The 72,089-nt window shown below is 34.2% G+C and overlaps 3 protein-coding genes across 3 annotated transcripts in view; all 3 read right to left on the reverse strand.

Annotated features, from left to right (window-relative positions):
- Positions 1-8,388, reverse strand: part of LOC127849117 (myeloperoxidase-like) — a 10,670-nt gene extending 2,282 nt beyond the window's left edge. Inside the window, exons 1-9 of the mRNA XM_052381838.1 lie at positions 8,289-8,388; positions 7,227-7,356; positions 5,565-5,659; positions 4,985-5,167; positions 3,280-3,393; positions 2,847-2,951; positions 2,136-2,430; positions 1,640-1,837; positions 536-769 (exon numbers count right to left, since the gene is read on the reverse strand). Of these exons, the coding sequence (XP_052237798.1) occupies positions 536-769; positions 1,640-1,837; positions 2,136-2,430; positions 2,847-2,951; positions 3,280-3,393; positions 4,985-5,167; positions 5,565-5,659; positions 7,227-7,356; positions 8,289-8,388 (1,454 nt within the window). The remainder of the gene's footprint in view (positions 1-535; positions 770-1,639; positions 1,838-2,135; positions 2,431-2,846; positions 2,952-3,279; positions 3,394-4,984; positions 5,168-5,564; positions 5,660-7,226; positions 7,357-8,288) is intronic.
- A 21,863-nt stretch (positions 8,389-30,251) lies between these two features.
- Positions 30,252-44,101, reverse strand: LOC127849118 (myeloperoxidase-like). The gene is made up of 14 exons (XM_052381839.1): positions 44,063-44,101; positions 42,409-42,523; positions 41,392-41,521; positions 36,997-37,205; positions 36,401-36,583; positions 35,901-35,981; positions 34,981-35,094; positions 34,549-34,653; positions 33,830-34,124; positions 33,341-33,532; positions 32,244-32,477; positions 31,364-31,527; positions 30,766-30,862; positions 30,252-30,336 (listed from the first exon to the last, which is right to left on the reverse strand). The coding sequence occupies exons 1-14, from the start codon at positions 44,099-44,101 to the stop codon at positions 30,252-30,254; spliced, it is 2,043 nt and encodes a 680-aa protein (XP_052237799.1).
- On the reverse strand, positions 43,609-44,898 carry LOC127848125 (uncharacterized). Its single transcript, XM_052380421.1, has 2 exons — positions 44,682-44,898; positions 43,609-44,518 (listed from the first exon to the last, which is right to left on the reverse strand). Exons 1-2 carry the CDS (start codon positions 44,682-44,684, stop codon positions 44,102-44,104), a joined length of 420 nt encoding a protein of 139 aa, XP_052236381.1. The 5' UTR covers positions 44,685-44,898; the 3' UTR covers positions 43,609-44,101.
- Between the last annotated feature and the right edge of the window lie 27,191 nt (positions 44,899-72,089).

Here is a 72,089-nt window from a genome sequence, read left to right on the forward strand (position 1 = left end):
GCAAATACTAAAAATTAAGGTTGCCGTGGTGTAATGGATATGGTGTTCGCCTAGCGACCAGGAGGTCACGGATGCGATCCCCACCGTTAGAGCGTTCTTTAGATCTCCCCCAAAGACACCAAGTACGGGTTCTAGACCCAGGAAACGGACTCGAGAGCGTTTATATAAGCCTTAAGCTTTCGATGCAATCGAGCTAAAATAAATAGGTTTAAACTAAATACTAAAAATCGACAACCTGAACAGTACCGGTATCCAGAAGCCTTCACAAGAGTGATTGTCTCAATAGTGTGATAAAAATACCTCCAACTGAGACAGTACCTTTAACCAGCTGCCTTCGGAAGAGTGATTGTCTAAAGGGTGTGATCAACAAGGCCTCCTACTGAGACAGTACCTGAAACCAGCACTTCAAAAGATTGATTGTCAAAAGGGTGTGATCAACAAGGCCTCCTACTGAGACAGTACCTGTAACCAGCAGCCTTCAGAAGAGTGATTGTCTCCAGGGTGTGATCAACAAGGCCTCCTACTGAGACAGTACCTGTAACCAGCAGCCTTCAGAAGAGTGATTGTCTCAAGGGTGTGATCAACAAGGCCTCTTGGTGAGGAGGTTTTCAAAGAATTCACTGACGACAGCCCGCACCATTTACGAAACTCGTTGTAGGAGGGTAGACCGTGGTCGCGACCCCTCTGGATGTTCAGGGATGCCAGATCGAAGGAAGTATCGGCCGACGTGTTGACAAAAAGATAGCTGCAGACAGTGTCTTCGATAATTCTTAAAATAAAGTGTTGTTTTCGAGAAATATCAATACTGACAAAGCATTGCTATTCATGAATAATGCGCAAACCAGTTCGCAATCCTCAAGTTGCATAAGCTTACATTGTTGCTAGCATTTGCCATTGAATAACATTTTCCGATACAAATTGGTTAACTTAAAAGAAGGACATGTGTCCATACAACTTGGTTTCGTTTTTTGAAAATTAAAAACAATTGCACTGTATGGTCAACTGTATTGTCAAAATGAATAAACATAATATTAATCACAAATGGAGACTCTGGTGTACTATATTAATACGTTTGAGATCGAATGAAAAACTAGAACATGTATAAGTTTACACACACTTTGTAAACATACAAGCTAGTGCTATCTTTAAGCAGTGCATGATGACTATTGTAAAGCTTTAATTGAAGGAGCAATATTGATACGAAATCAAAAGAGACGTTTAACTAGAATACAACCTACGAAACTCTGCAAGCAGAAAAATAACTATACAAGACAGAACGTAAACGAATAAATACATTTAAAAAATGTGTAGATGTGTTTTGTTCAAGGAATAATTTTATCTATGTGGAAACGGTGCATAACCGTTCAAATGTACAACACATACAAGAGGCAAAGCTTTCCGTGCATCATAAGATAGCGTTTTCTAATGTTGTATGAAATACTTTCTTCAAAATTAATTTACACACAGGTTTAGTTGGTGTTTTTGTTAAACGACATTATGATATTGAATGACAAACATTAAGTAAGACTAACTTGAAACGTTCATACAGGCTGATGGGAAAGCTACATTTTAGGTTTTAAACGATTACAAACGCAATAGTAAGAGCTATATGCTTGTTTTATTTTTGGACTTCCAGTACCTGTCAGTTTTCTGTGCCTCGAGAGCAGAGCCCCTGTCCCTGATGGGCAGCCCCTGCATCCCAGATGGACCTCCGTTCACAGAATGTATAAAGGTCATGTTGGGATCCATGAAGGTCAGATTGAGAAGGGTCTCGCGGAACGGCTGGAAGTTCTTTGTGTAGACCGACTCAAACGTGGGAATCCAAGTGTGGCCCATACTGTCAGATTGTGGAGTAATATGTGCTAAGTTAAACGAACACGTATTGATGTTGTACGTCGGATAACGTCAGAGAGAAGAAACATTAAAATTAATTGTTAGTACGTTTGTATATATACATATAGCCATACTTATAACAATAGTTATTATGTGCACTATTAAATATATTAAAGTTAAATAAAAAAATCCTACAGTTAAAGTTATGTTCTTTATAATACAAATCTTTTTAAAATTTTCAAATACTTTTTTTTTCACAAATCCTAATATGAAGTATATAATTAGGATCTATTTAAACATACCGAAACGCTATTCCAAAAATGTTGGCAGCGGTGGGATCAAGCTTTGATTCGTATTTGTATTTATTTGAGCTTGCACGTTTATTCTTCTTCATCGCAGTCGGTGAAAGAAAAGCAGGGAGAAATTCGTCGTAAACAATCTTCTGCATGATTCCGATCAAGAGTTTTCTTGTCTGCTGAAACGCTTCTTCGTTGTCCGGATAATAGTCCTTAAGTTTATTCGCCAGACGATTGTGTTCGAGCACAAACACATTGTGGTATGACGTCAGAGATGGAATTTCGTGGACACGTGGTTCACCTAAAACCAACGCCATCTAAATATAAATATGGCACATGCAATCATATCTTGCAAGTTCATCGAATTGTTTACATACAGCGAACATTAAGAATGCGGTTTTGTTGCAACTATCAATTCGAAATATAACGTTAATTTGTCGACGTACCGGAATTTACTTGCAACAACTAATCTAAAGGTACTTACAAAGGATATGTTGTCTTCTATGAGTTATTTAATCGGCAAATTATGATTACACATTTATTTAAACAGTCACTAAACTGACACGCTTCTTAAGATTAAGATTATTATTATTAAAAAATGTTTTGCTATGTAAAGATAATCCAGAGTTTCTAATAACTGTTGCTTGTACAGAACATTTGTTTAAACAAATATTTTAACAATTATCTCTTATTATTTGGTCAACGTGTGATCCTCACCAGCAATACTGCATCGGATACCATTGGCCGCGTCTGAACGGCACGTATTACCTGGATCGTGAGGTAGGCGGGGCCCATCTGCACCATGTGCTACCTTCATAAACGCTATAAATAGAATTTAAATATAAGTACACCTGCTATGACTATGTGTGTGCACGGTTTCCTTATAGATTTTAGAATTTTAATAAGAAATTCCTTCTGCTGTTGCACACATGTATATATAATAACCATACATTAAATTAAAGATATGTTATAATTACAGTAATAATGGTCGCTAGCACTTTAACTTACAGGGACCATATTGTGTGGGCTTTTCAAATAACTTCTACCCTAAATTTATAAATTTCCAACTATACGCTTGTGAAGGGGTCAGTTCTCAAATCGGCGCTGCTACCACTGGAAATTAGTTGAATTTGTATGATAGCATACGTACGTGTATTTCCCTCTCGCAATAACGCCAGACGTTCGTCCGCAGAACCGTAGACGTTTGAAGCGTCGATGAATGACGTTAGATCGTTTGTCTGCTGACGTTGCAATATTCCACCGGCTTAAACAATTAAATCAATAGGAGAGAACAACGGCAAGTGCAACAAAATGTTTACGTTTGTTCTTGAAAAATTTAAAATGTCAAACAAGCAGGGACAATAAACGAATTTCTCTTTGTTGCATTTTTGCATTATTGTTTTTTGTAATGGTCTTGTAGTTGACAAGTGGGACATTCAATTTGTTTTAATATAGATGTAACATATTTAAAAGAGACTCATGGAAATGTGAAGTTTCTGATTTAAGAAGCTCACCAATTAAACTCTCTATAAGGTAGATCGGCCGTTATTTTACTAACAGAACGAACGATATCAACTCCAGACTTGACACATACAATTATTACCAGGAAATATTATGAAATTAGGATCTTAAAGTCAGATAATAATTGTCTAGAAGACTGCATGCTAATGAGATGGTGATTATTAAAATATAGTTCTATGTCTATTCATATCCTTTATAATTCTTTGACTATGGAATACTACTGTGTTCATTTTGGGTTCATTTTACATATTGACCTTTTCCTAAATCTTCAACATTTTCCCTTTTTCCTATCCATCCTTTAATTTACTTTAAACCACATCATACACAACATGGGCCCAGGATGCACACAATTGACAGGTTCACCGGTTCCATCGTTTATTGACCTAATTATGAATGTTTTTAGAGTGGATGCGTGCTATCAGTTAGTGGTATGTGACTCTAAATACAATCCACGTGATCGGCATGTGCTCATCTTTGAACTATGAGTTTAACACATACTAAACAGTATTAACGTAATACATAACGCGTCCTGCACAAACTTGATGACTTGCAGAGGATCCCTGCAGACATCGGAACCTCCATGCAGTATCCGGCCTTGAACCGTGGAACAAAAGGATCATCTTCAGCGAAGTTCATGTTGAAACAATTGTCTCGACTATTGGTGGGTCAAAAAAAGATGTAAATGGGTTAAATTTAATCAAGAAAAGCGCCTGTTAATTGTGACATGCGTTAGTATCAGTTATTATTTTAATGAACAAGAAATGCTTACATTGTTTTCTCTGTTCTCATATTATATTATGTATAAAGGATGATTTCGGCCCTAAGAACGCGCAAGGAAACAACATTACAGATACATATAGAGCGAGAGAGTTCATGGCTATAAAACTGTTCAAAGATTACAATTTTACAATTAGTTTCCAGATTGTTATTGTTCTTATTGTAAAGAAATGTACTATAACATTAATATCAGAAAGTGCCATGACTGCGCCTATGCATATATTCAAATATTGTCAACACCAGTTCGCGGTTCCGAAGTCGGGAACTAATGCAACGTAGTCCATGTACTGAACTTATTTTGCATATGCTATGAAAACGTCATTTCTTTTTGTCCATAAAACATTATATATTTATGTCGTTTAATTGTATTGATTTTATTTCAGAGCATTACTTACTCGTCATTATTCGCACAGCAATTGCCCCCAGCTGAATAAAACAATATATATATAACAAGAGTATTTTTGTATACAAATTAAACATATTATAAATCAGATATTACACAGACATATAAGAAAATATTAACAAGAAATAGAGATCGTCGCGTTAAAAACACCTACCAGTGCTCAGTGGCGTTAATATTATGTCGTGGTCAAGGAACTGACCAAACGGAGAGGCCTGCAAGGTCAATTTGGGTGACTTAAGCTGCTGCGGACCCCTATGGACTGTGTTGCTTATCTTGCGTGGGAACGGCAGTGGTTTTCCATCAATACCCAGCGACCGAGGAAGGTTCAAACCGTCATCTGATTTGAGCGGAAGTAATGGCGCCATTAACACATTTTTACATGTTTGTGCATTAATAATATTTAATGTTTAAAAGAGTTTTTAAACATTCAATGGAAACTCGGAAATACATTCTGGTCGTGATTTTGTAAAAACAGACAAGCAGCTTCATAAATTGTTTTACAACAAATGTTCATTATATAGTGATGAGTTGTGTGATTGTGTAGCTTTTTTGAATGACAAATTATACTGAACATTTTAATATGAACCTATATCAATGAGTTCATACACACTACCCAATTCAAAGGCAAGCATAAGTGAACATGTTTAACATCTACATTAAATCTAAACTAATCTCTCATATGAGCGTTATGTCTACAAGAGCCCAATGATGAAATAATTTGCATTTTAACTCACCGTATGCTGCAGGAAGTAGACGACGCTGGGCTGCTCTTGACATTCCCCACGTGGGATTCTTCAGATTGTTGCATGTGCCATTAATGAACCGGACCCTTGTTTAGCATTGCATTGGACAGTCGGTTTTGAACATAAAGGAAGGTCTTTCAGTAGACGCTGGAATTCCGCCAACACAGTGTCCTGTTCAAGCTCAGACACACTGAATCCTCTTTTAAAGTCAAATGTAAAAAAGCAAGCCGTTAACATGTTCATTCAAATTACTATTTAAGATATTGTAACACGCTTTTGTCATACTTTCAAATAGTCTAAAAATCAATCAATAAAACATACTGTGTACATAACTTCTTTCGCATATATCACGCTTATATTTTGACACGATAAAGTAACAGTCATGGTCATTGATTTTTCCCTTTGCTGGGTTTAAACGTCTGAGTTAATTGAGATCACCGTCTGTTTGCACAACTATGACGGTTAAACAAACATGTAGACTGTGTTTATTAAAGGTGACCTGAAACACCTATTAAACATGATATTCGTGCCTTTTCACAAAGCAGTTGCCTCAACGTATTGTGCAAAAGCGTCATTGGTAAACAAACAAAACGAATCATTTTTTGCCCAGGGTATACAGTTTACGAAACCAACTTCACAATATTTGTTATTTGGTTGGATTATTGGGCCAACCAAAAATATACAGTAGCTTTAATGTTTTGAACAGCTGCCGTCGTTTACATTGGAAAGAAACAAAGTATTGTGCAACAAGAAGTTTGCTAAAATATGTATCAGACAAGACTCATCGGCGCATGGTTAAAATGTTTGATTTGCAGCCAGTGTGATATGAGCTCAACCTGTTTCAAAATTAAATGATTAAAATCTTCTTCACTTTTTGTCTAAGTTGTCCAGGTAGCCAACCATATTGCGTATAATTCGTTCTTGGTGTCCGCGCTATGAGCTCGATTCTGTTTGCTACTTGAATATTGCTGGGCCAAGTGTGAGGTTGAGCGCTGTAAAACCGGTTTAAACTCCCAATGCTTTGAATTGACCGTTCCAAGGCGGTGACCCCAGCTTTATTCTTATATGTGTTTATGTTGTTTTGAAATGTGCTGTTTTGTATTGTTTGGGCAATCGGCCACTTGCCTTAAATAAAGGGCTAACTAATTGTTTATAATAAGAATTCAATACTGCTCCAGCAGCTGGAATTTCACTTCTTTATAATGAACGGCGCCGAAAAGCGATGCGGACACCATATTATACGCAATATGGTTGGCTACCTGGACAACTTCGACAGTATGTGAAGCAGATTTCAAGCATTTAAGTTTGAAACAGCGGTTATTCTATTTCTTTATTGAAAGATGGTGTGCGAACATATTTTGTGTTCCGATGTAGGTTATTGAAATACTAGCGCGTCTAACTATTTTGGTGTGTTGCTATTTAACATTCGTGACATAGAACATAATATAAAGGGTAATTGAATATCTGATATGCCACACTTAATAATATGGGTTATCCTCTTAACCGTCTTCACAGTACGTTTAGAAGTCTCTGAAATGCCTTACATCATACCAATTATATAAGAGTCTATTTTAACCAGTTATTTAAACACATAGTTACGTATTATGTGCATACATGACGTTATGATTCCTACGAGAAGTCAATACCACGTACTGTTTGCGCATTTGGCGAACAGAGGCCATCATGGTTGCAAAGTCCCGGTCAGCGGCTGCATCAGCAGCGGTGGGGCGACCTCGTTGATGGACGTTCCGTAAAGGGCAACCAAAGCAGTTGGAGGGGCTGGCTTAAATACCAAACACAATTACTTAGTAGTGGCAATCTTGATACCTGAGGTAATTATGTTTATCCTGACTTTAAGAATGACATTACTTATATTTGTTGTTAGAGTGTGTGTATGTCACCTTAACTTTAATCTAGCGACCATTACAATTTATGCAGCATGGAATCTTAAACGATTGAGTCATTATATACTTAAATGTATGATTTCATTATGAATTTAAAGTCTGAAAACTTTATCATTCACATATTTGATTTTTAATAAGACCTTCACGTTTGTGCGTACAAAAAACGTTTACGGTTTGCTATACAATGGGGTCTATTTACCGTGTGCACGGCGTTTTAAAATTGACCAATACATACTTAAGTAAGGTTCTATATATACGGTATGGTTCGCATGTTAAATTAGTTTCATTAAGTTGTAACTTCGATCATGCGCGAGGGGTAAACGTCTTAGGCACGATAGGCGGGCGCCATCTTGTAAACATGTTGATGCATTGTAAAAGAGCTGCCAGCTCGCAAATTAACATGTCAGTGGAAAAACATTTCATAAACATTAATCTAGTTTTTAGTTTTTACAATTTATAAATTGAAACATCAAACTAATTACTGCTAATTAAACATTGTTCGATGTATTGTGATTTTAGCAAACCGACAGTAAATTTGAACAGTGACACGTATAACATGAACAAAGAAAACGCTAGAAGCGACTCAGGTTTCTTGCATGTAAATGTTAAATTAATTATTTACTGATATTCACTGTTTTTGTCTTATAAAAGTACTGTTTACTTTATAGATGTATTACATTTTGAGGGACATGTTATTTTTCCCTAGTCTTTAAATACTATAAAACATTAAGCGTATATTATACATGTAGTGTGAATAAAGAAATAAACACAAAACATCATTATATAAAATATAATATACAAACAAAGTTACCCCATTTTTCTTTAGCACATTCTTTAACAGCGTCCTTTACTTTAGAGACTGGGTCGGTGCGAACCCTCGGGACAAACACCACACACATCAGCAAACACATGGCTACATAAAGCGTCTGTAGGAAGAAATGTTATGTGTGTTTGCATTTTATTTAAACATGTTTCACGCCATTACTGAAACTAAGACACTTATATAATGATATCACAAAACACCTATCCTGCAATAAAGTTTAATCAATACAACACTCTAGATTAAGAAATGGACATTTCAGTTGATCACGTGTATAAGTACAATTAATACGAATATACAAACAAAATATGAAAAACCATTACTTAATTAAAAATTGTAATATTGGGAATTACATCTTGAGTTAAGTGACAATGTGATTAAATAATTAGAAATAGGTTGCACGTCTCTTAATATGAACTAAGTATTTTGTTATTTGTATTCACACTTTTTACATATGTTAAATCATACTAATTACGTTTTAAAAAAAAACAGGATTGATGAACACTACCTGTAACATCGTTTACTAATCACTAAAGATGTATATTAGATATACGTATATAGTGAACCATTTTGCTATCACGTCTGTTACAAATTTTTAGCGGATTTAAAACAATCATATCTAGGTTCAACACTTTAGATGTGATAAGTGTTCATTTCATCCTTTTTGTCGCAATTTAAATTAAACATTAAATGATTGAAAAACGTATCAAACCTAATAGAAGTGAATGTGTTTTTTATTTTATTTTTTGTATTTGCTGAAGCGATAAATCATGTAATGTAGTACCCTAAGTGATATAGCCTTAATTGTTATGCTCTTCTTTTGCCATAAAATGAAATTATACGCTTTAGAATGTCATTTTATTGAACTTTTGAGTTCTCAAACATACTCATTTTAATTGTGTGAACGCAAGTCCTGTGTTAATGGTTATAATTATTCAAATAATTATAATTAATATGTGTGTATAGTATATATGTTAAAGTAAGTACTTATTTATAATGAGTTGTAGCACAGATATTGTCTTATCATATGTATACCTTATATTAAACCCCACACTTCGTCCATTATTCAACTCTGCTTTTTGCGTAAAAAATGTCGTTACTATAGTTGTTTAAGCTACGCATACATAACTTAAAAAATGCAACGCATACTTCTGTCAGTTTCGGAATTTTATACATGTATACATTAGTTGTTAGCTGATGCCCTATGCATGCATGTTAATGAACACAGTGCCAAATATTATTTATAGAATTTCTTTTAAGGGCAGTTAAAAAAGTATATCATGTCAATGTTCCTTTAATTTATTTCATTATGCATTAAATTCATCGCTGTTTCATTTTGTGTTTTAAATGGTGTTTTGATCGCACTGCAAACATTGTTGCAGTTTTCGAATAGTGTTGTTACACTTTCTATTGCAATATTGTACTACTTACACTTCATATTTTTGCAGTAAACCATAACAACCTAGTAACGGACAGACATCACGCATTCTGTGAATAGATGGTGACATAACTGCATGTTATTTCTATCTGTAGTACGCAACTGTACCAATCCCCGTTTTGTAGCATTTTGAGTGCGACAGGAAGAGGTCCTCGGGGAAAGACGATTACGCACAATACAATATTATCCGTTTAATAACTCTGTGATATTGAGAATGGATTTACACAGTTTAATACAACTGGTCAGAACACAATGGACATAACGAAACAACCCACTCCCAATCCCATGCATTAAAGCATTGCAATAAATATAACCAAGTGATTTTTTAGGCTTAATAAACTATGTGTAAATGAGTATACCGGTAATAACAAATCATCATAAACTATATTCGTTAAGATGCTCAGTTCTAAAATAGACTTCGATAGTACTTTATTTAACTGATAAATTGCAAAGCCATGTAATTGGAATCATCCACTGTTACAATGATACAACTACATTTATATATCAAAAGAGTATTCATCACATCCATGTTAGACATTTACACTGAAACAATAACTCTTACTTTGATAGCGGGTCGATTTATCCAACCTTTTAGCATTTATCCTCGAGTAATATCTTACGCGATTGAATATACAATTCAGCCGACAAGTATTCTTAAATCAATTTACCGTGTACGCAGCCTTTGTATTCGCTTTGGGTTAACATAATGCTATACACGCTTCATTTAAATGTTTATGCTACATTATCTGCCTTAGTGACTATTATAACTGTTATACGTTTATGCTTTAAAGGGCCTTTTCAAGTTTTAGTAAACTGACAATATTTAAGAAAAATGTTTCACATTCTCAAATGTTTGTTGTAGTTATAGTATTTGTGGAAAAAAAGTAATACTGAACATTTACCATGCTCTAAAATATCCATTATAGGCATCTTTCGACGATTGAAAGATCCGAACATTATAAAGCATGGCAACGCGAAACGATTGAATGAATTGGAGAGTTGTTGACGTAATATTTTGTGACATTACGGAGATTGCGTATATAAAGTATTCAATAATTTCATTCATTCAATGAGCAAAGGTGGGCGAGTGGTCTACGCGTTAGACGTTTACTCAAAGGGTCAGAGGTTCGAGCCTAGTTTAGGGTTATTTTTTATCTTTCTGTAATTTTATTTTTGTTATTTTTTTACTGGAGCGTTTTAGATCTAATGTTAACATTTATAAATATAAAGCATTTAATGACAAACTTCAATACATGCCAAAGTCTGTGAAAAGGTCCCTTTAATGACTGCTCTATCCCTTAAACACTTTAATTATATTTCGCATCTTCTGAAACTTAAAGTTCACCTAAATTATATACCTGAACTTCACATCTAGGCATAACTAATTTACAACCTTTTTTCGTCCATTATTTGTGTGTGTTGCTGTTAACCTGTGTAAAATGAATCTGTTAATATTCAAAATCAATACGTATACAATTGCAATAGACCACCATATTTGGCTCGCGCGAGTGACTATTTTTATATCTCTTTACAGATCCTAGGCACATGTATATCCCTAAAAACAATCGCTTTCGGATCTGACCATGATATATTGCAGTCTTTTAACAATACAATATGCTTTGTTTTTGGAAAATATATGTTGTTGCCTTTTTGGCTGTGTTGTAAAACAAATGTAAAGTACTATTAGTGTAGATTGACTAGTAGTTTAATATACCTGAAAAGAAGTCTGCGTACAGAATAGTTAAAAGTCCAATTCTAGGCTGTGATTCAAAATGCAAATCATAAAGGACAAAAAGTGATCACAAATCATGAAATATATGAGCCGTGCTCTGTTAAAAGGGGTTTAATGCATGTGCGTAAAGTGTCGTCCCAGATTAGCTTGGGCAGGCCGAACAGGCTAATCAGGAACTACATTTTCTGCCTAAACTGGATTTTTGCTAAGAAGAAACTTTCTTTAAAGATAAAATATCATTAAAGCAGAGAGCGTAGTCCCTGATTAGCCTGTGCGGACTGCACAGACTTATCATGGACGACACTTAACGCAATTGCATTGAACCCCCTGTTTACAGAGCACGGCTCATATGCTGAATTTGGATTATCGCCTGTGTACAAACTTTGAACATGGGCAATGCTCAACAATAAAAACTTCGTTACTCGGCATCAAGATGCTTTTTGAAACAGAAAATTAGAAGAACTCCTTCAGTAAGGACAAACTTTTATTTTCGAGCATGCGTTTTGTTTCTATATCGAGAAAACTTTGTGGAAATCTTCCCAGCGAGCATCCTGTGATGATGTTGTATATTCGCATATTCTATTTGTCGACAGATGTATTTAAACTAGTCACTTGTTAACTCGCTTCACAACACGTTTTGTATGCTAGGCATTATTGTTGCAAAAGATTTCAGATTATTACGAAACCGAAACATGTAATTGATTCTTAAATACATTCAAAGTATTATAGTGTTGTGGAACCCTGTGATCGGCTATTATTGTAAATGCCAGGTGTAAGGGATTCGTTCAAAAATTGACGAATGTGGAATGTATTTCCATTTCATTTTGTCACATATTAACATAATACGAGAGCATATAGCATTCCATAAATGCATACTAAAATAACAGACCGCTGATGAGTAATCATCATTTGAGATTGTTTCAATTAATTGACAATTTTTCAAAGGCGTAATGATTATTTGGAGAATTTATGTTGCTTTGTTAAATGTGTGCATTACGCGTTTGTATTATTACAGGCGATATGGAAGGTCAAAACGGTTTTGTTTCGAACCTCTCGGGGAAACATTTTTCAAGCAATAAAGTTGTGCAAGTTACAGCACAATTTCATTATGTCAGAGCCTGAGCTCTTTAATTTCGTCATATTTCGGGAAAAAAATCCCGGATACGAGCCGGATCCTATCGATTTAAATACTTAAGTAACGCTTAAACATGCACTTAAAACAGTATTTCACAAATTAATATTTAATAAAAAATTATTTTGTTTATTATTCAAAAATATACATTGACATTTAAGTTGTATACATAACTAATTTATGATAGAAACATTATCAAGTATATATACTTAATTAGTTGTGCCCAGACTGTTCGGTCACATTTTAGAAATCATCCCCAATTGGGTAAACATGTAGTTAATAAATATATAATTGACAAAAAGTGCTATGAGTTGACTTCCTCTGCGTAATCGTGCATTGAACTGTTTTAAATTATAGTCATGTGTCCATTTTGCAAGTTAAAACGCGTATCGAATATGCAGGTTAAAATGTCAGATGTAGGTATTATGTGACCAGAATATTGACATTGTAATTGAGCGCAGTGCAAACTTTATATTAAATAATTGCTTTGTGCATAATAGAAGCAGTTGCAAATCCTCTTTAAATACTTACATCCAAAAATTATGATAATAATAAATCATACCTTCATATTTCCTCCAATGTCCCAACCTCGTGTATTATAATTATTCTTCTAGAACTTAAACGTTTAAATAAACGATGCGATCAACCGCTTTAAATAGGTCCAAACGTCCTACACCGACCCAGTCGTGTCATCCCGCTTCTTGGTATCAACCATATTTGTCACGCGTCCGTCCAATAGGGAGTTTTCGTATTAGAGGAAGTAGTGACATACGTTTGCAATAGCCCAATCAAATGTTAGTGTGTGCACCTTCGTCAAATGACTCATTTTCGCCATACACGGATTAAATGCTAGGTCTTGAAAAGCATTGAGACGCAACCATATCCGTAGTAAGTAAGTTGTTTGTTTGATTTTCAAAATAGCTACAAATCATATATCATTCGTTAATATTGAACTGAACTACAAATCGCGGAACTGTCATGGTGAATGCTCGCATGCATAAGCATATATACCGTCAACTTTGAATGAATCAGCGACTAAAATGAAGAAGTCCAGAGAGTTATTGTTGAACCAATTGTCGTTAGTTGAAGTACTCTTGGAAATAGTTTCTTGTTTATCTATAATTCTTAGTGTGTAGACTGATTTTATAATTTTACGAGTGACATGAGCGTTGTTAACTTGCCACTAAACACAATACTAATTTAATAGTTTCGTTTCTATTTTTTCTTATATATTACCAAGACGTTTAAGAATCGAAAGATCGTTGTGGTTATTGTTCACGTGCGCTGGCTGGCTCAATTAGTTTTATTAGTTGTTCGCTTGCGACTAACTAAGGTTAATACCACGTTGTGCAAGCCAGATTTGCTAACTACGAAAAACCTGATAACTGCCGCATCTTGCGCCGAGAAAGTGTTCGCCATTTATTTAAGAGTTTTCCGTTCTTCCACTATATTCATTCAAAAATCGACATAATATGAATATCGTGTTAAATGGAATATCTTTCAACGGAGCGTATATAAAAAACAAAATTAAACAATTTTTTAAAGGGATCTTTTCACGCTTTGGTAAATTGACAAAATTGAAAAAAGTTGTTTCAGATTCGCAAATTTTCGTTTTAGTTATGATATTTATGAGGAAACAGTAATACTGAACATTTACCATGGTCTAATATAGCCATTATATGCATCTTTTGACGATTTTAAAACCTAAAAATTATAAAGCGTTGCAACGCGAAACGATTGAATAATTTGGAGAGTTCTGTTTTTGTCGTTAAATTTTGTGAAACTACGAAGATTGCTTATATAAGGTATAAAATACTTCAAGTACATGTACTCGGCGGAATAGCTCAGTAGGCTAAAGCGTTTTTACTTCAGGACTCTGGCAGGACTCCAGGGGTCACTGGTTCGAAACCTGGTCTGGGCAATGTTCTTTTCCTTTTTTTAATTTTATTCTTGATTTTTTACTGGAGCTTTTACGATCCAATGTTTACATTTATCGATATAAAGCATTTAATGAATAAGTTAAAAAATGCCAAAATCTGTGAAAAGGCCCCTTTAATTAGACGTGTCGCGGAAGAGAATGTTAATGAATGATTAAAAATAGTCTACAATTTGCTGCGTCTTAATCACGTGGTATTTTGCGCAGCACAGTTCATTCGAAATCTAAGGCTACAAATAGATAAGGGAAAATAAAACTACAGATGATCAGCAAGGGATATGGAGAGTTCAATAAACTATCACTCGTCTGTTGTGCAACCTCGTTGATAATGCTTGCTAATACAGCAGGGTTAAATCTGATATGTCTGGGAAACTTTCTTTTGTTCTAAGCAGGTAGCGGCGATTGCTCTTGTATACTCAATTGCAACGGCGATAACATGAGTTCATCAATAACAACAGGTATACTATAGACAACGACACAAATGCTTTATACTCGCTCAAACCGAATATTAAAAACTACTTAACATAACAAGAAATATCTTTCTTTAAAGATATTCGGCGTAAACGCTGACTTTGAAATAAAGTTTTTAAATTTACGTTTTTAAATAATCACCTTAAAAACGAAAGTTTAACTGTTGTGTTTTTTCACAATTTTGCATTATTCACCGCATGAGTTTCTTTCTTCACCATCGAAATATATTAATATTTGATTATCAACACGCAGTTTTCTTTCTTCACCATCGAAATATATCGTTTATAAATATTTGCTTAACACGCAGTTTTCTTTAATAACCATCGAACTATATCGTATGTTAATATTTGATTAACACGAAGTGTCCTTGCTTCACCATCGAAATATATCGTAGACTTATATTTGATAAACACTCAGTATTCTTTCAAAACATTCAAATCACAATTTCATAGCTGCGTCATGCGAAAATGGGTTCTATGGCGTTCCGACCAGCGTAGCTCAAGCCAAGCATGCGCATATGCGCAGTGTGCTAAGAGGCGATAATGTCCTCTATAAAATCAATCAAGGCTTTATGGTCCGATTATGTATCTCCTCGCCAGACAGCAAGATGTGCAGGCTGGGTGGGCTATAGCTATGATGGGCGCATATGGCATAAGACCCATTTTAGCATGACGAAGGTCTTCAAAACTCTCAGGATGTTTTGTAAATGGAACATTTAAGCACAATGCTTTTCGATATAAAATTGATTTCAAAATAGAAAATATAGCAAACTGGCAAATTATGGTATCCTTTCCGGGCGTTCAGGAAAGATTTCCAGATGTGCTGACGAGTACAGCAAACATTTGTAGTTTAATAATTAAACTCTTTCCCTCTTCTCGTGTATGGGTGGTATGTGGTCAAATTTGTAATGCGCATTATTACAATCTTGTTATGCTTGATTATTATCTTTTATGAACAATGCTATTCAAACACTGTTGATAAGGCGTAAGTGTACTTTTCTTTCGGTAATGTCCATTCCGCTGGTCAAGTGTTTTGTTATGATATTGTCTGTTTTAGATCGGCAATTTGCAATATTGCAACCGCTAATCGCCTAATGCCTAACTGTAAACCGCAATACGCAAAACCGTTATACGATAAACTGAGTTCGATAACGAAATTAAACGTGGTGTCAGCTCTACTTAATGACGTAATCAAACGATAAATTTGCGTTCAGTAAGCTTTTTAATGCTTCACACAGTTTCTTAAAAAAGGTTGCGGTTGGTAAATTTTCTTATATAGATCAATGCTTAAGAGAAATAAAATTCGAATACATGGATTCAAATATTAAGTGACGTGTGCAAAACATGGTGGTCGACATATTTTAGATTTATACTGCTCTTTCTGCTGTTCAAAATGGATGAAGTGATAGAAATGAAAAACATGATACGCACAAAACTTAGCCATGTTACACAATGTCGTGAAAATGGCAGAACTTTAAATATTGAAGAGAAGCTTCGTGAGACGTATGAATTGATGCAACATTTGTCACTACTCACCTGCCTTGATGGATCTATGCATTATTTAAAACAAGCCTTATATCTCATGTTACATGAAACTGGTTGCAACATTGCTTTCAGGGTAGATATGCCGCTTGAGTGCGGAAAGAGAGGCTGACCAAATGTTTTTTATACCTGCTTCAATTCTCGAGTTCCTGGTCGAAAACAAATTTACAGTAAATGAAATCTCTTGCCTATTAAATGACAAGTGAAAGCACGATTAACAGGCGACTAAAAGAGTATGACATAAAGATTGGCAACACGTACTCCAAAGTTGAACAGGAGCTGTTGGAGGACATGGTAAGCCGTATCACAGATGAATACCCTAATTCAGGTTATTGGACTGTCATTGGAGTTTTGTCAGCAAAAGCTATGCATATTTTGTATTTAGAACACTGATCAACTGAAAAGTTTACATATTTTTAGCTCGACTTTTATATATGAACTATATATAGTGGAGCTATCCTACTCACCCCGGCGTCGGCGTCACACCTATGCTAGGAAAAGTTTGCGTAACACATCAAATATTTTGTTTGTCCCTTCACATATTGCTTTTATATTTTGCATACTTCTTTACCGACATGATCCTAATCTATAAACAAGAGCAGACAACTGTCTCAAGCATTTTGTCAGAATTATGGCCCTATTTAAACTGAGAATATGCATATTATTGATAAACTATGTTAAAATGTTTGTACCACACAAAATATTTTCAAAGTTCATTGACATATTGCATACTTCTTAACCAACATGACCTCAATATGTAGACAGCAGTAGACAACTCCAGCTATTATTTTACCGGAGTTATGGCCCTTTTTTTAACTTAGAAATATATGTTTAAGTTTGTGTACCACCCCAAATATTTTCAAAGTCCATTGACATATTGATTTTTAGCTCACATATCACATTGTGACAAGGTGAGGTTTTATTATCACGTTTTGTCTGTTGTCTGTGTCAGTCGTTCGTCCGTCAACAATTGACTTAACATTACATCCCCTCCTCAACCACTCGTCTAATTTTTTAAATAACTTCATACAAATGATCCTTGGGTGTTTACTATGTGACAGGTGAGCTTTTGTGATCGTCCGTATGTCTGTCCGTGCGTAAAATTTTAACTTAAAAATGATATATTCTCCTTAACCACTGTCCCAATTTTGAAAAAAAATCACACAAATATTTCTTGGGCGACCTTTTACCAAATCAATAGAATGTGGAAAAATATACCTGAAGTCAAAATGGTCTATCATGTACAACTTCTTTATAATATAAGCAATCAATATGTTTCAATTATGGTCCATTTCCAGTTAGAATATGACTATATTACCTTGACCTTATTGAATATAAACAATTTCCCACGATGGCTTACATTAAACTGACAAACACTTTAAATAGTCTTCTAACAGCTTTTGTTTCAAATCCACCCTATCAAACTTTTCTGAAAATAAATATTACTGTCTAAATTGTACTTCGAGAGTACATAATTAGAAATGTGAAAACCTGGTTACTGTAGAATAAATATGTACACAACTTCAATTACTTCATGTATGCTGTCATATATTATATCATATAGGTTACCGTGTGCAAGAAAGGCGAGTCAGAGACGCCCTTAAATTATGTGATCCGCAACGTGTGCTGTTTCGGAAGCTGTTCTTTTCTGCCTGTAGGGTGCAGCGTAGAGCGTATAGTGTGCGTGCACAATTAGCATTGTGGCATATTGTTGGGAATCATAAATTGATCAGGTACAATTTGTTAAAAACGTAAGAATGCCTTTATCACATGCTAGTAAAACATAATTTTAATTGATTAACCCAAACTAGTTAAAACCTATTTATTTTAGCTCGATTGCATCGAAAGCCTCAGGCTTATTGAAACGCTCTCGAGTCCGTTTCCTGGGCCTAAAACAAGTACTTGGTGTCTTTGAGGGAGATCTAAAGAACGCTCCCACATTGGGGATCGAACCCATGATCACCCGGGTGTGCGGACATCATATCCATTACACCACGGCGACCTCTAAACCTCTATCCCCAAACTAAGTTGTTAATTTGCATATTATGTTAATGTGCATATTACCAGTATGTTAATAATTTGAGTGTGTTCCACAAAGTGTCATACACATTCACACCAAGCTCATTAGTCATACCTCGACTGAGTTCAAAACTGGTATATGTGGGGTCAAAAACAAGGTCTATAGGTAAAAGAGAAAAACCTTGTGAACTTATTTGATGCCCAATTTTTTTTTACATTTTGTCAAATTGTTAGTTTGTCTGATGAGTCTGGACGGTTGAAAAACATGGCGTGGCAATTTTCCATAAATGACTGTAGAGAAACCTTGATAGCAGTATAGAAGTCACGTTTTTCAAAGATCGTCTGCTTCTTTGGTACTACACCGGTACTCTCGCCTGTCTACAACATATCAGAGTGCTAGATTTGTTAAACGTCTCCATTATCCGACGTGTCCGTTATCAATGTGTCTTTAAAATCATGCATACCACCTTTCAAAACATTCATTGAACCTTATCAAACGTTCAGTATTTTAAGCACAGAAATTCATCTACATGCTGGAATAGCAAGTGTCTAATAAAATGCATATCTCGTAATAAAAATATATTTCAATTATTAATATCAAAATTTCAGTATTTGAAGCACAGTAATTATTTTAGATGCTGGAATAGCAAACACTGTTTTGCAATATTTCAAACTATGTTTATTGTGTTGAAATAGGTACTAATCTTCCAGTTTAGGCTGTTTTTCGATGAAATGTTCTAATATTTTGTCATAAATCTATCATTCTTCCTTGAAATTCTTCCTTCATAATTCAAAAGGATATACCATATATCAACTCCACCATGTACAGTGTATCAAACCACTTAAATTAAGGATATTTATTTAAAAAATAAGAGGAACTTATATTTCGCGCGTGGCTTTTGTTTTTCTATGTTATGGAAGTGTCATCCTTTTTCCAAGTATCTGCATTACCAGCGTGCAAAAGAATGTGCAAACACTCCACCCTCATAATAATCATCTGCGTATTACAAGACATCTAAGTGTAACAGGATAGTTTGATAGTGTTATCAGTGTCTGGTTCGTGTATTCATTTTTGAGCCAAAAGGTACAAAATAAACCAAATGACTGTTATCTGTGTCTGTACATTGTATTCATGGTTGTGGTAAAAGGTACCAACTAAACACATTTATATAATAACAAACTGTGAACATTTCATGTTTGCAAAAAGGTGCCATGTGTAATATGAACGCAATCTACTCGGTCTTTATGTAGTTACCACAATGATTTCTGTAGCTTGATTTCGCAACTTCGCGACCATTTTTAGTACCAGAAAAAAAATCTGAAATCAAACTTGTTTAGGAATACAAGTAAAATTATTGTACAAAACAATTAAGGAAGAAAACACACAACAAATAGATCGATTCGATGCACACAACACTAACTACGTCGAACCTGTATATGACTGGAAAAATCAAACACATTCAATTAATTTTCGTGTTTTTGTCTTAATTAAAACGTTTTATCACCATTCTAGACAACCTTTGAGCATTTACAATCCTATGTTCTATGAAAAATAAGAAACACTGGCAAACCCATTGATAATGATAATTACATTTCTAACATCTATATTTTTAAGATTGTTAACATTAATTATTAGTTTCTTGTTGAATTTATTTAACTCCTTTTAAAGAAATACGCTAGAATCTAAATTATAGTTAAAAACAAATTGTCGATGTTTAGTCTTGAGACCATATTTGGTCTGATGCTGATTATTAACCTGTATTAATTTAAGTCAATGTATTAAGAATCGATATTGATACTTTATATGATATCTTTTCATAATTATTTTGTTGCTTCAACGTTTACTTCGGAATTTCTTATCGAGTAATTGACTAAACACATGCGTGTGTGTATATGTTTTGCGTTACTGTAACCAATGCATTTGTCAACAATTCATCTGGTCCATATGCGTTGGCTTCTCACTTTTCTGCGAACAGTCTCAAAATCGTTATAACTTTAACGAAGTTAATTTTATATTTAAAGACAAATACATAAAGTACAGTAAAGTGCAAACGATTGTACACCCTTGAACACTCTGAATAGAAGCTATAAGTGATGAAAAATAACCTATTAGGTAAAGATGTAGATCCTTGTGTAAATGGACTCATCAATCAGTATGTTTGGTCTGGGTTTATATGGATAATGAAATCAACTTATTGAAGTATAAGTATCTTGTTTATTTGTAGCTTATCTTGACTTACGTTAAGGCTGTCAAACGACACTAACGACCCATTGGGTCATTGCTGTACTAATAGATACACATGTACTTGTAAATCGAGTGATACTTCGGTGTAAACCATCATATTAGAAAGTAAAATCACTCAAGCAAAGTCACAGATCCGTGAACTGTAGGATACCGTCCTGCCTGTGTTAGAACTGATAAAACACTAAAAAAGGCCAATACTTATTTCATGCAATTATGAATATGAATATTTTCGCTAAATATCATAAAACATGTAATTCCAAATCTTTTGAACAATACACATCCTACAAAAGAAACTGTTTTTGGTCAACACATTGAGTAGGTCGGTTTGTGCACCTGAACCAAACTTATCTTGTTAAACATCAAAGTACTAGTATCCGTGTTTTACATAATTTCATTTGTACGTTAAAATTAATGATTTTTATGATTGAATGTGAAATAAAGTTAAGATCACATTTAAATACTAATATGTACTTAGCTTCTTATAGGGCATTGCTTTATAATTGATCCAATACACCTCTTACAACTATTCGTGAAAAATAACTTACAGCCACACAGCCGGTACATTGATAATTACAATTACATTTCTGGCATCTAGATTTTCATGATTCATAATATGTTTTATCTGCTGAATACAATAATAGATCAGCTTCTAAATAAAACATTTCTTTTTCAGGCAAGGTAAGAACCATATCTGCTGAATACACTAATAGACATGCTACAACCGGTCGACTATTTGTATCAAAGACTTAGTGGATTTACACAAATGTTACTAAGAAAATAGTTTCGTGTTAAACTAGTTCACATATAATGTTTATCTAAAATTTATAGTATTGAAGGCTATTTTATAATGTAAAGCTTTGCACTAGAATTTCCCTCTAGAAGAAAGTGTATGTTTACTCAGCGGGGTAAGAACTGTCATCATATGGCCCTGAACTGTTGACTATAATTTTCAAAAGACATATTTCCCAACATGCGACACTTAAAAGTCTTTGCTTAAGATTGTATAAATTGATTCCAATGCATTAGTATGCATTATACGTTCCCACGTTAAGACGATACCCGTGGATACGTGTTATACATTCTATGATTAAGGACAAATAATATGTAGCTCAACCAGAAATGAATTATATAATAAACTAACATTAATGTGCAGCATTTGTTTAGCAACGAAGATGTTGAAGAATTTATTTTTTGTATTGATGACGTATTTCACAGTTGCATGTTTAAAAAGAATGCATGTTATGGTCTATATTGATTTCTTACTGTGACCTTTGATAAAAAATGTCTTAATGTACTAAAAAGAAACAAACTCTTGTACAACTAACGTTATTTTCAATAAGGCATTTTGTGTGTTTAAGATAGTACGCTGTACGTAGTTTTACGCATAGTTTGAGGTAGTGATTGACTTATATGTATTAAACACAAGATATTTTGCAGAGGCTATATTTATTGAATGCAATTGAAATGTACAGTTTACGTCATATGTTAAAGGCTTTATTTCATAATTGTAGTAAACGTTCCAATTATAATGCATGAGCCACTTAAAAAAAGTGAGTTGGTCCATGCATTTGCATTACATAACCATTATCTGTTAAACCTGCGTGTGTTTTAGGAACGTAAACAGCAGTTATGTGGTAATATTTATGTATGTAAACATACTAATTTGTTGTTCAAAATGTACGTTTCATTTTGTTATATTTTGTAATATTTATAAACTATGAATTCTAAGTGCTCGGAACATATTAGGTCATTTCTTTCTGAATATCAAAAGTGTATATTTTATGTTTGTCTCGTTTACATATCACTACACAGTATTTTTTTCGCTTTTTTTTCAATTGTTAAACATATACCAAACGCTATGTCGGTTTTCAGACGAAACACTGTTGAGTGACGCCATTGAAGAGCGACTAAAAGTTTATTGTCGAGTTTGGTGTCATGGCATAGCAGTGGCGTTGTTGTATATGCAGCCAGCTTATACACATAAGACACTATCGTTGTTTTGTTTATACTTTGAATGGTTTTAAATTTGAGTGACCCCTTGTTATAGTCGCTGGTATTTGCAATTGAATCCGTCCAAAAGGAATTATTCTGTTTGTGTTAGTTTAAAAACGAAAATCGCGGAGCTGTTATCGTCGGTATACTAGACACTATATCATGTGTAACGTTTTCTTATCACGCTGTTTTAATATTGTATTTGGGTGACTGTGCGGTATATGTATGATTCAGATGCCTAACGAAAACCTACAAGCTATCTGTCCAAATGTTATGTTCTTTTTTGAATAGTGATATTGGTGTTGATTTCACGATTGCTCTTGGGGATTTTATGACTTGTCAATGTGTGGGTTCTGGTAAACTCTATTAATATTAAAACTAGTTTAGGGATAACCATGTCTACCGGCACTTCTCATAGAATCAAATGTTTGATGATATTTGTAGAATTACACGACATAATAATCAATACACACGGCTTACCTCTTTCATTTAAACGTACATAATGTATGTTGTGTGGCGATTTTCCTGAATGTGAATGTCGAGGGTAATCTCACTTTAAAACAAATATACGTATATGGCCTTGACATAGCTCATATTGAGCCAAGGTAAATCGATTGATTTCTCAAATATTTTAGTATTATATTGGATACTACCTTGACGCAGTTTTATTTCCATAATTTCATCGGGAAAAGTACCTTATAACACAAACCGAATGAAGAACATTCAACTACGACAGCGATATATTATTACATTTAGTATGAACAATATTCTGAGTTTAGATTCATTATTTAAATTTGAGCTTTATCTAACGCACACATAAATGCTGGGGTTATCAAAGCCACATAAATGCCGAAATTAACGAATATTTCGTACAATATTTCGTAACATAAAGTTAACTCATTACAAATCAGTGCTCCTTATAGCAATAGCCACAATTTCAACGCAATATGCGGTATAGTAACATAGATTGAACGGGATACAAAATGCTCGTTGTTATGTATAGTGTCACACTATATTATGTGCGAATTTCCCGCGACAATATCCGAACATTTATGAACATACGCGAGATTGGCTTCGGGCAGCGTCGGAAGCACGACGTAGTTATCATGAGCTACCTGAAGCCACTTGTATGCGTTAAATTTATTTTGACGAAATATTTTACGAAATATTGTTGATTTTGAGTATATTTGAGGCTTTTAGGATTTATGCGTTGGATTCGGAATTCCCTCGGCTATACTGGTACACGTACATGTATATGCGCGTAGCACTGACACAGCAATTTACACAGGATAATTGTAAGTTCGTTGGGATGACTTTAATCTGATTGAAATTTCAATGTTTTTGGTTTAAACAAGTACACAAAGAACGATTTTACTCTCAGTGGCCTTTTTTTACTTAACAGACCAGGCGAATTAATTGATTTATATGTTTACAATTAATATTTCGGGTGTATCTTCCCTTGGTATGAACATTTTATCACTCAAACATAAATACACACCACTGAGTATGCAAAATAAAGTCATCGCCATAAATTATGTCGGATTTAACTCCGTTTAACCCATTACAATTGTTTATGTCAATACAAAGATAGTGCTTCTGGGTGCAGATTGTTTATGATTTCAACTGAATTAAATATAAATATTAACGTTTGTGTTCGAATATACGAGATATATTTAAAGTAAAATAAATACTTTTAATCAACGAATATATCGTACAGTATTTCGAAAAAGTAAAGTTAACAGATTAAAAAATCTATTTTCCTTATAGCAATAGCAAAACTGCAACGCTAACATAATGGAGGAACGATTTATAAATTGCATGTCAATATCTGTATGAAATAAAAAAGATGTATGATAAATATTGCAATCTTGGGTTTGTGTGTGTGGGTTTCAGGTGGGGGTGTATTTCGCCGTGTAACCATCTTTATAATCAGAAGTAGACTGACAATCATTTATATAGGTGAATTCATGTTATTTGTGAAGATTGATATGTTTTTCAGATAACGTACAAGTATTCAGAGTTTTTCTGCAGCGTTCAGAAAGTAGTCTGTGACCTGGCTTTGACGACTACACCGCAATCACCAGTTAAATGTGCGGCGTATGCAATCGCTAGCGATGAAACCTTTCAAAATAGGGATAGTATAATGTCCTAAATCCTAAACAAGTTATATTAGACGCAAACAAACACACCTCTTTTCGATATTATTCGTTATTATTACGTTTTCATTTTTTATTAAAGTGCTTCATTTCCTTTATAATTAAGTATTTCTAAAACACGATATGCCGTCATGAATGACACCAAATTTACCAAAAAAAATATCTTAATCAAACGGCATATTTGTATTTTGCTGTAAAAAGCGTCTCTTATTTGTACAATTACATTACCGTCATTGTACGCGTTTTTATGTTAGCAAATCATGCACATTTGATGTATATGATACAATTGAACAAACCAAATAGAAAGGAACACAATTTTAAAATGAATACACAATAATTATACGTAGACAAAGGAACTGAATAGCATTTTAAATTTCAAACACATATCAAATAGCAAACACTATTTGTACACAAACATCACTATTTCAGTAAATTGTGTTTATTTTATACTTGACAGATGTTTCCTTTAAGTGAAATTAAAAGATATAGCCACATGTCATGTTTTCTGCAAGGTTTTAAATTTTGAATGCTAAATACACGCTGTTAGAAAATTAAAATGATCAGTAAAATTGTGTTCATGAAGTACTCGTCAGCTGTTAGAGCAAAATGTTCAGTTGAAAAAACACATTAATGAAAAAGGAGTAAATCCGAATGTTCATGATCATCATCATAATCATCATCATGATCATCATCATCATCATCATCATCATCATCATCATCATCATCATCATCATCATCATCATCATCATCATCATCATCATCATCATCATCATCATCATCATCATCATCATCATCATAATCATCATCATCATCATCATCATCATCATCATCATCATCATCATCATCATCATCATCATCATCATCATCATCATCATCATCATCATCATCATCATCGTCATCGTCAACATCATCATCATCATCATCAGCAGCAGCAGCAGCATCATCAGCATCATCATCATCATCATCATTATCATCATCATCATCATCATTATCATCATCATCATCATATTCACCGTCGTCGTCGTTGTCATCATCATCATCAACAACAACAACGACATCATTATCATCATCAGCATCATTCATAAGCAGCATCCTCTTCGTTATCCTCATAAATGATCACCTATTACTAATGCTCGCAACTATGTATGACTTCAACGTTTCGGTTCGAGTATTTGGCTCTCAAACATCAAAGTAATTTTAATCCCATTTTAATGTTTAAATTGTTTTAATATTTGATATTCAATTTTATTCAGATTTCAAATATTTAAGGTTGTTGCACATTTATTAATATACGTTCATATATAAAATTAATAAATAAAACCGTCCATGTAATAAGAAGATTTTTGAAACGAGTTCAGTATCAAGACTGGCTTAAGTGAACATAAAGTAATCAAATATCAACAGGTCCTAGAATATTAAAGGGTAATATTCATATTCATAGTTTTAAAGTCGTTAAGTCCGTAACAGGTTTCATAATTGCTATACATTTTATAATGCAGTTTTGACTATAATAAAGAAGTGTCGCAATTCAAACACATGTTCACGTATGTTTTTCTTACCATCTGTGATGTTGCATCTTTATTATCAATGATAATATGCGTGTATTGAGTGTAGGGATATTTTTATATGTTAAACTTTTGTTAAAAAATTAATTGCTTGAATTTATGTTTTTAAATGTGCGTGTAATACCACTGTATTTAACACAACTTAATGTTGTTCACGTTTCGTAATTGACATACACATATCATACATATCAAATGAACTAAAATATAAACAATACCATCATTGTTAATCCCATCTGCCACATTCAGCAACAATGCTAAATGGTAGTCCGATAGCATAGCGCAAAACACATACCAAATTGTTTTGTCTAATAAGTAGTATGGGCTTAATAATCATAACAGACTTTCGTGTAACTGAGCAGATGTTAATCGCAAATAATGTTTAACGCACACAATAAAATAAATAGAAATTAACACGCACATACAAAATACCACTCTTGCAAAAATAACATTACCGATGGGACCAAAATAGCACAGGCTTTTTAAACATTAAAGTTATAATTATAGCAAAATGTATTTCTTTTTATTTTTCACAAGTATGTCTAATTTTACATCTAAATATCAATTATCTTGCTTGTGTTATACTAAACAAGAAAACCTTTAGAAACAAAACAACGTGTTGGCATATGTAAAATTTACTGTCAATGACGTTATAAAATAGTTTAACGTGCAATATCAGACAAATGAAGTGTGTCATGGTTTTTTTTAATATAGTTGTGCTTGTTCAATTATATATGTTTTTAATGAGTGTGCAATATGTTATAAACCAACCATTTTACTTGGGTTCCATTCCGTCAAGATAAAGCCAAGCGAGACCACCATCAGCATAGGTTTGCACTGCTGTCGATAAACACAGGTACGCTTTATGAATAATGTGTATGCATAAGAGTTAGAGTCTCGCTTACATGCTGTTACATAAACATTATTATATTCAACAAATAATATCATTACACATATTAGGGATAGTTTATACTTGAATGTTTTCTATAAGCAAAGTTAACATGTTTATCAGAAATGAAATAAAAGTTAATAAACCCACACAACGATACATTTGTGATGAAAGTAGCATCTTTATTTTAGAACATGTTATTATGGAAACTGCGTTACGTAAAATTGACGAAATATATTAACTCAAACCTATTGCCAACAACGATACGCCTGAAAATCAAAGCAAAGGGACGCGTGTGCGCACACAGAGTACATCAGAGGGCAATAACTCTGTTCCAAAAGGACTACGATATGATAAACCCGTTTATGGTCGAACGTTTCAGAGGAGTGTAACGTAAGCCTTGTTACAAATCCTAAGATTACATAGTGCATATATAGTACTGCTACCCTTTCCGTATGATCAGTTTACACGGGACAATGCAAATCTTTTAAGTACAGTTTTAACCATGGAGGCTGATATTCTTACGCGGTTTTCTTTTCATCGCAATGTTCAGACGCAATACTTTCGATACGCAAAACTTAACATCGAACACTTGTGCTCGGATAAAAATATACTTTTTATATTCGTTTGCGTGACAAATCTTGCAAATTTACCAACTAATAAATCAGAAGATCCTACCAGTCTTATAAACGATTAACTGCGGGCAATTGATGTCAAACGGTTAGCCCCAATGTGCACAATTATGATTTTTTTTACATCTAACGGATGACGATACGACGTTACAAAACAAGTTAAGTGGTTTAGATATACACATAAAAGAAGAGAACTCATTTGAACAGTTTCTTGCCGAAGTTTTGAAAGTGTGAGGGAAAAGTGCGGAGGAAAATAACTTGCTAAACACAATGGTAAAGTGTGATGCGGCAAAGCAAATTTGTAGAATACCTTAAAGAAGATCATACCTTAATTGAATAACTGTTTTGAAATATTAATCGACAACCTACATACTTTAAGTACCAAGTGTATAATATGGGTTAAAGTATAGATCATAATTCTTAAGTGAAGAAGGCACAATTATTCAGAAGAGAAGTTAAAAGTAAAATTGCTCATGTACTTTATTGCTTAAGCTATGATTCGTTTGATTATGGTTTTTAATACAGAATTTAACGGTTTATGTATGAACAAAATCAGTTCTATGTACTGTATTACAAATTGTTTTTATCAATATTGTGTTGTAGCGTTTGAGAAACATAATTTTTGTTTTAGAAATTGATCTTTTTTAATCCATCGCCTACGCTTCAAGATGCATTGGGCGAAAAAAATAAAGAGATGCTTTTTCCACAAAATTAATTTGCTGTAGTTGTTATATGAATCCATGCTATTATAGTTGAATTCGGTTACACGTTAGCCGAAATTATAGTGTATCGTAAAGCTAATGCTACTTAGATTCTAATGAAACATGTGCCAGTGTCTTATAATACATTGAATGAAAATGTTTAGATGTATAAGCATATTATATTTAAAAGGTTCAGTTTACATAAAAAAGCAAATGAATTGACAATGAGAGGCCCATATATTTGCTATGTATCAATACATTTTATTGTTTTGAATTCAGCTTAATATATCATCAGTTATTTTTCAATTCTTATTCTGCATGTTTATATATCAACATTCGTAAATATTGTTGTCTAAACGTTTTGTATTCTTCAAAGATATGTATCTAGATAGTTTCCCAGTCAAAGTGTGTGTTGTTATTGAAACGTTTTGACGCCATATCATGTTTTAAAACAATGTGAACGTTCGTATACTTTGCACTGAAATATTTCCTATATAAATGAGGTAAAATCCTATGATTAACACATCATAATTAATTAAACATTATACTTATTTTTCCTGCATTGCACTGCTGTTTCTCGAAATGAAACATAAGATATTTTGACACAATTCACCCATTACTCTGTGTTAAAAGTACACTTCGACATCATTTTACTTCATAGTTCACACACGTTGTAAATAAATTAAATTGGAGCCAATAAACGTCGGAAAAGCTGGGAATAATATTGTTATTTGGCTTTATAACATGTATTGACTTTTATGTAAAGAGAAGTTTAAATATGCATTATTATTACTAGTCACGAAGCACATTAACAGTGATACAACAAATTTAAGTAAATACAATTAACGCATAACCTGTGTACGATACTGTTTTACTATGCTTGCCTAATACACTCAAGGTTTTCTGAACCGAGATAACTACATCTCATTGTTATTTTGAAAGAAATATTTTAAACATCATTTGGCAAATATACAAACAGGATGTTTACAGATAATAAATCTGTAAATCTGCTAAACTGTCAGGTCTCTGAGGTTTTTATGACTCCAAACAATTTTTTTTGAAACGGAGAACTTGTTGTTAACACCGTGATTGATTTTCATAAATTATACAACTGAGTCAGTTGCTAACCTCAAACCTTACTAACCAAGATACAAACTTTGACTTCGGAAAGAACCAATTAACCAGTGTGTTTAAATTTGATGAAGATATCAAAATAGCCAATAAGCATTTGCTAAAAAATCCACGAATATAAAACTCATACATTGGTTACGCAACTGTATTTGTGAATAAGAGTCTGAAAAGGCGCTTTGTGTGTTTGTGCCTTAATGCGCAATTCTGATATTTTTTTCTCCATATTGCTATGATGATGTTTGCAAATAACGGAACTTCCAACCAAACAACTATTTTTGTATCAATTATTTAAGCAGTTACAATATAGATGAATGTTATAAGCTCTGATGGCACGTGCAGAAAGAAGCCGCTTATTTATATCATCCAACGATCCGATTTTATATACACGCCCCGTCTGCGGACGAGACACAGAACGGATTCACGTCAATATCGGCGATTTGCTGGCAGCGCCTGAGTGGGTCACTGAAAATAATAAAGAATGTATAGTATAATAATGAGATCCTTGAAACAAAGGGTTACGTATTCCAGATGCCATTGCGTGGTCAAAATATGTGACCGTTACACCAACAAAATTAGTTTATAGTGTGTCTGTCTACGAATTCGAATACATTCGGTATCATTTCATTCACAAGTAAATTTGAGCGGGATTCAACGGAATGCAATAGTAAAATGCGGTTTTCAATGACAGATGTAATTGACTTTTTTTTCTAATCAATCCCAAGTGTGTATCATTTTATTACAATGTTTATGTCGATAAATGAAACTGCATAGCTTGTATTCGAAGACAGTATATAAAGTCAACACTTAGTTGTTCACAAACAATTTCTGAAGCCGTTCAACGCGATTTAAAAAATTAAACAAGTTTAAAGCAACATGTAACATCAGACTCACGCTTGTTTGAAGACGTTCGGAAAGTTGATCTTGTTGAATTTGTAGTTCTGACACAGCAGGGAGGCCAGGCTGTAATTTTGAATGGCGGCCTGTTGTGCTAATAAAGCAAAACATTATGTTATATTAGAAGATGTTAAATACAAAAGCAAATACACTTAATATTACACTAACTCGCAAGCGTGTATTATGTATAACTAAATTTAAGTCACATAACTACGACGGTTCTCCAAAATAAGGTTTGGCTATCATAATTGTTAAGAAGCATTCATGACAACACGCTGTCTTTATATTCGGAGTTTTCACCGGTTTATTTGTTTTCTAAAAAGAGAATATGCACATATGTGTTTCAATTTGACTGTGCAATCGCTTACACCATATTTTTCCTTTCGACAATACCTTTTAAAATATTAAATTCAATATCCTTTCATTTTCGTTCATTCGTTAGCTGCTTGAATGTACAAATTACACACAGTGTTACATTCTTATGTACTGACTATGGTCGTCATAATAAGGTATGTATTATGTTGTAATTGCACATGAAGCGATGGAAACCTAGTCTATTTAAACGATGGTGGGCCTAGAAGATCGATGAACATACCTTTATTAAATCCAGTGCCCTTGTTCTGATAGAAGAATCTGTCTCCGAACTTGAGTCTCCGGAATTGGTCTCCTATAATACACTCCATGGTCGGACCAAGGGTTCCACCAGAGAACGGCTTTTCGCTCAGGGCTCCGGGGAAAAAGTCTATGTCTTGGGGCGAACTGAAGCGATACGTAAAGGTACTGATTGCGAGGAAACAAACACACATTTTGGGGGCCCTCTACCGAACGATGGTTTGGGGCAAACTTAATTTAATCACGGGATTGAAAAACAAACAATCTTTAAATTAAATATCAGCCGTATCAGTAAATGTTTTGAATCGAAACGAAATCCTAAAACTTTAAGTACTATTATGTATATATGTCAGGGCAGGTGACAAACAACGTAGAACCTTGTGTATTAGTATCTTTCTGCCGTTTACATAACTTGAGTATAAACGAAATCTTCAGAATAAGTGTGAATAATTGTAAACAATAATATTTTATAATTAACATTGACACGTCATGCTCGCTTTGAATACTTGTAATACATTGACATACACAGTTATTTTTCGTTAATTTACATATATTACACAAACATATTTAACAAAAAAATACAACACATACACTGAATTTTAGTTATGTACATATATTTACAATACATGTTAACTATTTGCACAAACTGCTCAGTAGCATGAAGATGCTAAGAGTTAATAAAATGCCATGTGCTACAGGCTTGATGAAGGGGGAAACAAGCAGATTGTCCGCAGAAATTCTTTAGTGTAAGAGCTTGGCAAATAATAAAAATCGACAAACTTAACAGTACCGGTATCCAGAAGCCTTCACAAGAGTGATTGTCTCAATGGTGTGATCAAAAAAGCCTCCTACTGAGACAGTACCTGTAACCAGCAGCCTTCAAAAGAGTGATTGCCTCAAGGTTGTGATCAACAAGGCCTCCTGGTGATGAGGTTTTCCAAAAACTCACTGACGACAGTCCGCACCATTTACGAAACTCGTTGTAGGAGGGTAGACCGTGGTCGCGACCTCTCTGGATGTTCAGGGATGCCAGATCGAAGGAAGTATCGGCCGACGTGTTTACAAATAAGAAGCTGCGGACAGTTTCTTCGATAATTCTAAAAATATAGTGTTTTTTGCGAGAAATATCAATACTGACAAAGCATTGCTTTTCATGAATAATGCGCAAATCAGTTCGCAACCTCAAGTTGCATGTTTGCATAAGCTTACATTGTTGTTAGCATGTGCCACTCCATATCAGGTTCCGATGCAAATTGGTTAACGTAAAAGAAGGACATGTGTCCATGCAGATTGGTTTCGTCATTTGAAAATTAAAAAAAAATGGACTTTATGGTAAACTGTATTTTTGAAACGAATAAACATAATATTAATCACAAAGGGAGACTCTGATGGATTATATTAATACGTTTGAAATCGAATAAATAAAACAAGTATAAGTTTATAAGTGTATAAGTTTACGCACACTTTGTAAACATGCAAGCTAGGGTTATCTTTAAGCAGTGCATGATGACTATTGTAAAGCTTTAATTGAAGGAGCAATATTAAAACGAAATCAAAAGAGACGTTTTAATCTGCAAAACTCTGCAAACAGAAAAATAACTCTACAAGACAGAACGTAAACAAATAAATACATTTTAAAAATGTGTAGATGTGTTTTGTTTACGGAATAATGTTATTTATGTGGAAACGGTGCATAACCGTTCAAATATACAACACATACAAGAGGTAAAGCTTACCGTGCATCATAGGATAGCGTTTTCTAATTTTGTATGAAATACTTTCTTTAAAATGAATTAGCACACAGATTTAGTTGGTGTTTTTGTTAAACGACATACCGATATTGAATGACAAATTTGAAACGTTCATACAGGCGGATGGGAAAGTTACGCTTTAAGTTTTAAACGATTACAAACACAATAGTAAGAGCCCTATGCTTGTTTTATTTCTGGACTTCCAGTACCTGTCAGTTTTCTGTGCCTCGAGGGCAGAGAGCGCGTAGGCAAGCCCCTGCATCCCAGATGGACCTCCTTTAAAAGACTGTATATAGGTCATGTTGGGATCACCGAAGGTCAGGTTGAGAAGTGTTTCGCGAAACGGTTGGAAGTTCTTAGTGAACACCGACTCAAACGTGGGAATCCAAGTGTGGCCCATACTGTCAGATTGTGGAGTAATATTTGCTAAGTTAAACGAACACGTATTCATGATGTACGTAAGATAACGTCAGAGAGAGGAAATATTAAATTAATTGTTTGTATGTTTGTATATATACATACATGAATACTAATGACAATAGTTATTATTTGCACTAATAAATATATTTAAAGTAAAATACAAACAATTCTACAGTTAAAGGTATGTTCTTCATAATACTTTTCTTTTTAAACTATTCAGATATGTTTTTTCACAAATCTGAATATGAAGTATATGATTAGGATCTATTTAAACATACCGAAACGCTATTCCAAAAACGTTGGCAGCGGTGGGATCAAGCTTTGATTCGTATTTGTATTTATTTGAGCTGGCAAGTTTATTCTTCTTCATCGCAGTCGGTGAAAGAAAAGCAGGGAGAAATTCGTCGTAAACAATCTTCTGCATTATTCCGATCAAGAGTTTTCTTGTCTGCTGAAACGCTTCTTCGTTGTCCGGATAATAGTCCTTAAGTTTATTCGCCAGACGATTGTGTTCGAGCACAAACACATTGTGGTATGACGTCAGAGATGGAATTTCGTTGACTCGTGGTTCACCTAAAACCAACGCCATCTAAATATGAATATGGCACATGCAATCATATCTCACAAGTTCATCGAATTGTTTACATACAGCGAACATTAAGAATGCGGTTTTGTTGCAACTCTCAATTTGAAATGTAAAGTTAACTTGTCGACGTACCGGAATTTACTTGCAACAACTAATCGAATGGTACTGACAAAGGATATGTTGTCTTCTATGAGTTATTTAATCGGCATATTATGATTGCACATTTATTTAAACAGTCACTAAACTGACACGCTTCTTAAGATTAAGATTATCATTAATAAAAAAATATTTTGCTATGTAAAGATAATCAAGACTTATGAGTTTCTAATAACTTTTGTTGTTACAGAACATTTTCTGAAACAAATATTTTTACAAGTATCTTTCATTATTTGGCAAACCAGTGATTCTTACCAGCAATACTGCAGCGTATACCATTGGCCGCGTCTGAACGGCACTTGTTATCAGGACCGTCAGGTAGGCGGGGCCCATCTGCACCATGTGCTACCTTCATAAACGCTATAAACACAATTTAAATATAAGTATACCTACTATGACTATGTGTGTGCATGGTTTCCGTATGGATTTAAGACTTTTAATTCGAAGTTCCTTCTTCTGTTGCACACATGTTTATTTCATAACCATACATTAAAGTAAAGATAGTATAATTACAGTTATAATTGTCTTTAGCACTTAAACTTACAGGGACCATATTGTGTGTTTGCTTTTCAAATAACTTCTACCCTAAATGTATGAATTTCCAACTATACGCATGTAAGGGGTCAGTTTTCAAATCGGCGCTCCTACCACTGGAAATTAGTTTAATTTGTATGATAACATACTTACGTGTTTTTCCCTCTCGCAATAACGCCAGACGCTCGTCCGAAGAGCCGTAGACGTTTGAAGCGTCGACGAATGACGTTAGATCGTTTTTCTGCTGACGTTGCAATATTCCACCGGCTAAAACAATTAAATAAATAGTAGAGAACAACGACAAGTGCAACACAATGTTAACGTTTGTTCTTGAAAAAGTTAAAATGTCAAACAAGCAGGGGCAATCAACGAATTGCTCTTTGTTGCATGTTTGTATTATTGTTTTTTGTAACGGTATTGTTGTTGACAAGTGGGACATTCAATTGGTTTTAATATAGATGTAACATATTTAAAAGAGACTCATGGAAATTTGAAATTTCCGATTTAAGAAGCTCACCAATTAAACTCTCTATAAGGTAGATCGGTCGTAATTTCACTTACAGAACGAACGATATCAATTCCAGACTTGACACATACAATTATTACCAGGAAATATTATGAAATGAGGATCTAAAAGTCAGACAATACTTGCCTAGAAGACTGCATGTTAGTGAGATGGTAATTATTAATATATAGTTATTATGTCCATTCATATGCTTTATAATTCTTTGACTGGAATACTACTGTGTTCATTTTTGTTTCATTTTACATATTGACCTTTTCCTAAATCTTCAACCTTTTCCCTTTTCCCTATCCATCCTTTAATTTACTTTAAACGACATCAGACACAACATGGATCCAGGATGCACACAATAGATCGCTAGACAGGTGCACTAGTTCCATCGGTTATTGACCTAATTTTAAAAAGTTTTTAGAGTGAATGCGTGCTATCAGTTAGTGGTATGTGACTCTAAATACAATCCACGTGTGATCGGTATGTGCTGGGCTTTGAACTATGAGTATAACACATACGTAACAGTATTAACGTAATACATAACGCGTCCTGAACAAACCTGATGACTTGCAGAGGATCCCTGCTGACCTCGGAACCTCCATGCAGTATCCGGCCTTGAACCGTGGTACACAAGGATCATCTTCAGCGAAGTTGATGTTAAAACAATTGTCTCGACTATTAGTGGGTCAAAAGAAGATGTAACTGGGTTTAAATTTAATCAAGAAAAGCGCCTTTTAATTGTGACATGCGTTTGTATCAGTTATTGCAACGGAAAAAGAGTCCATGTACTGAACTAATTTTGCATATACTATAAAAAAGACATTTCGTTTTTGTGCATAAAACATTATATATTCATGTCGTTGTATTTTATTGATTTCATTTCGGAGCATAACTTACTCGTCATTATTTGCACAGCAATCGTCCCCAGCTGAATAAAAAAATATATATATAACAACAGTATTTTTGTATACAAATTAAACATATTATAAATCAGATGTTACACAGACATACAAGAAAATACTAACAAGAAATAGAGATCGTCGCGTTAAAAACACCTACCAGTGCTCAGTGGCGTTAATATTATGTCGTGGTCAAGGAACTGACCAAATGGAGAGGCCTGCAAGGTCAGTTTGGATGACTTAAGCTGCTGAGGACCCCTATGGACTGCGTTGCTGATCTTGCGTGGGAACGGCAGTGGTTTTCCATCAACACCCAGCGACCGAGGGAGGTTCAAACCGTCCTCTGATTGTAGCGGAATAAATGACGCCATTAACAAAATTTTACATGTTTGTGCATAAATATTATATAATGTTTAAAAGAGTTTTTACACGTTCAATGGAAACTCGCAAATACATTCTGGTCGTGATTTTGTAAAAACGGACAAGCAGCTTCATAAAAATATTTACAACAAATGTTCGATAAGTTGTGTGATTTTGTAGCTTTTTTGAATAACAAATTATATTTAACGTTTTTTGAATATAAACTTATATTTAACGTTTAACATTTTAATATAAACCTATATGAATGTGTTCATACACACTACCCAATTGAAAGGCAATCATAGGTGAACATGTGTTACATCTACATTTAATCTAAACTAATCTCTCATATGTCTACAAGAGCCCCATGATGAAATGATTTACATTTTAACACACCGTATGCTGCAGGAAGTAGACGACGCTGAGCTGCTCTAGACATTCCCCACGTGGGATTCTTCAGATTGTTGCATGTGCCATTAATAAACCGGAACCTTTGTTTAGCATCGCATTGGACAGTCGTTTTTGAACATAAAGGAAGGTCTTTCAAATGACGCTGGAATTCCGCCACCACAGTGTCCTGTTCAAGCTCAGCTACACTGAATCCTCTTTTAAAGTCAAATTTAAAAAAGCAAGCCGTTAACATGTTAATTAAAATTACTATTTAAGAAAGTGTAACACGCTTTTGTCATACTTTCAAATAGTCGAAAAAAAATCAGTAAAACATACAGTGTACATAACTTCTATCACATATAGCACGCTTATTTTTACACGTTAAAGTAAATGCCATGGTCATTGGATTTCCCCTGTGCTGGGTTTAAAAGTCTGAGTTAATTGAGATCACCGTCTGTTTGCACAACTGTGACGGTTGAACAAACATGTAGACTGTGTTTATTAAAGGTGACCTGAAACACCTATTAACATGATATTCATGCCTTTTCACATAGCATTTGACTCAACGTATTGTGTAAAAGCATCATTGGTAAACAAACAAAAGTAGCATTGTTTGCCCGGGTGTACAGTTAACGAAACCAACTTCAGAGTATTTGTCATCAGCACCCGATTGTATAAACAGTTAAACCGGCGGTTAACCACATACCGGCGGTTAAAAGTCGGTAACATGTTGGTTACTGGTCGGTAAGCGTTTGTATAAAATTTGGTTAGTTATACAGATCGGTTAAAACCCAGTTAAAACATACCCTGCTTCCCCATGTGGGTAAGTACAAGTTACCGAGAGGTAACTTACACAAAATGGCATCATAAAAGCTAACCATCGACGACCTTCACAATTTCGACGAGTAAACAACAAAATTGCAGCGACTGACACTTTATTTGACTTAATTTACAGGGCAATACGATTTCCGACTTCGGACGACGAATTTGGGGCGCACAGAACGTGTTTCTTATATTATGTTATGGGTATGCCGTGTGTGATCCGATGCATCACTGGCGCCCATGTTAAAATCATTTCTCCGAGAACAGGAAACAACAAAAGTACAAACAAAAAACAAAACACGTTCGAACTAGTATCTTACCTTTAATAATCCTTTAAAATCCATAATTAATCCATTTAATTCAATAATTGACGAGTTTGCATCTAGGGTCTTTGATAATTATTTTAGCATAGTTGAATAAAGACCCTTATGCCATCATATCATTATATTCAAATGAGAACTCAATAAACTTTCTTCCTCGTCACACGCTACGTCATGTACTCTATGTACATTACTGCTGTTAAAATGAACCGGAGCAGTTTATCAAATGTGTCGTGTTCTGAGAAAAAAGGGCATAATGCATGTGCTTAAAGTGTCGTCCCATATTAGCCTGTGCAGTTTGTACAGGCTAATCAGGGACGACACTTTCCGTTTTTATGACATTTTTTTGTTAAAATGAAGTTCCTTCTTAGCAAAAATCAATTTTTGGCGAAAAGTGTCGTCCCTGATTAGCCTGTGCGACCTTAACAAGCTAATCTGGGACGACACTTTACGCACATGCATTATGCCCAGTTTTCTCAGAACACGACACAAATAATAGCCGTTGGTGAACTCGGTTGCGTTTGCAGATTTCTGCATACAAAGATATATTTAAACTTGAACAATGTTGTATTTGTCTATGGTAAATTCCCTTATTGCACAAGAAAGTAAGCAAGTTTATTGTAAACATAAGCCAAATTAGAAGAATAGTCTAGCATGTTACGACGACCATGTATAATGTTTATGTTACATCCAGAACAACTAGAAGAATAGACGTCTTTGTAAGCACTCTCTTGCAGTTTGGAAGCACCAGGGATTCCGCTAAATGATGCAAATCATTATCAATTTGTCCCTGGTCATTTTGATGAACTCATAGTTAAAATTTACACTTTATTTTATTGTGAATTCATTTGTTAATGAATTTGATAAAAAAAAAATACATGTCGCTGTTTATAAGCGTGACACTTCGCGCGAAAATTACGTCATTAGAAAATGCATTGTGGGAATGTTTTGGTTAAAGTTACCGGTGGTTAAATTCCACTATGCGCGGTTAGGTTACTTTGCGGTATATCGTGTTTATACAATCGAGTTACCTTGAAGGTTACTTTACCTGAATAACCGCAAACTTACCAAGGTTTGAATGTTACCGAGCGGTAACTTTTACCAGCGTTTATGCAATCGGGTGTTGGTTGGAGTATTGGGTAGGGAAAACCAAAAATAAACATAAGCTTAAATGGTTTGAACAGCTACAATGCTCCATGAGCGCAATAATATTGGCGACTTGATCTGCACCGAAAAGCGACCATGATAGCATAAAACGAGTACGAAAATGGTAGGCTACTTGGACAAGTCCGAACAAAGTGAAAACGATTTTAAACATTTAAGTGTTAAACAGCAGTAATCATATTTCCGTATTGAAAGATGATGTGCTAAGATATTTTGTGTTACGATGTAGGTTATTGAAATACTAGCGCGTCTCACTATATTAGTGTGTTGCTATTTACATGCGTGGTTATCTGCATTAGAACATAATATTGCAACTAAGGGTAATAACATACGTGATATGCTACAATAAACAAGAAATGGCGCGGCAGAGGCCGACGCGTATCCCCACGCCGCAAGTTTGACCCAGGGGCGCCCCAGGGTTGGTAATGGAGCCATGCATAGTTGAGATTGACAGTATTGTCATAAAAGATGTTTAGTATCAATTTGAAGTAAACCGGTGTATAAATGGAGAAGTTAATGTAAAATAACCTAACAAATGAGTGAAAATCTCTGACCCGGCGACACCCCTGCCCCCATAACTTTTGACCCAGGGGTCATATAAAAATTTCAAATAATGCACTGTCCCACATATGCTCATAGCTACCAAGTGTGCAAGTTTCGAGGTTCTAGTGCTAATAGTGTAGGAGGAGATAGTGCCGGACGGACGGACGGACAGACGGCGGAGATAACCACATAATAGATTTCAAAATCTAAACGCAGACCCTAATTCAAGGTCAAGGTCACGGGGGTCAAACATTTTATGCGCATGGAAAGGTCTTGTCCAGATACACATGCATACCAAATATGAAAGCAATATATGACGGGACAAAGACGTTTTGAGCTTTTTTTGAATCGCGGTCGCAGATTTCGAAACCTGAACGCGGTCCCCAAGTTCAAAAATTGTATGCGCATGGAAAGGTGTTGTCCAGATACACATGCGTACCAAATATGCAAGCAATATATGTAGGGACACAGTAGGTATGAGATTTTTTTTAATCGCGTTCGCAGATTTCAAAACCTGAACGAGGACCCAAAGTTCAAAAAGTGTATTCGCATGGAAAGGTGTTGTCCAGATACAAATGCATATCAAATATAAAAGCAATATCTGAAGGGTCACAGTAGGTCTGAGCCTTTTTCGAATCGCGGTCGCAGATTTCGAAACCTGAACGCTGACCTCAAGTTCAAGGTCAAGGTCACAGGGGTCAACAATTTTATGCGCATGGAAAGGTGTTGTCCAGATACACATGCATACCAAATATGCAAGCAATATCTGAAGGGACACAGGAGGTATGAGCCTTTTTTGAATCGCGGTCGCAGATTTCGAAACCTAAACGCTGACCTCCAGTTCAAGGTCAAGGTCACAGGGGTCAAAAATTTTATGCGCATGGAAAGGTGTTGTCCAGATACACATTCATACCAAATATGAAAACAATATCTGAAGGGAAACGGTAGTTATGAATCTTTTTCGAATCGCGGTCGCAGATTTCGAAACATGAACGCTGACCTCAAGTTCAAGGTCAAGGTCACAGGGGTAAAAAATTGCATGCGCATGTAAAGGTGTTGTCTAGATACACATGCATACCAAATATGAAAGCAATATCTGAAGGGACAAAGTAGCTATGAGCCTTTTTCGAATCGCAGTCGCAGGAAAATCTCTGACACGGCCCCACCCCAACCCCCATAACTTTTAACCCAGGGGTCAGATCAAAATTCCGTCGCCGTAACCGTCTCACATATGCACATAGCTACCATGTGTGTAGGTTTCAAGGTTCTAGTGCTAATAGTGTAGGAGAAGATAGTGGCCAGGACGGACGGACGGACGGACGGACAGACGGTGGAGATAACCACATAATCCCCACTTTTTCTCTGAAAAGCGTAGGGATAATAATATGGGTTATCCTCTTAACCGTCTTAAGAGTAAATTTAGACACTCTGTGAAATGACTTGCATCATACCAATGATATAAGAGTCTATTTTAACCAGTTATTTAAAAACAAAGTTACCTATTATGTGCACCAGGACGTTAAGATTCATATAAGAAGTCAATACAACGTACTGTTTACGCATGTTGCGCACAGAGGCCATCATGGTTGACAGGTCCCTGTCAGCGGCAGCATCTGAAGCGGTGGGTTGAGCTCGTAGGTGGATCTTCCGTAAAGGGCAACCAAATCCGTTAGCGGGACCGGCTGACAAACCAGATACAATAACTTAGTAGTGGCAGTCTGGATAACTAAGGTCAGTATGCATAACCCGACGTCAAGAATGAAATTAATTACATGTGTTGTTATAGTGAGTGTGTCCCCTCTCATCTAGCGACACTGACAAATTATGCAGCATGCAATATTAAACGATTGAGTCATTACATACTGAAATGTATGATTTCCTTAAGAATTAATTTATAGTCTATAAAAAACCTTATCATTCACATATTTTATGTGTAAATAAAACCTTTACGTTTGTGCTTACGGGATGCTACCAAATGGGGACTATTTACCGTGTGCAAGGCGTTTTAAAATTGTCCAATCAATACTAAAGTAAGAGTCTGTATATTCAGTATGGTTCTCATGTTAAATTATTTTAATTAACTTTTCAAATCGATCATGTGCCAGGGGTAAAGATTTTGGGCACGATAGGCGGCGTCATCTTGTGAACATTTTTTTCAATTGTAAAGGAGCGGCCAGCTCGCAAATAAACATGTCAGGGAAAAACATTTAATGTATAAACATTAATATAGTATTAAGTTTTGAGAATTTATAAATTGAAACATCAAACTAAGTACTGTACATTCAGCTGTTTGCGGTGTATTGTGATTTTAGCAAACCGACAGTTAATTTGAACAGTTAAATGTTATGAAATAAAAAAAAGAACACGCTATTAATATTGCATGTTTAATATACGCTGAATGTTTTATAGTATTTAAAGACTATTGACAATTAACCTGTCACACAAAATTTAATACATTTATTAAGTAAGCAGTACGTTTATAAGACAAAAACAGTGAACAACACTGAAGAATGTAATCTTACAAATTAACATTATATAAAATATAATATACATGTACAAATAAAGTTACCCCATTTTTCTTTAGCACATCCTTTAACAGCGTCCTTTACTTTAGAGACAGGGTCGGTTCGAACCCTCGGGACATACACCACACACATCAGCAAAAATATGGCTGCATAGAGCGTCTGTGAGAATAAATGTGATAGTAGTTTGTGTTTTATTTAAACATTTTTACAACATGACTGAAACTAAAATACTAAATTTAAATAATGATATCACAATACACATATCCAGCAATAGAGTTTTATAAATACAACACTTTAGATTAAGTAATGGACATTTCGTTTGATGATTTGTATAAGTGCAATTAATACAAATATTCAAACAAAATATGAAAGACCAAATTCAAAATTATAGCCTCGGGAATTAAATCTTGAGTTAAGTGACACTGTGATTAAATAACTAGAAATAAGTTGCACCACTCTTAATATGAACTAAGTATTTTCTTATTTGTATTAATATCTTTTTCATATTTTTAATCATACTAATTACGTTTTCAAAAAAAAACGATGATGTATACTCACTGTAACAGGATTTACGAATCACTAAAGATGTATATCAATTATACGTATAACGTGAACCATTTTACTACCACGTTTTTTATTTATTTAAAGCGGATTTCAAAAGATACTTCATGTCAAGGTCCAACACTTTAGATGCGATAAGTGTTCATAACAGCCTTTTAGTTGCAATTTATTTCAAACATTAAATGATTCAGACCAAATAGAAGTGGAGATTGTTTCTGTATTTGCTGAAGCGATACATCAATAAATGTTTTACCTTAATGATATATTATATATTGTTATGCTCTTCTGTTGCCATAAAATGAAATTATACGCTATAAAATGTCATTTTATTGACTGCAATACCAAACGCATATGGCAGTTTTATGGCTCTTTTGTATTTATGTGTTCAATTAAAAAACATACAATTTTGAAATGTGTGAACTCAAGTCATGTGTTAATGGTTATAATAATACAAAAAATGATATTAAATATGTATTGTATATTATATATATTTAAGTTAGTGCTTATTTATTATGAGTTGTAAAACAGATACTGGTCAGCGAGTATTTGTCGGACGAAATTCACGGTTTTTCTTGGATTACTTCCTTAATAATGCAAAACACGGCATGAAAAGTTTACCGATATATCTTGGGTTCGTCATGTACAAGTGCATGTAAGCAAAGTCGGATTTTGATGTGCGCATGCGTATGTACGAGGCCCGCATATGGGGTCATCAAAGGGAGGTAATTTTACACTATACAGGAGTATTTTCCGGACATTTATATGATTTGAGTAAATCGCAACAAATTATGTTTAAAATGGTATTTTTCTGAACTGAAACGATAGAAACACGTGAATGTATTAATTTAATGGTGCAAAATGTATTCTTCAGTGTGTATTAATAGAGTTACAATTGGAACCCAATATCAGTGCATACAAGAATATCCGTTTTTGATGTCTCTTTAAAAATGTTGTACGGTCATCGCATTAATAAATAAACGTGAGCTAATTTCATATTGGTAGAGAAACAAGGCTATAAATTATCATTGCATTGGTATTATTTATAATATGATGATTATTTAATACCAAAAACGTGTTTCATTCAATACATAAGGTTTTATAATAATCAAAACATCACAAACGTCAAAAGCAGCTTACATGAATCTCGTGCACGAGAAACACAAGGGACACAGCCATTCACTCTTCACAATACAGCCATGGCTTACATGCCTTACAATACCAGCTTTCTCCCTCTTCCATACTCTCTCGCAAGTATTCTTGCTCGCTACGATGCAAACATTCAAAATGATACCATTTGCCACACACTTTCTCATCACACCCGAACCACACAATGCCCTTGCTCTCATCCAACACCCTCCCTCTCATACAACAGACTCCATACGTAAACTTCTTGTTAGCAAGTTTCCCTCTATCCATTTTCTCGTCCGCTTTTTTCTTCTGTTCCTGTTCCCTGGCCAATCGCTTTTCAACACGTTCCTCTTTTCTCTTCATCTTTTCAATTTCTTCCTGATCTTTCATCATTTTCCTTTCGTCGGCTTCCAAAGCTCGCTGCGCATCTCGACGGTCTTTCTCGGCGGAAGCTTTCTCTCGTTCCTATCGAAGGAAAACCATTGTAAAATGCATGTAATACGATTTGATATGACACGAGACAGTTATAACGAAATAAGTGTTAATGTAAAGTGATACATACAAAATGTGCACTGCTTCTGAATGTTGGATAGTGTTGTATTATGGTGATTAAATACCTACGCCTTACCATTAACCCCTTCAGTATTTCGTCACCACTTATTACTCGTCCCTCGGTAACTATTCTTCTTTTATTTCGTTGAGCTGCAGGTTTTGACGCTGGTGGTACTAAAATGTCAGCAAGTGACTCAGGCACTAGACCGGCCTTGACCAGAGGGTTAACCGTGAAACGTCCACATTCTTAACATGTCTGGGCCGAGTTGTCATCTTAAAAGAACGCATATGTTCATAATATGAAAAACTAATAGGACAACATCAAGATATGTACGGTAGCCTATTGGTGCCAGTTGTATTGGAAAAATTGCCGACAATATAACTACAATACTTGCTTTTCAACGAATTTCTGGTGTCAACATTGAGAAAACAATCGCGCGTAAGGATGTGACGTAGAAAATTGTGCTAAAGGGTTAAAATACACGAAATAAATAGAACGTCCGATAATTACTGCTGTCCGACAAATACTCGCTGACCAGTAGTGACTTATAAAATGTATATCTTATATTAAACCACACACTTCCATTTTTCAACTCTGCTGTTTAGGTAAAAAGTTGTCGTTACTTTACTTGTTTAAGATACGGATACAGTACATAAACATTGCAACGCATACATCTGTCCATTTCTGCATTTATATTCACAAGTTGTTAACTGATTTCCTATGTAAGCATGTTAATGAACACAGTGCCAAATATCATTTATTGATCTCCAATTAAGGGCAGTTAAAAATGTATGTCATGTTCCTATCTATTTTATTATGCATTAAATTCATCCCTGTTTTATTATTTGTTTTAAATGGTGTTTTAAGCGCACTGCAAACATTGTTGCAGTTTTCGAATAATGTTGTAACACTTTCTATTGCAATATTTTACTACTTACACTTCATCCTTTTTGCAATAAACCAAAACAACCTAGTAACGGACAGACATCACGCATTATGTAAAAAGTTGGTGACATAACGGCATATTATTCCTATCTGTAGTACGCAACTGTACCAACCCCAGTTTTGCAGCATTATGAGTGCGACAGGAAGAGGTCCTCGGGGAAAGACGACAACGAAACATACATTATTAAAACCAATTTCAAGTGATAGGGATAACTGTATTTGTTTATTATTGATTTTAACCTAGAAGGATCATATAATATAAATATATAAATCGATCTATATGTGTCGTAAGTACTTTTTCGTTATTTTACTCATATAAGGAGTACATTTCACATATGGAATATACATCATGTTGTTTATAATTGATACATTGTAACATTCCGTTTAATGACTCCGTGATATTGAGAACGGTGTACACAGTTCAATAAAACTGGTGAAAACACAACGGACATAACGAAACAACCCACTCCCAGGCTGTGAATTGGAGCATTGCAATAACTATAATCAAGTGACATTTTCCAGGCTTAATAAACTATGTGTAAATGAATATACCGGTAATAACATATGATCATAAAATATATTCGTTAAGATGCTCAGTTGTAGAAAAGACATCGATAGTACGTATTATTTTAACTGATAAATTGCAAAGCCTTGTAAATGGAATCATCCACTGTTGCAATAATCCAGCTACATTTATATATTTTTTTAATATATCCATCACATTCATGTTATATTTTGTCTTTTATTTTGTATTGTAATTAAAAATCGCTGAATACTTGTTATTGTAAAACTAATAAATACGGATACTTAGGTAATACAGGTCATTTGTACAGTTTCTATGGGAGCGTATATGGTTCACCCTGATGCTGTGATGACGTCAACATTCTATGACGGCATGATATGAAAAGGGTGTCATGGCGTAAAATATAACTCATCGTGTCGACTTAAACTATGATGGTAAGTCATTTTCACAAGAGCATGACGCCAAAACTTATGTTGATTGTCGACTTAGAGTATGTCGACCAACTATTTTATCGGAAAACATTTACGTCGAGACTTAAACTTAATGTCGTTATGGCGAGTAAAATTTAGAGGGAAAAACCTACAAAACTATGACGACATACCATGTTATTTCACAGTAAGTCGATATAAATTGTTCCGGCATGGTCATGTTATTGGGGTGTACCATATTCTATGACGGCATGATATGAAAAGGTGTCATGGCCTAAAAAATAACTCATCGTGTTGACTTAAACTATGATGGCAAGTCATTTTCACAAGAGCATGATGCCAAAGATTATGTTGATTTGTCGACTTAGATCATATCGACCAAAATATTTTTTCAAGAAAAGCCGGAAACATTTACGTCAAGACTTTAACTTAATGTCGTTATAGCGAGTACAATTAAGTGGTAAAAAGCTACAAAACTATGTCGACATACCATGTTATTTCACAATAAGTCGATATAAATTAATCAGGCATGACCATTGGGGTGTACCATATACGCTTCCGTAACAGGTCATTTGTACAGTTTCACATTATGTAGTAGATAGTGATTACTTAATCTCGCTAAAACTGTCACCTTATGACAGCCAAACTATGACCTGATCTTTAAATTGTCAATTTTCTTACTACAAGATATTTTCACAATGGTACATTTAAGTTGATCATTCATTATTTGCTTCCGAGATTCCCTGATGGAAAATATGTACTATGTGTGATGTTATGTCCTTAAAAGTATATTGGCAATCTCAAATCAAAGTTTATCTCATATGAAGTCATTAAAGATATATGAGGGCATGCAAAATCAGTAAAAGAAATTTCTGCTCGAATAATTGCGACGAGTGATGGCCTTGGTCAACTTCAATGTACTTCTCACTCTGCAGCTCATCAAAGCTTACATATTACAGCAAAATATAAATATGGAATAGATGTTCTGAGAATATGTAACACTTGTGTTAGTCGTGTGGTTTGTATCACAGCCACAACCTTAAATGCGATTGCCTGGTAAACATTCAGTTAAACAATTTTTTTGTGTCACAGTTTAAGTATTGAAACACGTAGACAAAATTGAAAGAAGCGAATACGGTTTATTGAATGTTGAGTTACGCAGTGATTACGACAATGATAGTGTTTACTAAATTAATGTTAACCTCAAAAATGTATTAACATAACAGAGACATATTAATAGGCCCAAGCCTGTAAATAATATGAAGCATTCAGATAAACATGTTATTACATAAAGAAAATATACTTTACAAAACAACTCTTATACAATTTCTTTCGAGCACATTCGGAAACAGCGTCTTTTACTTTAGAGGCAGGTTTGGTGTGGATAAACTCCACATACACGAGCAAACATAGGCCTGCACCGAGCGTCTGAGATAATAAACTCGATATATGTGTTTGTTTTGATGTAACACACCCTTTCAAAATCACTTGAAATAGAAACAAATTATAATATACTATATTAACAATTTTAATCGGCAATTGCATACTAAAACGCTTGCATCATGTGTGTTATTTAACAGATTCCGTTTGTTTGATAAAAGCATTACACTTTGTCAAGTCATGCATAAATCGTTTAATTTCTAAGATAACGCATTCTGATTTTTTTTAAATATGTTCAATATAAGTATAGTTTCTAAAGACATACAATTTTGTACATGGCAAGGTTTGGTATTTTATTCACTCGGAACAATGCGTTTAGGTTTTAGGCTTTACTACCATTGGTTATATCAAAATGCTGAACTTCCCCACGCACAGCGTGTACATATAATATGTAAGTCTTATGTTCATATTGTTCAACTGTTTAAATCATGCCTCATTAAAAAATGATTTTAAAATCTCACATTCAGATTGAGTTCATCTATTTATTCAAACTTTCCTACAACAATACTTTTAAGAAGTGTGCGGAACAAAACAAGCTCAATCATGACAAAGGAGCGTGCCTTTTATAAATGTGGGTGGGGTTAAATTGTATAATAAACATTATAACAAAAGACGTCCAATTATTTAACCAAGAGAAGTCCTTGTTCTGTTATTGATATATAATAGAACCCGAATTTAGAATAAATTACTATAAATAAATATGAATAGAAACATATATATATATATATATATATATATATATATATATATATATATATATATAGTTTGTGTTGTAAAACCTAGTATTTGTAAAACAAATGCAAATAAACCATCAAACACCATATCTAATGAATAAATGTATTAATCTATAAAATACTCACAAGTTGCATTCTCATTCTGCATAGAAAGCGGAGGTAATGTGTCGAGTGTCGAAACAAAAATTATTTTTGTAAAATCAACACAATACAATACAATAGTCTATAGTAAAATGCAATTACTGGTCACGCACACCGCTATACAGTCAATCAAACTCTGTTGTCATATTTCCGTAAACGTTTGATGCCAATTAATGTATTGCCATGTCAACTGGAAAGATATCGGTGCTTCAACTTTTGAATGACAGCTGCAGAGACTGATAGTCATACATTTTATTTAGATGTACATTTCACTGTCTAATTAAAACATCCCAGATGGTGCGGAAACAATCAAGATTTCTTCTAATAAGTATTATTTGAAAACGAAAGTCACGTTTATTCAGTTTTTTTTTGTCAGTCTAAAATAGTAGCAAACTGTTTGAATGTTGATGCATTTATTTATTTATTTCAGCGAAATTTTTTCATTTAAACTTCTACGGACTTATTTTAACACACCAATAACAAAACAGCAACACACGATATTTATTGAGAAGTCGGCAACTTGTGCTATACCTAATATTATTTCGTATTTGTATGCCAATTATAGGTCTTTGATTTGAAGCTTTTTTGGAAAGTCTTAACGTAATAACCAAAAAAAATAGATCACCATTTAAAACTAGTTTTGGATTTTGTATGATAACTTTAAAATTAGAAGCAGCATAAGTTTGTCAACATAGGTAACAAATATTGATTGCTAAACAGTTATGACTTATGCACTTATTTAAATCATGGATAAGCGGTCGAATCAGCAACAGGAATATGACCTTAATAGACCCTAAATTGAAACATTGCAATTTTTTATCGCGCGTTTTAAAATCTCCTTATTTGTGTAACGATTTGCAAAAATGTATTAATATGCTCTTTAATAACGTACATGGTACGTTTCAATTGCTCTAACTATACAACGGTGTGCCATCGATTGGAGCCCGGCTAAACATGTGCTTCATATTGTTGTTAAGCTTTGATTTAAAGAAGATGAACCTTATTCGAACTGATGATTTTACGACCAGATAACAAGATGTGTCACTATCTGTAACCTAACCCTGAACCCAACTAACGCGTTTTGGGAGTAGAAATGAACATTGAATTTTAGTAGAAGAAGAGGGCGACTTATTTATATGAAAAAAGCTAGTAACTTTTAACCTTGCGTTATCGAAAAAAACGTGCCAAATGCGTGATAAGAAAACCATTGTGGTTTTGAATTTGTTTATTTCGTCGTGTACAATTATAAAGAGTCGCATTTGTCTACACAAATTCGAATTCACAAATTTGTTCGATGCGCTATTATTTTCAAAATGTATATATTGATATAAAGTGCATATAATTAACATGAACATAATTATTAATATGTTATTCAGATTTTAATCATATGTATCGTACATCAAACGACGACCTCAACCTTTCGACCTATGTGGCAGAATATTGTTTGAAGGCGATAACCGGACAATATTGGTTTACTTGGTCTTTTTACATCGTAAAATGTACTGTGTTGAACATTGCATACTTACGACGTTGAAATAGCATTTTGAGAGACAAAACATACACGTATAATACTTTTTGTCTAAATCTCAAGGTTAAAGCTTCCCGTAGCTAACGATTGATTGCTTCCTAAACGGTATTCGGCCAAGTCAGGGCGAAAGCCGTTTGTGAACACATTGTTAAGACTCTTGCAATGTGAATATTCATGCGAATAGAAATACAAAGAAAGTTGCATTGGTGTAGTGGATATGGTGTCCGCCTAGCGATCGGGAGTTAGCGGGTTCGATCCCAACATAGGGAGCGTTCTTTAGATTTCCCCCCATAGACACCAAGTACTGGTTCTAGTCTCAGGAAACTGAATCGAGCGCGTTTCAAATAAGCCTAAGACTTTCTATGCAATCGAGCTAAAATAAATAGGTTTAAACTGAAGGTGCTGACCACTTATAATACAATTGACATTAATACATATCTATCCATTTAGACTGCATAAACCGCTCCCAATTTATCATGGAAGTAATAAGACTTGTTCACCAAATGCCCCAACAAGCAGAGCCCGTATTCACCAAAAAATTCTTAGACTTAAGTCTAAGAATAAAGAAAATTCTTTAAATAAGAATATTCAAGAATTTCTTTAATTTTGAGTCAAACTCTGCAGTAAACATCTCTATCTATATTATTCTTCATACAGAACATTGTGTTAATGACATAATCACCAGCGGCGGCATGTATATATTCAAACACTGAACACATTTTTCTTGGTTCTAAGTCTATTCTGTATTCTTAAGTCTAAGAATCGGTTGGTGAATACGGGCCCAGTATTCTTTGAATGTATTATGTTCGCATAAATTTTGTTGCACAAAATCACAAACCATGTTCAATGCAAATCTGCTCACAAACATACCTGGACTTCATGGTACATATCGGCCATGCTCTGTGAAAAGGGGGTTTAATGCATGTGCGTAAAGTGTAGTTCTAGATTAGCCTGTGCAGTGTGCACATGCTAATCAGGGACAACACTTTCCACAGAAACTTTATGTTTTCTAAGAATAGACTTGTCTAAACAGAATATATCTTAAAAATGGAAAATGCTAACCCTCTTTCCACAGGGCACGGCTCATTTTGAAGTTTAAATGGAGAATGCGTTAATATGAAGAATTTGTATTGTCCGTAAATCTTTAACGCATATCTCTTAGTGTTTTGGGGACTAAATCAATTAAGTCAGCCATGTAACAACATGCACGAACTTAATACAGTTACAAATTTCCAATCATAATTATATATCCATATTGCATCATCAATATTTAAAATATCACAACAAGATTTATTGAACAAAAGTCTTGTTTCGTATTGATTACTTTTTTCAATATTAATATAGAGAAAATAAAATTGTGTTGTTAGCAAGCTGTTACACGCGTATTGTAGTGTTTTTTTACTTTGATTTGTTATGGATTTAAAGTGTTCCTTCTTATTAAATTCCCAGGCAAAAGGTGTTTTTTTCAAATTATATCGAATCATCATATCATAAAAACACGTCCAACATTTAAACATCAAAACCCCCAAGGCACGTGTGACACTGAGCCAAAATGATTCGAGATTCAGTATTAATAATCATATTTAGTGTGAAAACAGTCCATTTCTTTATTGAATGCATTTAGAGATTCTCCAAAAACACAGTTTGCATTTTAATGATTTTAATATTAACATATTTTACACATAAACAGTATATATATATATATATATATAAAGCACAACGAACAACTTCTGACGCAAAGTAAGGGTAGACAATCATACATATGTTATGATCGTTAAATTTGTGATTTTGCTTCTCTTCTACAAAAGTAGTTAGGGTGTATTTTCCAAAGGAATTTGTTTACACGTTATATTATTTTTATAGATACAGAAGTTTTCGAACAGATTTGTACATATGTTGGTGTATGCTTTAATAAATCTCGTGTATCAAAATGATATAACATGTTCAAAGAAATATTTTGGAAAATACACCTTATATACTTTTCGCTTTCATGACTTCTAAATGTCAATGTAATTTGATATGAATCGAAATGTGTTTTTTTTCTCACATATATCATAAATATTCCTCAACAGAAATTGAAGGCAATTAACAACTCATGTAAAAAGCACCGTTATTGCTCGCAAAATAGCCGAGCAACCTGGAACAAATATTGATCGATTGTTAGTTTTACTAACATTTTAATTTTGGAATAATATTTAAACAAAACAAAATCTTTCCAGATCTGGAATGATTTTCTTGTGACGGCAGTGGTTATCGCCAGTAGCCGTGAGTAGATGCGTGAAGTCTGGTGACCTTTAAGTTTGGTCCGATTCTCCAAATGCAAGTTTGATATATTTTTAATTTCATCAAGGTTGGTAAATGCATTTTTCAGTCATAACACCTATAAGGCAAACAAATACTTGCATGATCTTGGTATTCTACTACTAGACTGCAGGTAAGAGTACATTGGGTCAGTGACCATATATAACTATATTGATTATTATTTTAAAAACTGTAGTGCATTCAACAGTGTGATGTTGTTCAAAGAAAATGTTTACTTAATATTCTTACTAGACAAATGTTCACAAACATAACAGAGTTATGGGTCCTGGCAAATGATCTTACAATTCTTTTCAGGTATAAAGTACTTACATATATATGTCCTTACCGCATGCCGACCGTGACTTGTATCGTAAATGGCAAGGAAACATAAGTTTAAGTTTGATACAAGGAAAAAAGGCATAGTATGTTAAAAGGGCTGTCACAGTCATAGGTCATGGTCACTGAATTATAATTAAGACTATGGACGCATATTTTAAAGTGTTATACCTGCACTGTACATATTTACAAAAAATTTGCTGCAAAATGTGTAAGTTCAGTCAATCATAATTATGATAAAGTGGGCAGTTGTTTGCTGCAGTGTAGTCATCATTTTTCAGTGACATGCCTGGAGGTTAATTTAACTTTTAATGGAATTAACCGAGCTATATCCGTGTTGCCTGCCTACCTTTATCCTAATTAGATCTCGCACGCAAAATCTATCCAGATTCTCCTCAGAACAGAAGAAGAGGCAATCCGGTTAAATATTGGTAAATGGCATACGTTCTACTCAGTTCATGTGTGCACAGACCTTAACCACACACATATGTACATGTTTATTTTAATATTTGTAGTAGGTGTGGAGTTGTTGAACGTACATGCTAACGAGAATGCTATGTCACAAAAGAGGCATACGTTTGCTAAACCGCAGTTCATAGTTCTTTGACTGGGTTAGTATTTTGACAGTGTAATCCCGATGAGATGTATAACGCTCTACTTTAATGTAATAAGTGTTTAAAATATGTTATATTATATGCATCAAAACCAAGAAAGCCGTTGCCCGTTTTTCATCATCCTTTAGTAGGTTAATCTTCACTTAAATTTCAAAAGGGTTTCAAGTAAGAAATGTGGATGTACAAATTAAAAGCTGTCGCACAAGCCTACACGAGCATTTATTTATGGCAGTAAACTACTATCCCAAGAATAAGGCACATCTACAAAGCACACGTTATTAGTAACAAATAAATACATGGCGTTAAATGCACTGAAAACTATTTCCTTAAAACAAAATAAATTCATTAATCTTATTTGAATACCTTTTACATGTAATTAATGATGTGTATCCGTTAAATTCTAAACTTATTCAACTTAAAGGCTATTTTTTTTAGGAACGCAAAACCCCTTATTTCTGAAATGCTGTGGCATTACCCATTCTACCATGTCTACTGTTACACTTAGACCCCTCCAAAAAATCCACAGCCCTCGAGCGTGTCGCAAATCCGAGCAGGTCGGTTTACACAAGTCTACATTGTTCAACCCTCTCCCTTTTAATTACTCATCTAATACGATGTTTGCAAGATTTTGTATGTCCAGTGTTGTCGAGTTTTACAAGCAACCTTACTAGCCTATATCGTTATGGCTGTGACTAACAGCGCGCGGATCACCGTCATGCCGTCAAATGGTCTAGCGGGTTTTGCAAATTGTGTACTTAAATGCCCCACCGTTCCCGATGAAACTTGTTTAATACAAAGGATCCCAGCCTGAACGTGTAAAGTATCGCTTAAAAACTAAGTAAGTTAAAATCTTAACCTATGTATAACATTATATCATGATTGTTTGTGTATGTTTGTTTTTGCATTAAGTATAATCAAGCATCTTTCGGGGCTGATAATGCCAATAAATGAATACATTCTTAATATAACACTTGCAATATAGTTATGAAGCAAACACAATTTTCAAATACAATATGTAATTGTTGACACGTAAAATAATACTATCTTATTGACAGACATCAAATCCTAAAATTGTTATGTCACAAAACAATAAATACAATTTTTACGTCGATTTGAGATATGTGTGATTTTTTGTTATAACTGTCGTATCGTTTCTATTATTCATTTGTGTAACAGGTTATATGGCCCTACTTATATCATCGGATCAAAAGACGAAAAGTATCGGCAAGGTTATTCGATAGATGTTATGGATAGATGTCCATAGATATTTCTGTTGAAAAGTGCATAGTCAGTTTTTCATCAAACATCTATTTTATTGCATGCAGTGATGATGTTTATCATTTTGTTTGTGAGTATATGATGTTGGTTTATTACAATTATATGCGTAAATGTGTATTTCAACCAGGTTAAGTTTGTCAAGGATGTCATGGTGTCAAAAGTAGATATTTAAGAGCATCTGTTCAGAGACCGAGTGGGAAAGATCAAATGCTTTCATGACGTCTGGATTACTCTATGGAGCACAGCATCAACAACAAACTTTTTTATGACAATATATGTTCACATTTGCAGGCAAAATCATGCTTTTCCAATTATATCACACTAGAAGCCAAAACTGGTAGTTCGATACTCATAAACGCAGTTCAACTTCATCGAGGCGCAAGTGAGAATAATATATATGCATATACGTATAAACACAATATACGTCATGTTTTTCGGGTACCGACATAACGCATTCGCATAATTAAGATGTAGATTGCATTCGTACACAAGTCATACACATCCAATTTACTTATTATCTATAAATCAATAGTTAGTCCATTTCTTGATAAATATTACGAATGCAAAATATTAATATTAGCATATAAACGTTAGTAAACGCGGAATGATATAAGTAAACGTTAATCCAATAGACGATATCTCATGTAAACGGGTAGATGCTTTATCAGTAAATTTTAGAGGTATGTCATAGTCCATTTGTGAGAGATTGGGGCAAACCAACTTTTAAAATGTGTTTACTTATAAAAGCTTCTATTTCAAAAAAGGAAAGTCCAATCATTCCCAAAATACCTACAGGAAAATATACTTTGTCAAGGCTATTTGCAGGTAATTTGTTCACATTTATTGGATGTTAATTAAACAAAAGTAAAACGAAGTCGTTTGTTTCTGATGATTCAGGTCTTTTTTCAAAATCAAGTTTAAAAGCCGACATACGAAACTATATGAAAAATCAATTTGATAAGCCGGCGTATTAACTTTTACAAAAAACACTATGAAAATTTAGAATCAATTGGATAAGCCGGCATAACAGAAAATATTAAAAATAAATTGAAAAATCAATTTGATAAGCAAGCGTATCATTTCTTTTGGACCATTTACAAATAAAGAACATGCATTTGTTAAGCCGACGTATCATTTCATTTTGACTTTTTACACAAATAGAAAATGTATTTGATAAGCTGGCGTATCATTAAAAAAGAAACTTAAAATCACATTGCAATATCATGAAGTGAAACTCCAGCTGCTGGAGCAGTATTGAATTCTTATTATATACAATTAGTTGGTCCTTTATTTAAGGCAAGTGACCGATTGCCTAAACAGTACAAAACAGCACAAAACAGCACAAACCAGCACAATACAAAACAACATAAACACATATAAGAATAAAGCTGGGGTCATCGCCTTGAAACGGCCATTGCAAAGCATTGGGGGTTTAAACCGGTTTTAGAGCGCTCAACCTCACACTTGGCCCAGCAATATTCATGATACATTTAAGTGTGAATAAAGTTTAACCTCATACCATAGTAAATCAAATAAAACAATAATAAAAGGGAATTAAAACGTATTCAATTTAATTACCATTTAATTACTTAAAGCGGGTATATACGATTTTTTATATGTGTTTAATTGTAATATATTGATAAAATATGTTACAATAACACAAAATAGGCCAGAAAAATTATACATTAAAGCCGAATTTCATAAAATGCAGCAAAGACAAATTAGCGCCCCGAGCCGATAGTGACGTACATATTTTCCTACAATAACCGAAGCATTCGTCTTTGTATTAGGATCGGAGATAGTGTTCGTGTGTCGTATGAATAGATATCGTTGCAGAATTTCAAATAAACCGTTAAACTAAGTTTAGATGCACATCGTACATGTATGGTATACATGCTGGCGAATTCGGCTGTACAGCCGTTTTCAATTTCAGAATTAAATATCTGGCTTATTTCGCATTTTTCGACACATGTTCTTCTTAACTTTTATTTTAATTTATATTGAAATATATATATAATCAGTTTTTTACACAGTTTATATAAATTAATAAATATTTGACTAAATCGTATATACCCGCTTTAATGGTAGGAAAGATACCAGAGCAAGAGAGTTACAACTTTTTGAGGAACGATGAAATGAAACTACGAACAAGTGTCAACTACATTCCTTCTTTATAGAAAAAGATTAAAGACTATAGCGTCATGAAGTTAATATTTCAGATCATCATCGCGCAATTACAGGAAGAAGCAGCAGTAATGGGTGTAAAAGATCCATATTACATAGCTTGGTTGTTTGTGTGACTGCTTAAAAATAAAACAAACAAGAAACGCCTGTCAGAGAGAAAACACAATAAAAATTGAACGCTTTAAACCCAATGACCTATGCATGTAGATTAAACAATAAGTATGAAGCGATGACGTCACAAAAATCTATGTAGCCAGGAACAGAGAAAGAATATCGTATGACGTAATTGACAAGCGAAGACACGATGACGTGAACAAAATCCATGGGCAGTGCTGTATCATAAAACTAAAAATATTAAAGGGGCGGTACTGTAAAATTGAATTACTAATAAAACCAGCTTAGGTAATCAAATATTTAAGAATCAAACGTATACAATGGTTATTCCATTAAAGGGATCTTTTCACGCTTTGGTAAATTGACAAAATTGAAAAAAGTTGTTTCAGATTCGCAAATTTTCGTTTTAGTTATGATATTTGTGAGGAAACAGTAATACTGAACATTTACCATGGTCTAATATAGCCATTATATGCATCTTTTGACGATTTTAAAACCTAAAAATTATAAAGCGTTGCAACGCGAAACGATTGAATAGTTTGGAGAGTTCTGTTGTTGTCGTTGCATTTTGTGGCATTATGAGGATTGCTTATACAGAGTATAAAAAAACAACACTCATTGTATAAGCACAGATGACCGAGTGGTCAAAGCGTTAGACATTTACTCAAGGGGTCAGTGGTTCGATCTCAGAAGAGGGTTACTATTTTTTCTTTCTTTAATTTTATTCTTGTTTTCTTTAACTGGATACTTTTAGATCCATTGTTTACATTTATCAATACAAAGCATTTATATATTGACAAACTACATGCCAAAATCTGTGCAAAGGTCCCTCTAAATAGTATATGTAAGCTTCTTGTCTTTTAGTTTAAACTTGTGGGAGGTGGAGGGGGGGGTTATAAACGAAGAGTGTGCTTAAGAAATGTTATTTCTAACTAAATGACGAAATGGCATTCTTTTCATTGGTATATCTCATCTGATCACATAGCGATTATTTGAAGCTGTAGGATACAGTGATGCACGTGGTCATCTAGTGCGCGCGTGTGGAACGAAATTTTTCTTCTAGCGACTTTTCCCCCGTACCCCCTTGATATTTATTTTAAAGAAACTTCACAAGGACAGTCTTTGGTGACCCTCTTTTAAAGTTGTTGTAACGTTCCGGTCCATTTCTTTATGGTTGAAAATGTTTATAATTATGTGGAATTCAAGTCAAAATATTAAGAATTGTGCGTGATGTTTATATAAAAGTTAACTTACGTGAAATTCCATTATCTTCATTTTCAGATTACTTAAGCTATGTTATTGGCTTACATCAAGGGAAAGTTATATCTCGTTTGTATTTTCTATCTTTGTAGAAGATCTTGGGTTGTTTTTGCAAACCAATATTGATTCATGTTTGCAACTAGACGACATTGTTTTTATTGTATTAATATTTGTAGACGACATTGTCATTGTTGGTAAATCACCAGAAGAAGTCCAAAACCATTTAAACTGATTCTCTTATTGTAATGCATGGGAACTGAAAGTTAATCATGATCAAACAAAAATAAGGTGGGTTTTGTTTTTCGAAAAAGAGGCGGATTATTGCCAAATGAAACATGGAATACAATGGCCATGCTATAGAAACTGTAAATGATTTTAATTATTTTAGGTGTTGTATTTAATTACACCGGTAGTTTTAATTTGAGCCAAGAACATTTCATTGGCAAAGCTCTCAAAGCATTAAATACTTTGATTTGTAAATGTTAAGATTTTGATTTAAAAATTTTGTGAAAACTGTTTGATGCATTGGTTTGGTCTTTGTTAGTTATTCAGCAGAAGGTTGGGGTTTCACTAAATCTATGGAAGTAGAAAGGATACATCTCAAGTTCTGTAAAAGGCTTTTACGAGTTTAAACAAATACATGTAATGCATTTGTTTATGGTGAGTTAGGAAGATATCATCTCTTTATACAGAGATACATATGACTTGTATTTGTTTAAAATAGCAGCTTCTGATTACATGATTCTCAAAACTGTATATAACATTGGAGTATCAGATTACTCCAGAGGCTGTCGAAATTGATTTTAAAACATCAAGAAATTATTGGATAATTATGGGTTCAGTTATATTTTTAACAGCGTTCATGATACAAATGTTTTTATTACTGATTCTTTAATCCAGAATTATAGATTCATATAAACAAAATGGGTACCGTACACTAGAAGATACATGTAGTTCAATGTAAGACATTTATAGAACATTTAAGTCAAATCTTGAATGTAAGAATAACCTAGAGTTAGTTTCGAAAAAATAAAGATTTTATTTGTACCGATTAACATTATCCGTTCAACAACTTCGAGACTGGTAGATATAATGGAAACGATATGCAGAGGGGCTAATCACGTGATAGTCAAGATGGCGACGTCCATGCCGTGACACTTGTTTTTCGCCGGTTTATACCCTTTATTATTTGTGTTTAATTTTTAAATGACGCCCATTTTCCAGCTATATCAGTTTACATGTGATTAGCGTTTAGTTCATATTATAATTCGCTTTATATCTCGACTTTACTCCACGCGAATTTTCTTAGTGGAGCTTTAATTATGTAATCCCGATGAGAAATTTTGCACCGAGTAAAGTCGATATAAAGAGTGAATATCAACACGACATAAACCCTAGTAGCTTTCTTGCTGATATGGCTGGAAAGTGAGAGGCATCTAAACGATAAATACAACTAATAAAGGGTATAAAACGGCGAAAAATACCTGACTCGGCATTAACGTCGCCATCTTGCCTATAACGTGATTACCCCCTCTGTATGGCTGGACAAGAATATTTTCTCTTTTTTGTAATGCCACGGATATGGAAGACGAATTTCATTGAGTATGTATTTTGTATGTATTTGTTAAATGTCTCTCTGTCTGTTTTGTCTGTCTGTCTGTCTGTTTTTGTCTGTCGGCCTGCCTGTCTGCCTGCCCGCCCGCCCGCCCGTCCGTTCGTCTGTCTGACTGTTATATGTAGGTCCCTGGCGATTAAAAATAAAAACATATTTTCGAATTAATTTTGTAACATCTTCTCTAAAACTCTCACAGGCAGAGCTTTACTATTTGAGAGGTAATATCGCCGAGAGGTCTCATTCACTTTTGCTCAAATAATTCCCCTGAAGTCAAATCTGACCTGCTTCAGTGGACACATGATTTATGTAGACTTACATAGTTGACAAAGTTTTAAATCTTCCATGAAACCGCTTGGGTCAGGGGTTCAATATTGAGTGTGTTACATCGTTTCCTTGTCTACTACAATGTTCAAAGAATGCCACGGGGTCACAATGGCTCTGTCCTGTGGGTTACTTGTTTTATGTACGAGTATATAGTGAGAGCTTAAGCAAATAATCTTGTTATTTTAAACTGAAAAGCTGAGAAGTTTTGTATTTTGCTTTCAACATTGTTTGTTGGTAATCAACTAAGTTTTAACGAATAAAGCACCCAGTGTCTAAACTAACCTCGTTGAGGGGCTCACGATTTACACAGATTTAAAAAGTAAATAACTTAAGTCTTCTCTGGAACCACGTGTGTCAGGGGTTAAATATTCGGTCGTTAACATTTTATGGAGGACTATTACCAAGTTTGATCAAAGAATTATCTTGGGGCCAAAACTAATCAGACCAAGGAGTAACATGATTTGCATAGACTCGTATATATAACTTGAAAAAAATGTATAATAGGGTTGTGTTTAAAGAATTGTTGTGGGGCATTGTATAGTGGCCATCTTCTTCGCCTAGATAAAAGCCATAGTTGCAACAAAAAAATTACATCTGCTCATAACAGTAAATATTATACATATCTCTGGTGAGCGACCTATATCATTTACGCTCTTTTGTTAAACTCATCTCTGCAAAACATGCTCATGGCTAGCTTTCGTGATCGCAATTATTTCCGTCGTTCTTCTTCCACATTTACATTGTTAACACTCTAGTGGCCATATTTATTTCAAATCTTCTTGAAACTTCTATCTTGTGCCTTTTAATTCATAATGGCATATCCGTTGATATGAACGTCTCAAAATGTATGATCCAAATATTTATCTATTGATAGTTTCATGTAACAGTATTTGCGGTTACTATAAAATCGACCAAGTTCATAATAAAATATTCTTATATTCCAGAGCAAAATATATTTGTTGTAGTTACACAACCTATTGACAATCATATGGAAAATTTCTGTATGTAAAGAGGTCTACGTTTGTAAACGACGGTTACATAAGGAGAGCAACAAACATGGATCTTTGCAATTGTTTTATTCTTAAAGGGGCCTTTTCACAGATATTGGCATGTATTGAAGTTTTTCATTAAATGCCTTATATTGATAAATGTAAAACATTGGATTCTACAGCCATGGGCGTTTACACATTCCATTAGAAAATTATTGATTTTGAACTGTTCGTAAGAAACTTGGTAAGAATCTTCACAACATCTTGGGAAAGCTCCAATCTGGATTATGAGGGTCCATAAAATCAGTTGCATATTCATTTCTTAGAAACCCCTGTGTTACCAGTCACACATGTATGCGTCAATAGATATGATACGTTATTAAGGCTCAGTATGAATTAGGATCTAATATTTCCGGAAACTAGGTCAACAAGTCAAATTCTGACAATCGGTTTTCCGCGACTCAGGAAAATGCTTCTTCCTTGCGATAGTTACTCAGAAAGCTTTCTTTGTGTGCACATAATTGTGCTCCCGTCGTTAACATTGCTTTCAAGTAAATTGTTGCGTTATTGATATGGTGTCCGCTTTGCGATCGGGTGATCATAAAAGACACCAAGTACCGGTTATAGGCACAAGAAACGGACTCCAAAGCATTTCTATAAGCCTGAAGCTTTTGATGCAATCGAGCTAAAATAAGTAGGTTTAAACTAACATTTCTCTCAAATATTTACTTTGAAAACGCCTGATTAAATATATATATATATATATATATATATATATATATATATATATATATATATATATATATATATATATATATATTGGCTATATTACTACTGGATCGACGGACCTCTACCAAAGTTCGCTATTGCAAATCAATATATGTGACTGGTCGTCTCCAGATAACTTCTGCAGATATATTGTACAGAATACAGCTGAAAATATATGCTTCAAAAGACAATCTAGTTAAATTTGAAGATTCATTGCTATTCGCCGTTTGAACTTTCTCCAATAATCAATACTAGCAAACTAGAATCGCTCTCATGATAGCGTTCCTGGGCTTGTTTTAATATACATGTATTAATATTATTATCGATGTTTTATCAAGATCCGTATGGCTTAAAAGAGTTGTGATGATATATGCGCCATAACATATATTGAATTCATTTAAGTGACGAGGGGCAATCAGGCCATATTCGTTTTGAAAGCAACGTTCATAGAAAATGCTAAATTGATTATATTTTTAAAAGGTTACGATGTATAGTTCACGCATGACTATGACGTTATTGTAAGTATCTAATGTAACCTGGAACAAGCAATGAAACCGGTATATATGCTAGCATTGTCTATGATACCAAAATTGACTGACACGACACTCATGCTGTTTCCAGATGTTGTATTATTCCCTCCGCCACCATCGAACGAAGAGTGCCGTAAAGGTTACCCTCCACTCCAAGCATACGACCCAGATCCGACTGTATATCCGGGCATTCAACCCACAGCTCCACAGTGGGCAACAGGATGCCAGCAAGGTTCTGTTACCTTTTACCCTTGTTACCCAACTCCACATCCGTACACAGACAGACCTTACCCTCCACTCCAAGCAAACGACCCAGATCCGTCTGTATATCCGGAAACTCAACCCACAGCTCCACAATGGACAACAGGATGCCAACAAGGTTCTGTTACCTATACCCTTGTTACCCAACTCCACATCCGTACACAGACAGACCTTATCTTCAGGGGTCACACAGTGTTCAGCAGCCTTACGGAAAGCATATTCCTGGAAAGCAATATACTACAACAGAAGTTGTGAGTAATTGGTTGGTGTTGTATTTATGATTTTTGTCAATTTATAATGCGACAATGTTTATAGCACTTACAGATTTCTTATTTGAAATGAGTTGTCATATATCAGTGTTCATATGATGTAAACAGTTGAGCAGAAGAGTTATTGTTTGTTATGTGGATTTAACGTAATAACAATCGCACACCATGTTTAAATGTCAAAGTTATGTGCATGCATCGCTAACTAGATACAGGGTAGTTTAATATGTATTTCAGATGGACTATATTGTATTTTTAGTAATAACATTTAAAACCGATCCCTAGATTATGATTCTAACGACACTAGGGCACTAAACTTTATGTGCAGTTTTATATACGCGCGAACGCTCATTTCTGCTGATACTGTCACTATCTTTCTTATCAAGAAACCGATTATCTTCGCAAGATATTAAAGACAAGCTAGAACAAAATCCTGCATGAACATATATAGTATGTTGAGTTTATTTGTTACGGATGGCTTTGTATTTCAAGGTATGGAATAAGAGTTAAACAATCCCACATTGTTTGGTAAAAACAAAGACTCGTCTGAACCTAGCTTTCATATCTTCTTTGCAGCATGTAGCAATGCGAGCCAGCGTATCGATTTTTATGCTTAAATTGTAATTATTCGTAACGTCTTAACATTTCGTGTTACATACCATATCATTTATAACTGAATGCTACGCATGCGAGCTGTTGTTTAAGGTCGTCACACAGCCTGTTCAGCAACCAGGGAATGAGGTAACCATCAACCGACCACGAGACTACATGCCTCTCGCCATCCTAGCAACCATTTTCTGTTGTCTGATTGGGTTTACGGCCATGTTCTACGCGTCGTCCGTAAGACCAGCGTTTATATGCTTATGCTAACAGAAACTGTTAACATGTTGTTTACTCATGGTTTTGACGACGATTAGCGAAAAGATCATATTAAATGAAAAAGAATAGTTCTTTATGGCTGATTTTGTGTCAATGGCATTTATTTATGTTGAAAAATACCTCTGTTAATTAATAAAACGTTTGATGACAAGATAAGATTTTCTCTCACCTGACCACTAAGAACTTGGCCAGGTCAGTTTTTGTTCGACATCCCTGTGTCTGTTGGATTTTTCATTTAAACGACTTGTCAGCCTAAATTAGTTTTACGAAAATTAACAGATATTATACATGGTTGCCCATCTTTTAGATTTGTGCCAATACTACCGGTATGGTTTATGTGCATATATCCACAGCAAAAAAAGAGTTTCATGTTCGCATTTTTTTCCCATTATAACTCCTATCCCAATTATGTTCCGCAGTTGAAATGGTTTATATTTATGTATACAGTACATTGAATAAAAATATTTCCTCAGAAACGGTATGGCCAATTGGTTTACTATTTGTTCTTGATATTTAGTGAGTAACATCGATAACGTACATACCTGAACTATATGCGTGTTATAATTTCTGAAATACCATCCTTTAAATATTTTAATTAATAATATTCTTGGAGATATATTACTTTTCAACCCACAGGCAAACGAGTGTTCGAAGAAAGGCGACATGAGGAATGCAAAGATATTTGCAGAGTCCGCTAAATGCTGGATCATTGAAAGTTTCGTCGCTGCCGGAATAGCCATCATAATCGGCATAGTTGTGCTCATTATTCTTCGCAAGTGGTCATTGAAACTCAATAAACGTCCATCTGTGTTTTCATAGCGATTTATTTCTGTTGATTTAATTATGACAAAACGTTGTCCATTGTCCCTACAATATTCTGAACTACACATTATATGCGGCGGCCTATCGGCCCTGTGACAACAACAAATTGTGTGACCACAATGTCCAGCTGTTTACGTGGAATTGTCCAGTTATTAAAGTGTTAACAAAATATACACAAAATACCAGTGAACATTAACGTGTGCACATTCTGACGGGAGCGTGTGAAAAACTCACGTGGCCAAAGGTAACGACGTACTATGAAGCATGGAATAGACCTCAGCCCGCCATTAGCATGAGATTATACAGCAATCAATGGGTCGCATGCTTATCCAAGACATTACTAAACGGCCACCGGAAAAACTTTGCGAAACCGAAATTTCGCAAACTTAAGTACCCTTTTTCTTGAAGGTTTGCTTATTTGTGATAAAGTATAAGATAAAAGTCTAACTTGTGATTAATAATTGGTTATTTTTGCTTGTTAAATGCGTTTTCTTCACTATGAACTTTATTTGCAAAGTTGGGGTTCCCATGGGATTTTTGTAATATCCCATGGGATTTTTCATTATCCCATGGGAATTTTGGTTTCTCCCATGGGAATTTTGGTTTCTCCCATGGGATTTTTCTCCAGCTTTTTTTATGGGAGAAAAAATCCCATGGGTTTTTTCAAAAACATAAAACACGTTCGTTTGTGCTTAGTTATCGATTTTAAGCATTGTTAAAGCATTTGTGCTTATTTTCGTTCAATTTACTTTGATAGAAAAAAAATCCCATTTTTTAATGGGAAAAAAAAAATCCCATGGGATTTTTTTCTGATTTTTAGAGATTTATTCATGTAACCTTCAGAAACACTACCTTTTAACAAATGATGACCATTTCTCGCGATTTCAACGCGTTATATCGTGTTTTAAAATAATAAAAAAATCCCATGGGATTTTTTTTCCCATGGGATTTTTTTGTCCCATGGAATTTTTTTCCCATGGGATTTTTTTTTTCCAATGGGATTTTTTTTAAGGTATAAGTTTCTAAAAGCTATATAATAATAATAATAATAATAATAATAATAATAATAATAATAATAATAATAATAATAATCGTGCTCAATATGATGAATTTTTACTTTTAAGCGACTAACATTTTTATTCGAGCCGATCGTCGAGTCCGAATGGTGAGTATAAGAGCAATTTACCAGTACAAATAAATCTCACTTGTGAAGAGAACGCTACCGTACTATAAAATAATCTTGATAATAAGTCATATCATTTCTCGACAGGGTACCGGTATATCTAGACACACTCTGTTATCCAAACAATCCTTGTGATCATAAACAAATAAACAATGAAATATAAATAAAATTAGATGATAAAAAATGGTATCTTCCTTTTTGCTTTTGCTAGTTATCAACAGAGTAGCAAAACTTTTAAATATAAATTATATTCAATTCATAGCACGCTTAAAGATTTGAAGTTTATCTAAATCTATAAGCACAAACATATTTATGTTTGTTAATACAAAGCTGTAGCAGTTTTCTGATTGCGCTTGAAAAGATGTGATTGTTGTTGTTGCATTAATAGTATCATTAGTTTGTATTTCCAGATTAGGTATTCCACCATACATTTTGTTTTTAATCAGATGTCTTATAATTGGCATTGCAATATTTCAATAACGAGTAATCAACACAATTGACTTTATGTATTTTTAATTGTTTATCCATATTATCATTAACACTTGAGGGAAAAATAAGCTGTGTCATTTTTCATTTTTTATTTTACTTATGGTTCAGACAACTCTGCTTTTACTATATGCCGTAATAATTATAAGTTTCCGTTCACTTAAAGATATTGTTTTTCGTGTTGGAAAATTTAAATACGAAAAATATTTAGAGACAAGTGTGTTATGTTTGTTTGTCAATTATTTAATTGAAGTAGAAATAATACATCAGTGTACATAATTTTATTGTGTTGTTCCCTTCGTTCTTTACTTTAAAAATGCAACTTAACAGCTTTGCAATCAACTGAAATAATATATAAAAAGTAAAAACAATAAACGTTTGGCTTTCTTAATACGATATCATTTCAAACGCTGTTGGAAGGAACCATTGCTTATTAGAGGTTTACAAGGTAATTTACCCAAGTACGCAAATGTAATGGTCGATTGCCCTTAGGCATGATTCTGTTTTATTACTTTAATCCGGTTGTAAAAATGCATGACCGAAGGGTCATCAGATAAGCAAAAACAGGGTCAAAATCTGATAAAATAGCGCTGTTTAACTGACTGTACGAAAATCCGTATGTCCGAAAATTTAGAATCATGAAAACATAAATATTTTGGCTTAAAAAGGAAATGTAAGAAAATTTAGAATGTAAGAGAAAATACGGTGGTTTTATGGTGTTTAAATCGATTAGAAATAGCAAAACCTAAAGACATTATCTCAAGTGTGATTTTCAAAAGATTTTAAATGAATGTACACACACGGTAAAACTAGTCTATTAAAATGAAATACCTTCATTGGTTCTCATGTTTTTAATATTTATTAAACATAGGTATTTGTGAACACTTGTTGTTATATAATATTGAAATGTACACGCATACTGAACATAAAATCATTAGCATAACGGCTAAGTTGGTTTTTACTAAGATTGCAATAGTGTTTATTTTATTATTATGAATCTTATGAGGATAATTTTGAAAGTATGACACAGAGTATCTGAAGAAGATATATACATAATCACATATGTTGTTGTTGTTGTGGTTATTGTTTCAATATTTTTATGAGTATCATACATTCAATGACGAATAGCTATTAATTTGTCATACAAACACCATAATTATTATTGGATTGCGGAGATTAAACAAATCGATTCCCTAGTAACTGATATAACTGATACATTTTTGAGCGACAATTTGAAACTAAATCTAGTATTATTTAAATTTGAATATTTTAATTGCAGACTTTTTTTATTAACCCCAATTATTGTGTACGCAACGTTTCTTTTATTTAAATCGCTGAGTACGAAGCATCAAGCTATTTTTTAATTAATTGACAGTGATCCTTAATGTATGTCATAATATAAATTGAAATCAATCTTAATTAAAGCTTGAGCGGTTGGTTTGTAATAAGTTGTGTAAATGTTGCTGTAGGATATGTATGCACAATAAATACTAACGCTCTGGCATATTGTGATGGTGATATGATTATATATTGCACAATGAATATGTGATGATGTTCTTGTGATAATATTGAGGCTATAATTAGTTTTTGAATTAAGCTAGCTAATTTCAAATAAGATTACAAACACATCCCAATCCTAAAATTATCAGTAAGTTATAGTATTGTTTGCCTCTAGGCGCATAATTAATTGAAGGCCTAGTTTATCTGTTAATCCTCGCCCCATGTGGTGTCCCAGTGGGTACACTGATATTAATACACGATGTATTGGTCCACAATTAAATCTCTTATAAAAACATGTCTCTCAGGTGACAGAAAAATGGCTGTGTAGATACAACAAATACTACTACAACGGAGACTAAGATAACACATGTTACAATTAATTTGTCTTCCTTGCGTTCTTCTTATACGACAAACACTTCTAAAACAAAAAAGCAAAAAGCCGCTACTGCTACTGCTTCGGCTACTCTTACTGCTACTGCTACTGCTACTGCTGCCGCTGCCGCTGCCACTGCCACTGCCGCTGCCACTGCCACTGCCGCTGCCACTGCCGCTGCCACTGCCACTGCCGCTGCCACTGCCGCTGCCAGTGCTGCTGCTGCTGCTACTGATAGTGCTACTGCTACTGCCACTGCTACTGCCACTGCTACTGCCACTGCTACTGCCACTGCTACTGCCACTGCTACTGCCACTGCCACTGCCACTGCCACTGCCACTGCCGCTGCTGCTGTTGCTTCTGATAGTGCTACTGCTACTGCTGCTGCTGCTGCTTCTGCTGCTGTTGCTGCTGCTACTGTTACTGCTACTGATACGGCTACTGATACTGCTACTTCTACTGCTACTGCTAGTGCTACTGCTACTGCTACTGCTACTGATTCTGCTACTGCTACTGCTGCTGCTGCTACTGCTGCTGCTGCTGCTACTGCTACTATTGATAATAATTCTCCTTCTACTTCTCTTTCTAATATTGCTAGCAATGCTTCATAATTTATTTTTAAATGTATCATTTTGTTAAAACAGGAAAGAACTGTTATATATATTTTCTTAAAGGGATCTTTTCACGCTTTGGTAAATTGACAAAATTGAAAAAAGTTGTTTCAGATTCGTAAGTTTTCGTTTTAATTATGATATTTGTGAGGAAACAGTAATACTGAACTTTAACCATGCTCTAATATAGCCATTATATGCATCTTTTGACGATTTTAAAACCTAAAAATTATAAAGCGTTGCAACGCGAAACGATTGAATAATTTGGAGAGTTCTGTTTTTGTCGTTAAATTTTGTGAAACTACGAAGATTGCTTATATAAGGTATAAAATACGTCGAGAATGTGTACTCGGCGGAATAGCTCAGTAGGCATAAGCGTTTATACTACAGGACTCTGCCAGGACTCCAGGGGTCACTGGTTCGAACCCTGCTCCGGGCAATGTACATTTCCTTTTTTTTATTTTTTTTCTTGATTTTTTACTGGAGCTTTTATGATCCAATGTTTACATTTATCAATATAAAGCATTTAATGAATAAGTTAAAAAAAATGCCAAAATCTGTGAAAAGGCCCCTTTAAAGGTGTAAAGAATCTAAACTTTTCTGCGATTAAAGTTTTATTTAACTGGATTAGTATAGGCCACATAACAGACGCTATTGTACTGATTTGTACTAAACAACATTTTGTCATAATCAATAGTTTTAACATGCCGCAGTTTCCTTGGAAGTTGACCTTTGATTGGAGTTATGTATAAAACATTAACAAGGTATTTGTTGACAGTTTGTCCTGTCACAATTATATATTAGTTGAGCCAAACGTGTGATAAAGATCCCTTTTGGGGTGGCGATAAATACTATTTATATTTTTCAACAGTGGGAGACTGAGAAAACATATGTTACAATTAATTTGTCTACTTTGCCTGCTTCTTCTTTATATATTTTTCTTGCTAATCGCTTAAGTTTAGTTTTAGTTAAATAGGTATATCAATTTACATTTTTTGATAGATATTTATTTGGATAGTAATAGTATGTTTTATTTGACTTGACATCATTGAACCGGTTTATTCATTGATAAGATCGGGATCTCCACAGGTGTTTAATCTCGATTGTTAGGTGGGGAGAAGGGTCCGAATGATAATGTTGTCGTCGGCTTACGAATCACATTTCACAAGTTTTAGACAAATATGCATACGTTATAAACATAATAAGTATTACATAGATACTAACTTATCTTTATTTTGATGAACTACGTTTAAGGTATAAAACTATAATTATCTATGTGTTGTGTGCCGCATACATACCATCTTGCTTTTTTAAATTTGATCACAACGGTCCGAAGTCATTAACATTCATTATGCATGGTTGCTAAAGCACAGTGTATACTAACTAACCTATGTTTATTGTTGTTTGCTAGGGTTATTATTATTATGTTGTTTTTTTTTTATTTTGGGGGGGCTGGGAGGGCTTTTATAGAAGATTTCAACTAGTCCTTCAATTAACGAAAAAAAAAATATTGGTATAGGAAATATAAAAGAGTAATAGACAGCTTCATTCATGCTGTTCTATTATGGTGTTTTAACGCATATAATTATGTATGGTTGATGAAGCACATTGTATGCTACCGATGTTTATTGTTGTTTGATGATGATGTTAAGTTGGTGTTGCTGTTGTTGTTAATGATGATGAGGAGGAGGAGGAGGAAGAAGAAGAAGAAGAAGAAGAAGAAGAAGAAGAAGATGATGATGATGATGATGATGATGATGATGGTGGTGGTGGTAGTAGTGACGACGACGACGATGATGATGATTTTGATTATGATAATGAGATTTGAATTAAATTAATGCGCACAGATTTTTCTTTTTAGCGGCCAAATGCAGATATCTGCGCTCGGCCGCTGAAAGGGTTATGTAATATTTGCAATCTACATAGGAGTCAATAGCAGATACCAAGCACCATATGCTTATGAGAAACAAAAGCAAAATATTGGCAATCGCTGAAATCTCGAATATGACTTAATCATTTTATTAAATGAAAACCGGTAACTATTTTAAACGGTTATTATATTGCAACAACTTAGCGGTGTTTATCCAAAAGAACATTGTTATAATTACAGGGACGTCAATAGGCCAAACTATTCAGGAAATATGATTTGAGTCGTCAAGGATAGATTTTGAGATCAATGTACGTCCGATGAGATTTAAAGGGAGTTGGAGGCGTAGGGACAGATTCGTTCGAGTACGCGATCATTTGAGAACAAATTATGTTGAAGCTTTATCGGAATTCCGGAAATTTGCGATCGGTACCGATTTTTCCTGGTTCTTTTTTATTGATTCTGATAAGTTAGCGGCCGGCACGGACAGGAATATTAACTGACGAAAACCTCTTCGCTACTTTCCGAAAATCTTCGACATGTTGCAAATATCCGTAATATTCCGCATTGTACTCACCAGAAATTGCAACTAGAAAGACTACAATAAATCAGTTAGCTACGGCTCGGGCGGGGATTTACCTTTAATCCCTGTAAGGGACCTAATGCCCCAGACTACCGGATATTTTTTCCGGAATTCGAACTTGATACACTTGATATCCCTGAATTAAAAATTTATATCCGCAATTTTGATCTCTAGAGTGCTGACTGTTAGTATTGTATTTGACTGGAATGACTGTCGATTATGTGTTTTTAAGATTAAAACAAGCTTACGAAGAACTTTGTGTTTGCTTTTTTGTACGCTTTCTTTTTAAAAATGTATTGTCCGCCACGGACGCAACAATTGACCAAATGTACCAGATTGTGGTCTCTTTAAAGTGCTATGTTTTTACTGCCGTGATATCTTTAACAAACTACACATTATTGATCGTGGACGTTTTATACTCTTATTGAATTTGTTTCCCCAAAATATGCTCTTCTATTAGTAGATGTTTAGGTGACGATGTTCTAATTATAGATCTTACACGGCCAAGAAACACTAGATAGGTCTTTGCAAAGAGAGCTGTTGGATATCGTGAATGCGTTCAATGTGGCCTGTTTATTTCAGAAAGCTATGTGCAATGTT

The sequence above is a fragment of the Dreissena polymorpha genome, chromosome 10 (assembly GCF_020536995.1).
Source record: "Dreissena polymorpha isolate Duluth1 chromosome 10, UMN_Dpol_1.0, whole genome shotgun sequence".
Lineage (NCBI taxonomy): Eukaryota > Metazoa > Mollusca > Bivalvia > Myida > Dreissenidae > Dreissena > Dreissena polymorpha.

What these genes read in the sequence shown, in the direction of transcription:
- LOC127849118 (XM_052381839.1), bottom strand. Translation starts at nt 44,101, where the DNA reads ATGGCTGTGTCCCTTGTGTTTCTCGTGCACGAGATTCAT. An exon ending in GTGCGCAACATGCGTAAACA is followed by an intron (nt 37,206 to 41,391) that starts GTACGTTGTATT and finishes TGACTTTAAAAG; the next exon opens with AGGATTCAGTGTAGCTGAGC. An exon ending in GATCCTCTGCAAGTCATCAG is followed by an intron (nt 35,095 to 35,900) that starts GTTTGTTCAGGA and finishes TAATTGTTTTAG; the next exon opens with CCGGTGGAATATTGCAACGT.